At 40.7% G+C, this 67885-nt stretch overlaps 2 long non-coding RNA genes across 3 annotated transcripts; one reads left to right on the top strand and one right to left on the bottom strand.

Moving 5' to 3' along the window:
- The first annotated feature begins 32325 nt into the window (after positions 1 to 32325).
- On the top strand, positions 32326 to 34190 carry LOC116402035. Its single transcript, XR_004214390.1, has 3 exons — positions 32326 to 32583; positions 32691 to 32878; positions 33983 to 34190. It is a non-coding gene; the product is annotated as an uncharacterized LOC116402035 (long non-coding RNA).
- Positions 34191 to 35348: 1158 nt separating this feature from the next.
- On the bottom strand, positions 35349 to 36537 carry LOC116402159. 2 transcript variants are annotated; one of them, XR_004214590.1, is made up of 3 exons: positions 36283 to 36537; positions 36155 to 36202; positions 35349 to 35361 (listed from the first exon to the last, which is right to left on the bottom strand). It is a non-coding gene; the product is annotated as an uncharacterized LOC116402159 (long non-coding RNA). The 2 variants fall into 2 exon arrangements; XR_004214589.1 differs by lacking the exon at positions 35349 to 35361 and having other exon boundaries at positions 36005 to 36202.
- Positions 36538 to 67885: the final 31348 nt, after the last annotated feature.

Below are 67885 nucleotides of genomic sequence, written 5' to 3'. Positions count from 1 at the left end.
AACATTAAACAAGACCATGAACACCATCCGACCAAGAAGCAGCACGCGCTTTAATACACGACCGAATGAGCTGGAATACAACCATAGGCTCCCGAATAGCAACTCCATGAAGACGATGATTTCGCTCCTGCCAAATGAAATAAATTGTAGCACACCAGAGAAGGCGCCACAGTTTTCTCCTCACACTCTTCCCAATAACCGATTCTATGAGAAGATGACATAAGCAAAAGGATCCTCGACCAAACCTCCCACCCAAAATGACAAGAAAAAAACAAATGATCACGAGACTCATAGTTCCCTCCACAAAGCAAACGCGATAAAGGAATTCGACCTATCCCACCGACTTAACCTATCTCTAGTACCCAACCTATCCCTGATGGCCAACCAAGCACAAAAGGAGTGCTTAGGAATATTTCCCCCACCCCATAGTAAACCCGACCAACCAACCCTACTACTATGAGGACGAATAGTCTCCCACGCACTGGTGATAAAAAACTATCATGACTCCCCGGCACCCAGACCCACCTATCCTCAACACTCGGACTCGGCCTCACTCCCTGAACCCTATCCCAAATGTCCATCAAATCCAAAGAAACAAGCGGCCACCTTCAATCACCATCCCGACCCATGAAATCCACCAGCCTCGCATCCCACCGACTACCTGCATCATAGATCACCCTCTCCCCAAACTGCTGGATAATCGGCCCACCCTGAATCCATGGAACCAACCACACTCTACACTTCCTTCCATTGCCCACCTCCATCTTAACATGATCTTTAAGGATATCCCGCTTACGCAAGATTTCCCTAAAGCACCAAGATCGACTCACCCCAGCATCGATCTCCAAGAGCGATCTCCCTTTAAGGATATAAGATTCCACCCAAGCAACCCATAAACTACCAGATTTAACAAGTAGCAACCATAATATCTTCAACGTGCTTGCTATATTCCAAGAAGATCCATCGCGAATATCAAGACCTCCTTCATCAAAAGGAAGACAAACCTCATCCCAGGCAACTTTAGCACCACCTCTTCCCTCCTCGTTACCTCTCCACAAATAAGCCCTCAAGATCTTATCAACGTCTCTGTGGACTTTCATAGGAAGCATGAACACACTAGCCCAATAAACCTGAAGGCTCCTAAGGACTGAGCGAACAAGCTGAAGTCTACCTGCAAAAGATAACACTCTAGCAGACCAAGACCGAATACGACTGGTAATACGCTGAATAAGGGGATCACAATCAGAGCTCCGCAATCTTCTAGAGAGGAGAGGAAGCCCAAGATAACGAACAGGGAGATGACCAATGGAAAAACCCATGTTAGCAGCAAGCCGAGAGGCTTTCGAACTATTAACCCCCACAAGAAAAATTAAGCTTTTAGCAAGATTAGCAAACAGTCCCGAAAGCTCACCAAACCTCTTAATAGTCTCTTTTATGAAACTCATAGAATGATTATCAGCAGTACAAAAGATCATCAGGTCATCTACAAAAGTAAGATGAGTTAATCTGACCTTCTCACAAAACTAGTGGAATTGAAAATTCTGAGGTAGGCTGTTCAACATGCGAGAAAGCACCTCCATGACCATCACAAATAAGAACGGGGATAAAAGGTCACCTTGTCTAAGTCCTTTCCTCCCATGGAAAAAACCTTCCAACGATCCATTAATCATAATGGAGAACATCAGAGAGGTCACACACGCTCGAACCCAACTCACAAATCTTAAAGGCGTACCTATGGCAATCAGCAGGCCAAAGAGGAAATCCCAATTAACATAATCATAAGCTTTTTGGAGGTCAACCTTCATAGTGCACCGAGGTTTACCTCTGTGCAAATGGTATGCCCCTACAAGCTCCTGACAAAGAAGAATATTGTCAATAATACTCCTCCCAGGGATGAAAGCTGGCTGATTTCCACTAACAAAAGAAGGAAGCCACACACGAAGCCTATCTGCCAATATTCTTGAAATGCACTTATAAATAACGCTGCAACAAGATATAGGGCTGAAATCCTCCAATCGATCAGCACCATTCCTTTTAGGAATAAGTGTAATAGCAGTCGTATTCACCCCTTGAGGGAAGTAATTGGTCTCAAAGAAGTGTAAGACGACATCACAGAAACCCTCTCCAACCACCGTCCAAGCTCCTTTGAAGAAGCCAACTGAATACCCATCAGGGCCTGGAGCCTTTCCACCATCCATGGAGAACAGAACACGTCTCACTTCCTCCCTGCCAATAGGCGACTGGAGGGCCTGACAACACTCCTCAGTCCATCTAAACTGAACAATCTCCTCAATACTAGTAGAGAGCTCTCCATAGCTAATATTCTGAGAACCCAGACTATCTTTGAAATAATTCACTACCACCTGAGTCACCTGATCATGGTTAGTCAACCGATTTCCATCTGGGTCAATAACTGATCTCAAAGCATTGCTGCTCTGCCTTGATCGAACAGATCGATGAAAAAAGGCAGTATTCTGGTCATCTAGCTTCAACCATCTGGTTCGCGACTTCTGACGCATAGCGGCTTCCTCCACTCTAACCGCTTTCCAAAAGTTTACCGTGGCTAAGCTCGCGTGATTACTCGCCTCCTCCGACAGAGAGTTCGTCTCCATCTCTCTTTCAGCTCGGTCCATGGTATCATTGGCAAGACGAACATCCTCACTGATGGTCCGGATATGCCTACCAAAATGTCTGCGAAGAATCGACTTGAGATTTCTTAAGTTCCTCACAATATTCACAATTGGAGAAACTCTAGTATCTTTGGTCCAAGCAGAGGACACAACATCCATAAAGGACGCTTCTTGAACCCAATGGTTAAAGAAACGAAAAGAGACCACTTGTTGGCTTCGCTGATTACTGGGATAGACAAGTATGGGAGAATGATCAGAAATACCCCACGGGAGGACGTTAACCCTCATGTTAGGCCATGTACTAAGCCCCTCATCATTCACTAGGATACGATCAAGTCTCTTCATCAAACCCGACCCATGTATCTTACTAGTCCAAGTAAACCAGTTCCCCTGGACCGCGTGTTCAACAAGGTCCGCCTCTCGAATAGCCATGTCAAACTCCTCCATATCCCCCACGTTCGGAGCACCCCCGAATGCTTCAGACTGGAGTCTGATGGTGTTAAAATCACCCAAGACCATACCCGGTCCTCTCCAACCAGCAGAGATCTCAGCCATTTGCCTCCATAAAACACGTCTCTCGATGTTACTATTATAGGCATACACACACAGAACCTCTACCTTCTCCCCAGAGATCAAATCTGTTATTACACCAAAAATAAACTGGTCGACAACCTCGTTAGTCGTGAACACAAAACTGTTACGTTTCCACATAATCCACATTCGACCTGCTCCACTATCGCTGTAGTTACTAATGAACCCCCACGAATCACAAATCTTCTAGATATCGAGACAAAGTTCTCCTCTCGAACTCTAGTCTCCAGGATGCAACAGAAACCCACCGTAGACACAGCTAAGAAGTCCTTCACCGCTCTACACTTTATAGGGCTATTAAGGCCCCGCACGTTCCACGTACACCAACTAACCATGAGGTCGTATGGGAGCCGCCTCTCCCATAGGAATTACATCACCTGCAGTACTCAAAAGGACCATAGAAGAGTCATCTACTCGTAAGGGAGGAGGGGAGGCATCCACTATAGATAAAGGCCATTTATCTCCTTTATCCACCTCCATGAGGTTGTTAAAGGAGTTAGTGATACTCACTTCCGCCCTTTTCCCTCTGTCCCAAATAGAGATCATTCCCCTATTTTTCCTGTCAACTGGGGTAAATTCCTCCCAATTTACCTCCACCTTTTCAGGCAGTTTATGGGTAATAATTTCTCCTTCTTCCATGTGTTGGAAGGATTCCAACACAACATCTTCATACTCCCCACAAATTGGAACCACCTCTTTAGTAGGAACAACCTCTTTAACAGGAACCTCTTTACTTGCAGCTTCCTTTTTACTATCTTCATTGCCTCTTTTCTTAGGGCAGGTGTTCTGCGAGTGTCCAAAAGATCGACACAAGTTACATTTTTTCGGTTTCCACTCATAAGTGACAGTTACAATAAATTCCTCTCCTCTAAGGTTGACTGTTACTTCGGCAGGCATAATACTGTCCACATTCAATTCCACACATATACGGGCATAAGAAAGACGACGCCTCTCTTTAGTAGCAAGATCAACTGAAAGAGGTTTTCCTATTGCACTCGCTACCACAGCCAAACCAGCATCCGTCCATAGCTCCAACGGAATCCTCCCTAACTTTATCAAAACATGAACTGAATCAAAGACAAAGGATTCAGGAACTATACCTGGAGTCCATTTGCGGAGGAGCATAGGTTTGCCTCCAAGGTGCCATGGGCCACGGGATAAGATCCACTCTATCGACTTCAGATGTTTGAATTGAAAGCAGATGAGCCCATTCTCCATCAGAGTAATTGTTGGCATTTCAATTCTACCCCAAATCTTCTCTATAAGACGATAGATGACTAGATACAGCAATTTTGCATCAATTAATTGGCTGACGAGGGAGTTCTCCCACACTCTAACTCCTTGACTAATAACTTCTTCAAACGGGGTCACCACAATTTTCTCTCCCACGGTAGTCAGAGGTGTATAGGTCATAGAGAAACCTCTTGTTGAGCCAAATAAGGAAGCCCATGAATTTTTGCCTGCACCTCCAGAATTATTAGATTTCTGCACCTCATGCCCACGAATCGAAACAGGCGGCCCACCATTTGAATTAATACCAAACGATTCTCTAATGGCTGGCCCATCATTCAAATGCCCATCAACCGGCCCAATCTTTGGGGCACTTGCAATAGCATCCAGCCCAGGTCCATATCCTTCGCCTCGGCTGTTGCAATTTGCCCAACATGCTGAACACTTGAAGCACCAGCAGGTAAGCACTCCTTCTGTGAGATCCCAGTTTCGTGTGAGATGGGCGGCCCATCATTCAACGATGGCCCATCAACCAGAAATCCATGACCAATTCCATTCGTAAATGTGTCCACACCATTCGGCTTCAGCCCCTTTACCGGCTCACTGGGCTTCATCACGTTTTCATTCAAAACAATCGGCCCACACGCCTTTGGGCCAACAATCTTCATGGGACCATCTCCGCTCGGTCCATTTCCTGTATTTCAGTTTTTATATGTTTCACGGTTCACGTAAACCGGTTCGGGTCCACTCATGTCCGACCATTTCTTCCTCACAGAAATTAGGTCAGCCTTTGCAGTCGCCGCCCTTCGGTCGTTCGCCGCCATATCATGTACGCGTTGAAGGCTTGACATCACACGTTTCTTCACCTCCTCAATGTCACTGGATAATTTCTTCATCGTTTCATGCTTAGGACATCAACCCAACACCCGTGATGATCTTTTCGGCCCAATCTGGGAACACGAATGAACTCAAAAAGAATTGAAATTCAACCGAAGGAGATTCATGCGAGATCCCTTCAGCGAGTGAATTAAATCACGGTCTTCAAACCCAGAACTGATAGCCAATAAATCGATTCGTACCACACGCAATACTTTCAAGATAGTTCAAATCAATTCAGCTTGGAAATCGATTTAAACAATTTTCTAGACAGACGTTAATTCTCCCGAATCAAAACGAATATCATTCGTAATGGTTCAATTGATCAATTGTAATCAATTTCGAAATGGATACCAAATGACATTAGTTTTCACATTCAATCTGCCAAAACCGAACGAATTACCTTCGAATTTGATCCCTTGCTGACCGCAGCACTCACCAGCCGTTCGCCTCCTTCACCACCCGAGTGAGAGAACTTGGAAATCCTAGAGAGACGCGTGTGAGGTACACGCGCCCGAGATGAAAATTTTTCCTTTTTTACTCTAATTGAGTTTGATTGAGGGCTTTGAAAAGAGGAGGAATTCTCTCTGATCCACAATAGGGGAAAACAAGGCTTGTTGTCACTTCGAATGGAGCAGTTAAACTTAGCATTGAGTTTGATTGAGGGCTTTGAAAAGAGGAGGAATCCTCTCTGATCCACAATAGGGGAAAACGAGGCTTGTTGTCACTTCGAAGGGAGTAATCAAACTTTGAAACTAAGTGTAGAACCATAGAGAGGATTACCCCACCGGTTCTAGCAAGGCCTATTACCATATTTCATACCAAAGAAAGAAAAAAGAGGCTTGTAAATGCAAACCATAAAAATGTGAGACAATCAACAACTATAAAAAAAACATATGCAATATGCATTGAAAAAAGCTCATAAAAATTAGAGAGTCAAGTCGATTAAGTCAAGTAGAATGTGTTGAGTTCCCTAACTATTAGTGCTTTTGGGGGAAAATTTCACTTTTGGCCTAACCAAAACTAGACCACCTATTCTTAGCGTTCTAAACATAGCATCAAGTTTGATTGAGGGCTTTAAAAAGAGGAGGAATCCTCCCCAAACCACGGAAGGGGGAAAATGAGGGTCGTCACTCTGAAGGGAGCAGTCAAACTTAGCATTGAGTTTGATTGGAGGCTTTGAAAAGAGGAGGAATCTGATAGACCCCCTATATTACATCTGTACAGCGGAAGAGGGACAAAGAAATTAAAAAAAATATATCACGTGCACATGAATAGCATGTGAGGGTTAGTTACCTTATTGTTAGTATAAATAAAAAGTAATCGTGGGCGGGAAAGTTAGGTTTTGTTTGAGAAAGTGAATTTCTATTCTTCCTTGAGAGAGAGGATAACAGGAGTGGGATTTCATAATGTAATTAGGATTTCATTCCTATTCTATCATTAATAATATAGTAGCAATTTCATTCCAAGAGTGGTTTCCATCAAATTGGTATCAGAGCATTGATCTCGGGCAAGAAGAATGCAAATGGTTCAGACTCGGATCGAAGAGATGGAGACGTTTGACCAGGAAATACAAGACATTAAGAAAGAGATTAGTAAGATACTGGTGATCGAAAAGACGTTGGCCAAAATATCCAAAAATATGGAGAGGTAGAATCAGATGATGTTACGAATTATGGAATCGACAACAATGCACAATTCATCGACGAAGAATGTGGACGAAGGCGAAGGGTGACCAAGATGGGAGAACGAAACAGGGAAGGAAGGAAAGAAAATAGATGATGAAAGTAATAGTGACTGCAATAAGTTTAAGAAGGTGGAGATGTCGATATTCAATGGAGATGATCCCGATTCTTGGCTGTTTTGCGTAGAGAGGTATTTGAACATTCATAAACTTACTGAATTTGAGAAAATGACTGTATCCACTATTAGTTTTGAGGGACTAGCATTGAACTTTTACCGTTCTCAAGAAGAACGAGAGAACTTTGTAGATTGGGTGAATATGAAGGAAAGATTATTGGTGCGATTTCGATCCGTTAGGGAGGAATCGTTGTATGTAAGGTTCTTGCAAATTCAACAAAAGACAACGATAGAGGAATATCAAAATTTATTCGATAAGTGCGTAGCTCCTTTGTCGGACCTATTAGAGAAGGTGGTAAAAGAGACATTTATGTCGGGATTGAAACTGTGGATCTAGGCGGAGATGGATTTATGTGAGTCGAAGGGATTAGCACAAATGATACGAATTGCGCAAAAGGTAGAGAACAAGGAAGATATACGTCAGGAAGCAAATCTTTTTGGATATTCTGGAGAAAAGGTGATAAACTCCCATAATAGCACCAAGGCTAATACCATTGCGAATACAGAAGAAAGTAAAGGAGGAATGAATTGGCCGATGAGAACTATTACTCTACGAGGAACAACAAAAGAGGAAGTACGGAAAGAGGGACAGACGAAGCGCTTATTTGATGCTGAATTTCAATCTAGAAAGAAGGGATTGTGCTTTCGCTGTAATGAGAAATATTCTCATGACCACAAATGCAAGATGAAAGAGCAAGGGAATTGGGAATGATTGTTGTGAAGGAAGAAGGCGAGGAGTATGAAATTATTGAAGAAGGAGGAATTGATCAGAAAGAATTGAATGCCCCTGAGATCGTAGAGGAGAGTCAAATGATGGTGGAATTATCCATTAATTATGTGGTGGGATTATCCAACCTAGGGAAAATGAAGGTAAAAGAGATGATACAAGGGAAGGTGGCTATAATACTAATTGATTGTGGAGTCACACGCAATTTCATTTCAGAAAAAAATAGTGAAAGAGTTGTAACTGAGTACAAGAGAAACGTCAAATTATGGAGTCATTTTGGGCTCGGGCACTGTAGTCAAAGGGAAGGTAATTTGTGAAGATGTTGAGTTAATGCTGGGAGACTAGAAGGTAGTGAATGAGTTTTTATCCTTGAAGTTGGGAGGGGTAGTTGCCATACTTGGAATGCAGTGATTGTATTCCTTGGGAACGACTGGAGTGAATTGGAAGAATCTGATGTTAACATTTACATATCAGGGGAAGAAGGTGATAATCCAAGGAGATCCGAGCCTAACCAAGGCCAAGGTCTGTCTTAAGAAGTTTATGAAAACATTGGGGGGAAGAAGATCAAGGCTTTTTAGTAGAGTGCAGAGCCTTAGAGAAAAGTTAATCCTTAGAAGAAGAGAATTCGTGGGAGGTCGAATTAAAGTTGGTGTAGAAAATGGAATTCGACAAGTTTAGGAAAGGTACCTTAGACCAAAAAATTAGAGATTCGATCTCTATTCCCATGTGTTGAATTAAAAAAGGGTGGTTAATGCTATTTGTTTTGGGAAGCAGTTCTTTAACAAAGGTTGTCCAACTTATGTTTGAACATAAAATTATTTATTGATTTAAATGGTTAAAACAGGAGGAATGGATGGGTGACACAAAAGATCACAATCCACTTATCACTTGAATCAAAATCTTTTGACAGTTTTGATTCAAAAAACTTGTTTGTTTGCAAGATTTACATATACTGTTTAGTTTTAGACAAGATAAATTGATACAGTTTTATTTTGGTACCTTTGCTGTTAGTACTTGCCAATTAATATCCGACTGCATAATATATAGATTATGGCATCTTGCTTGTCCTTTTGCAGCTGCACTTTGTATATAAATCTTGAACTTCTCTTTCTTAGTTGGCTATTTTCTGACAAGGATATGTTTTTTGTGTATGCTTGAACTTCTGAAAATATCCATATTTTTTGTGTATCAAAGCTGCCTACAATGAATGACAATGTGGATGTTTATGTGCTTGATTATGCAGTTCCTGTGAACTAACATATTGATAATTAACTTTTGGTCTAACTGCTTCTGATGATATCTAACATATGGAAATTTAGATTCTAGTAATTCAAGTTTTGTGATCCACATAATCCTTGAGTTCTGTCCCCTTGTATTTTCTTGAAATGAAAATTCGAATCATGTTTCTATCTAAAGTTGAATTGCATTATCTTTTTTTTTTTTTGAAAAGTTAATATCATAATACAACAAGGATGACCTCACAAGAGCGAACAATGCTCACAAAAACAGGAAGAATCCAGAGTATCAAAAGAAAGAACAATAATAAACCCAACAAAATTAAGAGCAACAAAAACATAAAAAGTCCAAACAACCCCACAGCCCGAGAACAAGCAGATAAAACAAAAATCAAAAGAAAACAAGCTAAATAATACCATAAGCATCCTCACGCAAATAAACAACACGAGCACTGATACAATATGGAATAAGCTGAAACAGAACAATGAGCAAACGAGCTTGACCACCATGGAGACAATGATTATGCTCCTTTCACATAAAATAAATCGTAGCACACCAGAGAACATACCACAACTTCCTTCTCACACCCTTACCAATACTCTAATGACAAACCCCAAACAACTCAACCCCCCAATACCCAATCCTGTGAGAGGAAGCCATAACCTAAAGGACCCGAGACTAAATATCACACCCAAAAGGACATGAAAAAACAAATGATAACGAGACTCTCAATCCCCACCCCACAAGAAACCTGTCCAACGAACCTTAACACTACGAGAATGAATAGTATCCCATGCACTAGCAATCAAAAAACCACTATGACGACCAAGAACCCAAACCTACCTATCACCAACATTAGGACACGAACTTACAACTTGAACCCTATCCCATAAATTAATCAAATCCAAAGACACCCTCGACCACCTCCACTCCCCTTTCGAACCAATAAACTTAGAGAGCCTAGCCTCCTATCTACTCGTTACATTATAAAGCGCTCTCTCACCAACTTGTTGAAGGATAGGACCACCCTTCAACCACGGATCCAGGCACAGTTTACAATGCCTACCATCCCCAACCTCCATCTGAACATGCTCTTTTAGACTATCTTGTTTACACATGATAGCGCAAAGACACCAAGACCGACCAACACAAGAATCGACCTCCCACAACGACCTTCCTTTATGAATATAAGCCTCCACCCAAGCAACCCATAGAAAACTCGAACTAGTCAGCAACAACCAAAGATTCTTCATAGTACTCACAACATTCTAAGAAGACCCATCAAGAATAGTAAGACCACCCTCCTCAAAAGGAACACACCTCAGCCCACGCCACCTTAACACCTCCTCTACCTTCCTCCTTACCCCTCCAAAGATAAGACCTCAAGATTTTATCAACCTCATGATGCACACTCACAGGCAGCACAAACACGTTAGCCTAGTAAACCTGAAGATTATCAAGCACATATCGAACCAGTTGCAATCTACCTGCAAATGATAAAACTCTAGCAAACCAAGAATGAATCTGACTAGTAATACGTTGAATAAGAGAGCACAATCAGTAGGTCGTAACCTCCCAGAAAGTAAAGGAAGCCCAAGATAACGAACAGGGAGATGCCTGAGGACAAAACCCAAACTGGTAGTCAAACGATAAACATCATCACTATTAACCCCTACAACAAACATAGAAATTTTACTAAGATTAGTAAATAGCCCCGAGAGATCACCAAACTTTCGAATAGTCTCGTTAATAAAACTCAAAGAGGAATCATCAGCAGCACAAAAAATCATAAGATCATTAGCAAAGGTCAGATGAGTTAAGCTAACCTTCTCACAATGCCTGTGAAACTGATAGCTCGGAGGAGGCCGATTCAACATACGAGAGAGGACCTCCATCACCACGATAAAAAGGAAAGGAGATAAAGGATCACCCTACCGCAAACCTTTCCTCCCATTAAAAAACCCTTGAAAGAGCCATTAATCATAATGGAGAACATCGAGGAGGTAACACAAGTTCTAAGGCAACTCACAAACCTCTTGGACTTCTAACACATGAAGGCTTCCTCCAATCTAACAGCCGTCCAAAAGGCCAAAATGGCAAGACCTGCTTGGCGACTCAAAACATCAGACATAGGATTTTGCCCAACCTTTCTCTGAGCTTTATCCATGGACTCTTTAGCAATACGAACCTCCTCACTTAGGCTCTAAATGTGCTTACCAAACTGTCTATGGATGGTAGGCTTGTGGTTTTGTAAATTTCTCACGAAACTCACAATCAGAGAAACTCCTACATGGCGACTCTAAATCGAAGAGACAATATCAATAAACAAAGAATCCTCAACCCAATGGTTGAAGAAACAAAAAGAAACTACCCACTGTCTCTGCTAAAAGTTGGGATAAAATAAGAGGGGAGTGATCAGAAATACCCGAAGGCCATGCAGTAATCCAACACCATTAACCAGAATACGATTAAACCGTTTTATCAAACCAAACCCATGAACCTTTCTAGTCCAGGTGAACCAGTTACCCTGTGTTATGATATATATATATATACATATGTCCTTTATTGTAATTTTACTTAGTCTCTAGGGTTTAGTTTATTCTCTATATAAATATGTAACATTGCTTTGACTCAATGAGAATAAGACATATACGTTTCTGAATTCTAAATTACATGGTATCAGAGCCCTCCATTAGGTTTGGAGTTTGGGTTACCTTCCGGTGACCATTTGTCGACACCGCCCATACCATAAGAAGCACCACCTCCGTCCGCCCAAGTCTGTCTTCGCCGATCGCCGGAAAACATCGCGCGTGACCTTCACGCGCCGCCGGAATCATCGTCACCTTCACCCACGCGCCGGCGCGTGAGAGCGCGTGAGAAGTCCGATTTGTCTTCTGTCTTCTGGGCTTGTCTCGAACCATTGTTTCTTGCCAGTCTGTACCATTGGGTCTATCAAATAACATTCGGGTTTGACGAAAACCGAAGGTTACACGATTGGTTTTGTGTCTTTTTCCAATTTTGCAGCTGTTTGGATTGATTTTCTCTTTGTTCGAGTGGACTACAATCAACGTGTGACTTCAATATGGCCGACATAAAAAATTTGGTAGTCTCCAACGTTATTCCCTTGGCCTCTAAGATCACAGAACATAAGTTAAATGGATCCAATTATTACGATTGGCGTCGGACAATTTTATTTTATTTGAGAAGTACTGATATGGATGATCATATGACTGAAGATCCCCCAAAAGATGCAAAGCAGAAGAAGGATTGGCTTCGTGATGATGCCCGTTTATATCTTCAGATCAAGAATTCAATTGAGAGTGAGATAATTGGATTGGTTGATCACTGTGAGTCTGTTAAAGAACTTTTGGAATTTTTGGATTTTCTATACTCAGGTAAAGAGCAAGTACATAGAATGTTTGAAGTTTGTATGCAATTTTTTCGTGCGGAACAGAAAGCTGAGTCTGTCACCAGCTACTTTATGCGGCTTAAGAAGATCATTGCCGAGCTTGGCTTGTTGTTACCTTTTAGTCCTGATGTTAAAGTTCAACAAGTTCAACGAGAGAAGATGGCTGTTATGATTTTTCTGAATGGACTCTTACCTGAATTTGGAATGGCAAAGACACAGATTCTCTCTGACTCCAAGATTCCATCATTAGATGATGCCTTCACTCGAGTCCTTCGCATTGAAAGCTCTCCGACTAGTGTGTCTATTCCTCAACCCAGTAGTGCTCTCTTTAGCAAGAACAATAACCCTCGGGCACCTCAGAGGAATAGTACTGATCATCGAAAACCAGAGTCTGTAGAGATTGTTTGTAACTACTGTCGTAAGCCAGGCCATATGAAACGTGATTGTCGGAAATTGCTATATAAGAATAGTCAACGATCCCAACATGCTCAGATAGCCTCCACATGCGATATACCAGAGGCGTCAGTTACTATTTCTGCAGATGAGTTTGCTAAGTTTCAGAATTACCAAGAGTCATTACAAGTGTCATCTTCCTCTACTCCGATTGCATCCACTGTTGCCCCAGGTAATATAAAGTGTCTTCTTACATCATCTACCAAATGGGTCATAGACTCTGGTGCCACAGCTCATATGACAGGTAATTCTCACCTATTTTTTAGACCGTTGTCCCCTGCCCCTTTCCCATCTGTTACATTGGTCGATGGCTCCACATCTTCTGTTCTTGGCTCTGGCACTATTCACCTTACCCCATCCTTTTCTCTCTCTTCTGTGTTACATTTGCCTAACTTATCCTTTAATTTAATTTCTACTAGTCAACTTACTCATGACCTAAATTGTGTTGTCATGTTCTTTTCTGGTTATTGCTTGTTTCAGGATCGTGTGACAAAGAAGATTATTAATAGAGGATATGAGTCAGGAGGCCTTTATTTCTTTGATCATCAAGTATCGCAAGCTGTGGCGTGTCCTGTCGTTCCCTCTCCTTTTGAAGTCCATTGTCGTTTAGGTCATCCATCTTTGTTTGTGTTGAAGAAACTTTATCCAGAATTTAGGTCTTTGTCCTCTTTAAATTGTGATTCGTGTCAATTTGCGAAATTTCATCGTCTTAGTTCGAGTCCTCGAGTCGATAAACGAGCAATTACTCCATTTGAGTTAGTTCATTCTGATATTTGGGGTCCGTGTCCAGTTGTATCTCAAACAGGCTTTCGTTATTTTGTTACTTTTGTTGACGATCATTCTCGTCTAACTTGGTTATATTTAATGAAAAATCGTTCTGAGTTATTATCTCATTTTTGTGCCTTTCATACTGAAATAAAAAACCAATTTAATGTCTCTATCAAAACTTTGCGTACTGATAATGCGGGTGAATATTTTTCTCATTCTCTTGGCTCTTACTTGTGTGAAAATGGCATTATTCATCAATCTTCCTGTGCTGACACTCCATCTCAAAATGGTGTTGCAGAGCGGAAAAATAGGCATTTACTTGAAACTGCCCGTGCTTTATCGTTTCAAATGCATGTTTCAAAAATCTTTTGGGTTGATGCTGTCTCTACAGCTTGTTTTTTTATTAATAGAATGCCTTCCTCTGTTCTTAATGGTGAGATTCCCTATCGTGTTCTTTTTCCTACCAAGCATTTGTTTCCTATTGCTCCTAAGATATTTGGTTGTGTCTGTTTTGTTCGTGACGTTCGTCCTCATCATACTAAGTTAGATCCCAAATCCTTGAAGTGTATCTTCTTGGGTTATTCACGTGTTCAAAAGGGTTATCGTTGTTATTGTCCTACCCTTAAAAGGTATCTGGTTTCGCCTGATGTTGTCTTTTTTGAAGATACACCCTTTACTTCATCACCATCGAGTTTGTGTCAGGGGGAGGATGACAATCTTTTTATATATGAGGTTACCTCTCCCACACCATCCTTGTCTACTGATGTGTCTCCTTCCCGCCCGTTGATTTCTCAAGTCTACTCCCGACGACCTCCACCACAACCTTCAGACTCATGTCCTCCATCAATGCTTCCTTCATCATGTGATCCAGCGCCAAGTGATGATCTTCCCATTGCTCTTCGCAAAGGTAAACGCAAGTGTACTTACCCCGTTTCTTCCTTTATTTCCTATCACCAGTTATCTCCCTCCACATATGCGTTTATTACGTCTCTTGAGTCCACATCTATTCCTAACTCTGTTCATGAAGCTTTGTCTCATCCTGGCTGGCAAAATGCAATGATTGAGGAGATGACTGCTTTAGATGATAATGGTACTTGGGATTTGGTATCTCGTCCTGCAGGAAAGAAGGCCATTGGTTGTAAATGGGTGTTTGCTGTCAAGATGAATCCTGATGGAACAGTGGCTCGTTTAAAGGCTCGCCTTGTTGCCAAAGGTTATGCTCAAATCTATGGCACTGATTATTCAGATACATTCTCTCCGGTTGCCAAGTTAACTTCCATTCGCCTATTTCTTTCCATGGCTGCTACCAATAAATGGTCGTTGCATCAACTTGACATTAAGAATGCTTTTCTTCACGGTGATCTTCAAGAGGAAGTTTATATGGAACAACCACCAGGGTTTGTTGCTCAGGGGGAGAGTGATAAAGTATGTCGCCTTTGAAAATCTCTGTATGGTTTGAAACAGAGTCCTCGTGCGTGGTTTGGTAAGTTTAGTCAAGCCCTTGTATGCTTTGGTATGAAGAAGAGTACATCTGATCATTCAGTTTTCTATCGCCGATCTGAGAAGGGTATAGTTCTACTAGTTGTATATGTTGATGATATTGTTATTACTGGAAATGATGTATTGGGTATTTCGTCTCTCAAAACTTTCCTTCAGGGTCAGTTTTATACAAAAGATTTGGGCCAATTGAAATATTTTTTGGGCATTGAAGTGATGAGAAGCAAGAAAGGTATTTATTTGTCTCAACGAAAATATGTACTTGATTTGTTGTCTGAAACAGGAAAATTAGGCGCCAAACCAAGTGGCACTCCAATGATGCCAAATCAGCAACTTGTTAAAGAAGGAGAATTATGTAAAGATCCTGAGAGATATAGGAGATTAGTTGGGAAGTTGAACTACTTAACAGTGACTCGACCAGACATTGCATATTCTGTAAGTGTTGTAAGTCAATTCATGTCTTCCCCTACAGTGGATCATTGGGCTGCAGTAGAGCAGATTTTGTGTTATCTAAAAGCTGCTCCTGGACGTGGGATCCTATACAAAGATCATGGACATACGAGAGTTGAATGTTTTTCTGATGCTGATTGGGCGGGGTCTCGTGAGGATAGGAGATCGACTTCTGGATATTGTGTTTTTGTAGGTGGAAACTTAGTTTCATGGAAGAGTAAGAAACAAAATGTTGTTTCTCGTTCGAGTGCTGAGTCAGAATATAGAGCTATGGCACAATCTGTGTGTGAAATAGTATGGATTCACCAACTATTATCTGAGATAGGCTTCAGTATTATCGTGCCAGCTAAATTATGGTGTGATAATCAAGCTGCACTTCATATTGCATCTAATCCAGTATTTCATGAAAGAACTAAACATATTGAGGTGGATTGTCACTTCATTCGTGAGAAAATCCAAGATGGGTTGGTGTCCACAGGATATGTGAAGACCGGAGAACAATTGGGAGATATTCTAACTAAAGCTTTAAATGGAACAAGGATAAGCTATCTGTGCAACAAGCTGGGCATGATCGACATATTTGCTCCAGCTTGAGGGGGAGTGTTATGATATATATATATATACATATGTCCTTTATTGTAATTTTACTTAGTCTCTAGGGTTTAGTTTATTCTCTATATAAATATGTAACATTGCTTTGACTCAATGAGAATAAGACATATACGTTTCTGAATTCTAAATTACATCCTGTACTATAGGTTCAACTAAATAAGCCTCACAAATAGCCATATCGAACTCCTCCATATCCATAGGAACAGAAGACCTATCAAAAGCCTCAAAATGCATTTTGATAGCGTTAAAGTCACCCATTACAAAACCTGACTATGTCCAACCAGAAGAGATATCACCCATATGAAACCACAACAAACATCTTTCAACATTATTATTAGAGGCAAAAATACATATGTTGGGATTTTATGTCCTAAAACTCGTAGTTTGTTATCATATTCAGTTCAATAAAATCGTTATTGAAAAATTAAAAATTATAATCTTAAATCCAATAAACTAAGTCTTAATGCTATTTTTTAATACATTTGAACTTTATGTTGAGACATAAATGCAGATCAAGTTTGAGTATATAGCCTAAATAGTCTATAGTGCCTTATTTAGAGAAACTACGGATGTGACCCGCTTTGTAATTAGTACAAACGAGGTGATCCTAAATTGTTCATGTAGAGACATGAAAGTGGGGGCATCCTATGTAAAGTACTTACATAAGACTGATCCATCAAATAGTCACTTTTACGTTATAACACCGTTTACTGTTTAGAACTGACTATTTCGTTTATTGATGACTTAGGTAGCTTAATCTTAATCCTAAGCTAACTATGAACTCCAGTTCACATGAGATTATCCTTACATTTGCATAGGTGAGGGTATCTCATCAACGTTCTCCAATAAGCCTCTCATTTCAAGGGTAAGATCGGATGAATGGCTGGGAACATAGGATGCAAGACATAATTCACTTCTACCTGTTTTAGGGTTAGTAGATAGGTTGTTCTCTTAAGCACTTTAAAGTACTTACATAAGACTGAATTCGCTTCTACATGTTTTAGGGTTACATCTGCATAGGTGAGGGTATCTCATCAACGTTCTCCCAATAAGCCTCATATTTCAAGGGTAAGATCAAATGAATGGCTGGGAACATAGGATGCAAGACAAAATTCACTTCTACCTGTTTTACGATTAGTAGATAGGTTGTTCTCTTAAGCACTGAATCCAAGTCTTGAACAAGGGGCCCCACCCTCACATTAGCCTGAGAGGGATTAAGTTTATAGGTTGGACCTTAAACCAATTGTTCAATAGTGGATCAATGAGACTTAAGAAATAAGATGTAGTCTCAAGGATAAAACAGTAATTTGATCCATTCGAGGTTACGAATAACATGTGAAGGATTAACTTATTGATCATGGTTATATTAAATGGACAAGAATATATCTATAGTGAGGGGAGTGCAACTGCGAGACTTTAGTGGAATGACCCGTTAGTTTACGAATGTTGATTAACTCGGTCTAAAAGAGTTTAACCAGTTAATCTTGAATCGTTGGAGCCCATGATATATAAGTCCATTAGGTTTCCCTGCTAGTTCATATGGAATAAACTTAGAACATTGTGATGGAATAAGTCGAATTGAGAGAAGAGAGAGAAATCAACAAGTATACCGACAAGGTGCACCTTGAGGACATGAAAGTCATGTTAAGAAAGACTAAAAAGAATTAAAACTTAATACCTATACCAACAATGTGAACCTTTTTTTTTTTGTGGCTCGATTATAGGGACTTCAGAGTTAAGCGTGCTTAGCTTGAAGAAATTCTATGTTGGGTGACCTCTTGGAAATTTTGCTAGGATGCATGTGAGTGAGGAAAAGCATGCTGAAAGATTTCGTGTTGGTTTGTGAAGAGGAATTTCATTCTAATAAGTTTTTAAGAATAGTAAGGATGATGCTGCCAGGTCGCAAAGGATGTAGAGAATGCTGGAGATACGAATTCCAAATCCTAAGTTTAAGGTGTTACATTTTGGTTTCAAAAACTTTTGGAATTTTGTGAGAGGTATAGACGTTCATATTCGAATAGATACAAAGGTATAATATTTCCTAAACCCTAATTCTTTTAATTTAGGGTTGCAAGTTAAATAGGTGCAAGTTAAACCCTAATTCTCTATCGTTGCCATGCTAAAGTGAATTAGAATAGTCTTATGCATCGACACGTTTTATGATTATGAAATTTGGCAGATGGATGTCAAGACAACTTTTTTTGAATGACAATCTTGAAGAGAGTATCTATATTACTCAATTAGAGGAGTTTATAGATCAAGATCAATAACAAAAGGTTTGTAAGATTCAAAAATCCATTTATGGATTAAAACAAACATCTAGATCCTGGAATATAAGATTTGATACTATGATCAAATCTTATGGCTTTGATACAAAAGGTTGACGAACCTTATGTTTACAAAAAAGGTCGTCAATTCCATTGTAGTATTCTTAGTCTTGTATGTAGATGATATTCTACTTATTGGAAAAGGACATAGGATTTCATACTAATATCAAGAAATGGCTAGCTATGCAATTTCAAATGAAAGTTATGGGAAATGCACAATACATTCTTAAGATCCAAATTGTACAGAACTGCAAGAACAAAACACTAGCCATGTCTCAAGCATCTTATATAGACAAAATGTTGTCTAGATATAAAATGTAGAATTCCAAAAAGGGTATGCTATTATACATCTACGGAATTCATTTGTCAAAGGAACAATGTCCTAAGACACCTCAAGAAATTGAGGATATGAGAAAAATTTCCTTTGCTTCCGCTGTTGGAAGTTTGATATATGCAATGTTGTGTACTAGATCTGACATTTTCTACTTAGTAGGGATGGTCAGTAGATATCAGTCCAATCTTGGACGTGATCACTGGACAACCGTTAAGAATGTTCTAAAATATCTTTGAAGAACAAAACACTACATTCTCGTGTATGGTACAAAAGATTTGATCCTTACTGGATACACTCATTATGATTTTCAAACTGATAAAGATGCTAGAAAGTCTACATCAGGATTAGTATTCACTCTAAATAGAAGAGTAGTAGTTTGGAGAAGCATAAAACAAACTTGTATAGTTGATTCCACAATGGAGGGAGAATACGTAGCAACTTTTGAAGCAACAACAGAAGCATTATGGCTAAGAAAATTCTTGACAGATCTGAAAGTCGTTCCAAATATGCATCTATCAATCACTTTATACTGTCACAACAGTGGTGCAGTTGCAAATTCAAGAGAACCTAAAAGCCGTAAACGGGGAAAACATATCGAACGTAAGTACCATCTTATCAGGAAAATTGTACATCGTGGTGACGTTGTAGTAACCCAGATTTTTTCAGATAAATTGTGGATGCCGCCCGCTTTGTAGTTAGTACAAACAAGGTGATTCTGAATCGTTCCAGTACATACATGAATGACCCATTAGTTAACGAATGTTGATTAACTCAGTCTATAAGAATTTTGTCAATTAATCTTGAATCATTGGAGTCCATGATATATAGGTCCATTAGGTTCCCTTGCTAGCTCATATGGAATAAACTTAAAACAGTGTGATGGAATAAGTCGAATTGTTCGAATTGGGAGAAGAGAGAGAAACTGACAAGTATATGTGTTATAGCCATCGAATTTCATATTAGAAATAGAGCTTTGAGTTGTTGGGCTTTAGTATTCCATGGACATGCAATTTTGCATGGAAAATCCTTATAAATAGGGTCGTTGACCTCATTTGATGGGCTGGCTATTGAATTTGGGCTCTTGTACCAAATTGGATTTCTTTTTCTTATTTACATAGAAAAAAAAATTACCAAGCCCATTTCTTTTTCCATCTATTTCTTTCTCCCGGTACTGAATCTTGAGGATAGTAGGTGAACCCTATTTTAGAATATATTGAAGGATGAAACGTAACTCTTTCACGGAAGTGGGGGCTCTCCACTCCTTAATAGCTCACAACTTATGTTCGTCCATTCAAATCTTTCTACATTCGATGATGTGACCCAGAAAATTGATACGCTATTTAGCAAAAACACTTTTCTCTTTCTTGAAATATAACTGATTATGTTGGAGCTTGTCAAAACTCAAACTCTTCGACACGCTCTTCCATTTGTGCGATAGAACTTGAAGAGCTACTTCCACGTTCAAAACTACCTACTTTAGTGGTTTTATGTTCTAACGAATCAACCCTCAGCGCCAATTCATTTATGGGTAGTTTGTCTATTTAGGCATTCAATGCGTCTAGTTCTCTGACTTTTTCTTTAAACATCTCAAGTTCGGTCTGGAGAAATCTTACTTCGTTTGGCAATTCTTTCATATCCAAGAATTCCTCTTCAATCTCAGTCAGTCGCTCAGATTGCAACTTTGATAGTTGTTTCATTGTCGACATAATTGCATCTCGCTTAGCCAAGGAGCTAACAAAGCTTTAATACCACTTGTCACAAAATGCAACTTTTCAAATACGGGACGGGTGATTGTGCAACACTTGTTCTAAATTGATGAACAAGGCAACCTTGTGAAATTTGAAAGTTGTGGACAAACTTGTTGTACGATGTAGCCTCGCTTCATCTTTTGAGAGAAATTGGTTTTATAAAACGTGAGAGATAAAGAAAAACAATGATAACATCCTTAAAGAAAAAATTGAATATTGTCAATTGCAAAGAAAGCTTAGATTTGCAAAAATCACAACAGGACTTAGTTGGGGATTCAATTACCATGCCTCCCCTACAATACATCTTAAACTTTTTTAGCTTTGACAACCTTGCATATGAAAATTGCGAAACGACGCACCTTAGGTCGGTGACAACAAAAAGAAAGCAGTTGACTAAACTAAGTACAAAGCATAAAGATAAAATGGTTTGAGGATATTCGAGCATGCGGCCATAGGAAAATAATGCCTTGGACAAGCACACTTGTGACACTCTGCGTGCCACAATCGCAATCTTTCAAACATGGAACGGGCAATTGTAGAACACTTGTTTTGCTCAGTCAATAAGTCAGTCATGTAAAATCTGAAAATCACGAACAAACTCACGATATGATATAACCTCCCTTCCCGTTCTTGAAAAAATTGTTTTATAAAATGTGAGAGAGAATATCATTAAAAACATCATTAAAGAATGCGTTGAAGACTTTCAATGGCAAATAAAAATTTGATTATAAAGAATACGATAAGACATGGTTGGGGATTCAACTATTGGGTCTCTCCTATAGTACAATTTAGACTTTTTGAGCTTTGACAGGTTTGCAAATGAAAATGTGTGACACCTCACACCCTAGGTCTATGACATAAAAAGGAAAGCAATAGACTAAACTAAATACAAGACATAAAGAAAAGGTGATTTGGGGGTATTTGGGCATGTGGCCATAGATAAACAACGCCTTAAACAAGCATGCTGGTGAGAACAGAAGCTTATAGTTAGCTCAGTATTAAGATTAAGTTATATTTGATATCTATCAATGAAATAGTAAGTTTTTCAAAGTTAACGATGTTATAACTTAAAAGTGACTATTTCATGGTTCTAGTCTTTTGTAAACTCTTTACATAGGATGTCCACACTTTCATGTCTCTAGGATTTAGGATCACATCGTTTATACTAAATACAAAGCAGACTGCATTCATTGTGTCCTGGAATAAGGTGCCTAACTGTATTCGTACAATCTATACTATTTAGGCTCTATACTTAAACTTGATCAACTTTTATGTCTCTACATAAAGTTCAAGTTTACTTAATAATAACCTCGGGTCCTTAGTTTATTGGCTTTAAGATTATAGTATCAATAACGACTTTATTGAATAGATTATGATTACAACGAGTTTTAGGACATAAATTACAACATCTAGTTCTTACAACTTTTGATTCTAGAGTGTCAACTCTTGTCAACAACTCTTAAATGGGTAATCCATCGAGATGATCGATCATTGCAGCAATAGTGTTAGTGATATATATTAAACCACCAATTGTACCTCTGTAATTATCATAAAAATAATAAAACTACAAACACAATGCTTTTCTTTCGATTCTTGCATTTTCACGTATGCTTTGGTTTCGTATATATTGCTTTCAATATGGTATTAGAGCTCATTAAGCCTAAACGGATATTTGGTTCAAGATAGGTGAAACCAAAGAGGCACCATCTTGAAGGGGCATGTTCCCACAATTGAAAAACCAAGGAAACTTAGACTCCTTATAAAATAGATGAGCTACTCCTCTCATTGCCAATTGGTATTGTGATGAAACCTCATACTTTGGTAATATATAATTAAATTTACCTTCAACCACTAGCTTAAGCTTTTGGGTGAATTTGGGGTTTAATATGGTATTAGAGCAGGTGGTCCAAAAGGTCCTATGTTCAAGTCCCTGTATTGGTGTTTCCTTTCCAATTAAAATTGATCTTCACTTGTTGGACCTTTTAGATATTTCGAACCCATAAGTGGGGGATTGTTAGTGATATATAATTAAATTTACTTTTAATCACTAGCTTAAGATTTTGGGTGGTGGCTTAATTAATAGCATCAGCTTTCTAAAAAATTTCATCAAGGCGGGTTTCCAAGAAGCGAATTGAGTTAGGAACTTTCATTAGGTAGAGCATTTGCTCTTCAACCTTTACCAGTCAGTCCACATGGGCCTTGCCCGACTATTTTGTTATGGACATGTTTACATTTTAACCGTTAATAAGCCAACTTAGGCTATCACACCCCACCATGAGCACCTACTTGCGTGGCTCGAGATATGGCGTGAAGCCAATCGATATCACCCACGTCAAGAACGACACCATCTGACCCTTAGCTTGAACGTTTAAACTCTAAACAATAGCGGAAACATAACACATAAATTTTACTAAAACCAATTGGGCTAAACCTTTTTCATTTAACAACCTTAGACAAGTTTTACATAGAAAAAACGTAATCTTATTTATCTAGAACAAAACCTTATAAAACCTTCCCAAAAGCCTAAGTCTGATAGCACAAAAGACTAATTTATCATTAGTACAAAATAACAGGACACATACGATAACAAAATGAAATCCTTCAGTAGGCAGGTAGCAGCAAGTTAGGCTTAGAGGACACGATCTCTACCTAGAAAGTGGGAAAACATTTTGAATATTATGCATTTTGAAGAGTAAACAATATGCTAGAATAAATACCTTTAAACAATAACACGCTTGAAAGACTTTTCATAACATAACTTAAATATTTTATCATAAATCCGTCATAAATCATGACTTAAGAACATGCTTGAAATCACTTTAAATAAAACATTTTCCACTCACAGATACAAGCTCAAATCCTTGGTTTATAAATTTGTATGATCTTCTCATGTCTTGAAATAATGGTAAAATAGTACAATTAATTATCTTTTGCCAAGAAAATATCAAAAGTATACTTAAAAAACTCAAAAAATTACCAATAGCTCAACACGCAATATGACACTGCCTGACACGAATGGGTGGGTGGCAGGGCCTTGGTTGGGCGCTGGCTACTGTGTGTGATCTCACAAGAGGCTTTTCATGCGTGTTGGGCATGCCCGCGTGCTAACCTCACACACAAGCACATTGTGAACCTCACTTGGTTGCGTGCTTGGCATTTCGTATAGCCCTCCTCATGTGCATTCTTGGCTAGTGCATTTCTTGTGTCACAATCGCGAGCTTTCAAACACGAGAGGCGCGATTATGTTGCACTTGTTTTACGTAGACAACAAGTTAGCTGATCAAAATCCAAAAACCACAGACAAACACATGATACGATGTAGCCTCTCTTCAGGTTCTTGAGAAAATGTTTTATAAAACGTGAGAAGAAAGAAATTCAATGAAAATATCGTTAAAGCAAGCATTGAAGACTGTCAATTGCAAAGAAAAACTTTGATTGCGAAGAGTGCAACAAGGCTTGGGCAGGGATTCAACTACTATGTCCCATCTATAGTACATTTTAGACTTTTTTAGTTCTGGTAGGCTTGCATAAGAAAAAGCCAAGTCACACCCAAGGTTTATGACATAAAAAGGAAAGCAAAAAGTAAAACTAAATACAAAACATGAAAACAATGTAAATTGGGGGTGTTTGGGCATGCGGCCATAAGTAAACAGCGCCCTGGACAAGCATGCTTGTTACATTCTTCCCCACTTAAACAATTGACGTCCCTGTCGATTGGCGAAGCTAGAATTCCTCGATCTTCTTCTTTCACGCTCCAAGGTCTTCAGCACATTCCTAACGTGTTTTTTCCACATGGAGGTTCTTTCACTTCAGTAGGAATTCATGTATCTTCTTCATGGGTATACCCTTCCTCACTCTCTTAGGAAGGATTTCTTTCATTTCTTTATTGTCTTTCTGCTTTAGTTGTTTACTAGATGACCATACACCATTGTTGCACTACTGGTCATCTAGATCTTGATGGTAAGGTTTCAAGTTGCTCACATGAGCTACTAGATGATTTTTTATCCATGCAGGCAACGATACCCTATAGGATGAATTTCCAATTTTCTTCAGAACTTCAACAGGCCCTTCGTATTTTCTGGTGAGATGCTGATGTTGATGTCCTCTAAATCAAATTTGCTTTGCTTTAAACTCTATGAAGAGTTGGTCTTCCGCTCAAAACTTGAGCCACATCCATCAACTAGGCCCAATTCTTTTGTCCAAAATCAACAAAATGTAGTAGATATTCCTTAAGCATACAATTGAATCCTTCAGTTTGGCCATTCGTCTGAGGATGGCAGCTTGTAGTGGGGAAAAGACTAGTTTTGTAGTGAATAGTTCGGTCCAGAGAGTACCAATGAATCTACCATCCCTGTCACTCACAATGCTTGATGGAACTCCCCATAACTTCAAGACGTTCTTAAAGAACAAGTGTGCTATCAGCTCGACAGAACATAGTTTTGTAGTGGGGATGAAGGTGGCGTACTTCGAGAACCAATTGATTATAACCAAGATGCCTCAAAGTCGTTCACCTTTGGGATGTGTAATAAAATCCATGGATTTCGCACATTCAGGGAATTTCAATGTGTTCGACTAACTTTCCAAAGTTACTTTCTCTACTAAAGCCTGAAGCCCCGTATGCTGCAAGAATCAGTGTTGCCAATCGAGGTTGCAACGTTTCAAATGCAACTGATCAGCATACCATTCAAAATTTGAATTTTCAACATGACGAGTTTGTAACTTTAGTGCCCCTTGGAGAAGAAAATGAAATTCAGGGTATGTGTAATTCAGGTTTTGTTCCACAAGATAGTACAATTTAAATTATTCTCCATATGTTGCTTAATTATCTCATAACGGTTTATTTAAACCAGGATGCAGTGCATGACAGCAACGGTCCAGTTTCTTTAGCAGAAATAGAGAACAACACGACAGCTAGTATTGCAAAATTATCCAATACTCTTGGTAATTTGGATGAGACACATTGTTCTTGCTCTAAACATAGCGCAAAGAGAGTTTGGGAAGCATCACTTTCTTCCCTGACGTCAAAGAAAGTAAAAGGAGTCAATCTGGACCATTTCCATTCCCACTCTAACAAAAATCTTGATCCTAAAAGTGATGTATACGATACCTGCTCTCAAGGATGCTCTTTAGCCAATTCAAAGCATGAAATTTTATCAAGTATTTATCCTAAAAATCCAACCAATCAGTGTACACAAAATTTTTGTCAAGAATTTGGAAGTGTAAATGTGGCATCAGAGGACCTCAATTCTGAAGAGCTAGAGAAGCTTCTGATTCCTTCCCTCCATTATTGATAAATAAAATTGAGGTTAAGGCTTATCATATACATACCCAGTCACTGAACTTCTCCATATTCCTTAATAGGCATATCTTGCTTGGCTTATTTGGCTGGCTCTACTCATGTAGGCTTTCAAAAGGCGAATCTGACATCCTGCCAAAAATGATTAATCAGTTTCTTTAACTGTTGAACTTTTAGGTTGTATACTAGCAAGCACCTGAAGTTTAGGGATTCAATCTTTATATTATTCTTAAGAGTTATTCAATATCCCTACCTAGAATAGACAAATGAAGCTTGAAACTACCCATAATATTAATGTTGTTGTTTAATTATGACATTTTGTTATCGGTCTTTCTAACTTACGAATATCCATCTTCTGATATGTGTTCACATGCATATTTTATGGATGTAGATTTTATAGTATTTCTTTATTTATTTTATATGGCATTAGCTGTATACTTTTTTTATAAAATATTAATATAAATATTAAACTACCGATTCACCAAAAAGTTTAAGCTGGTGGTTGAAAGAAAATTCAATTATAGCCTTAAGCTACTTTGGTGGACTAGAAAGTATAATCTTAGAAACACTCAATCTGATCAAGTTCTCTGAAGCAAGAATTAAAGTTCGGAAAAATCTTTGCGGATTCTGCAACTATAGAATTAAAGAGTGAGAACTGAGGAAATTTTTCCCTTAATTTTGGGGATTTTGAACCCATAGAAGCTCCTGTAATAATCCAATCTGATCTATTTCAAAGTGATTTTTCCAATCCTATTGATTTATGTAGAATAAATTCAGTGATTTTAGATGAAGGGCTCCAAAGTGATGGTCTCCCAGATACCTGAATTTTCTCAAACAGAATGCCCCATCCATCTCAAGAAATCCTTTCGAAGCACTTAGGAAGTTGGGTGATGAAGAAGAAAACCTTGTTCGACCGGAAAGAGTTTCAGCCCTTGAATCCTCGCCGGAAAAAAATTTTCAGAAGGCAAAATTCAAATTTGGGTATAGTTGGCATCTCCACGTACTTAGAAGGGGAAAAGACTTCAACAGAAAAGAGAGAAAAACAGACCTCGAAAGAAGAAAAGGCAGCCAGCCGACATTTTATTATCTCAAAAAACAGCTCACCTAGCCCTCCCCAACCAGATTGTTTCAAACTTAATGTATCGGCAGACATTTTAAAAGCTGACACACAGATGGTAGGCCCCAAGAATTTTATTAATCAGAATTCCAATGGCTTTTGGTATAATGACGAATTTGAGGAAGAATCAGAGTCCTCTCCTCCATCAAGGAACTTCACTTGCGGGCCATCTCCTGTTTTCAGTTCTCAACCAAAATTACCAGCCTCTCCCAAGACTAAAATATCATCTGCAATGAAAGCTATTCCATTTCATGCCAGAAATATTTCTAAGCACCTCAAGACCTATACCAAAGGGAGAACTTCTTTTCGCAACATTTGGATGAGCTTGGCTAATTCTGATTTATTAGAGGAAAGTTGTGTGAAGATACAAATTCCAAATTCAGTTGGCAAAAGGTCAGTACTGCCTTCCTCCTTAAGTAATAAATTTTCTCAATCCTCCTCCAAACTTTCTGGTTCATTCTTTAATTTTGTGCAAGATACTTCTTGTCTAAAAAAAGTTGAGAACCTAGAAGATGAATTCATGGAAGTTGAATCAGTCACCAGTGTAAGTATCCTTCCCCCTCAAGAGTTGGTTCCTTTCTTGGCAGCATGTGAAATTGAATTGATATAAGGCAGAGGTAGCAAAGATGGAGATTATATCATGGAACACTAGAGGATTCATGGGCCATTCGAAACAATTGGCTATTAAAAATATTTTGAAGAAAGCTAATCCAGATAGAGCATTGATTCCGGAGACCAAAAGAGAAGAGATTGCCAGTTGTATTATAAAGGCACTATGGAGTTCAAAAGGAATTGGCTGGGTCTTTGTTTGAAGCTAGTGGCAAATTAAGAGTTTTGCTGATTATGTGGATAAATATAAGTTGTCGATTATTGAAGTTCGGTCAAGAGAAGGAAGGTCATTACAGTGTGGCTCATAAGTTGTTTCAACATTAATTTATAAGTTGTTTGGAAAGGTTCTCGCAGAAAGATTAAAGAAAGTCAGGCCAGGTATTACTTTGTAAGACCTCCTATTATCTATACCTATAAAAGGAAGGGTAGAAAGAGAAATTCCTTAGCAACCAATGATGAGAGAATAATGGGAGAGGATCGTGCAGGTGGGGCCTGCCAGGAGGGATGAGAGAGAGAGGTATAAATATGTAATGTTGGGGTAGGGGAGGCTAGGTCTTTTTTGGTTATTTCAAGGAGAGTAAAGGCTGCTGTAGCCTGAGGGTATCCAGCCCCGTATAAAGAAGCTGGGTAAGTTTTCTATGTTGTTCTTCCTTTATTTTTCATATCTACTACTGTTGAATGTGTTTTGGCTTTTACATAAATAAAGATTTACAGAGTGCTGCCTCTGTTTAGCCATTTGGTTAGGATATTTTGTGTTTTATTGTTAGAATCCTAACATACTTCTCCATTACAATGTGGCTTTCTGGAAGAGTGCCAAATCTTGGATCCTATTTTAATAGCAAAAGAAACTATGGAGGTCTATAGTATCCGAAAAAAGAAAAGATGGATCATTAAATTATACCTTGAAAAGGCCTTTAACAGAGTGGATTGGAAATTTTAGAAAATGTAATGCAAAAGAAGATCTTCGATGTAGGATATTGTGTTATATTGGCCAGCCTTTACAGCATCCCCATTTTGAAGTCTTTGATGATCAGGACTTTCGGATCAGCCCTCTGCTTCAAACAGTTTTTGCTCAACCAATCAAGGCTTATTCTTCTTTGTTCTCAGCATGTTGCCTTTGATTATGATTTTTCTTTGGAAAGATTCTTTTTATCATTTTGTTTGTCTTTGTTTTTGTGGCTTTTTGTTTTGATCTTGTGTTGTCGCTTTTTGGATGTTTTGAGGGCACTAAGGGGGTGTCAACCTAGTTTGAGATGCCCGGATGCGCATGTTGATCCTCCATGTACATTGAGCTTTGTGTCTTTCTTTATATTAATAATAGTGAGACTCGTATCCTTTTTTAAAAAAAGAAAGAAAATTCAATTATATATCACCAACACTCTCCTCACTTGTGGGCTTGAAATATTTGAAAGGCCCAACAACTGGAAATGGATTTTAATTGGGGAGGAAACGACAATGCGAGGCTTGAACACAAGACCTTCTTGGACCACCTGCTCGGATACCATATTGAAAGGGAGACAAACAAACACAAAACTTTACGTGGAAACCTATGTACCAGGAGAAAAACCACTATATTTTTCTTCTTATTATTTTCTGTATAAATAGAATATACAGAGGAATAAAAAGGGAAAATATTTAGGAATTAAGAAAAATATTCCCATAAACTTTTCATAAATATTCTAAGATTCTAACAATAAAAAGTTCTATTTATTCCAAATTGTGACTGCTCTAATATGCAGTTGTTTTCTGATTCAGATGATTGAGGAGCTTGGTGGTTCTCTCACTGCTCATGGGAGTACAAGCACTTATGTCATTACAGGAAAAGTGCGGAAAACTCTAAATTTTTGTATTGCTCTCTTTTTAGGGTTAGTCTTGCAACCTTAGACGAACACTCTTCTATGTGTCCTTTTGGCCTTTGAATACCGATAATCATCTCATTTGCACCAAAGTTAGCAATTCCATGCACACAAGGCCTTTGCCGTTATTTTTCCATTGCCTCGTAGTTGTGCTTAGGCTGGAAATTGTTGTGAACCTTCTAAATCTAAAAGGGCATAGTTTCTTATTCTACTGCCTGTTTACTTTTAGTTAAACATCAAAATCAATTCTTATGTTTGAGTTGGATTGTATCATGCTCTTCCTTTTCAGTTGTTTCTATCGTGATGGTGGGTAGTGGTTGTTAAGACAACCATTAGGCTAATTTGGGTTGCAGGCTTACTTTTCCCATTTTACGTGTAAAATGGCTCAAGCTCACTAATGAAAGATATTTGTTGGCTAGCTAGTGTTTTTATCCTCGATTTCCTTCTTCCCCTAATACATTATGTTATGGAATTTGTTAGATACCTAGATTAGTATAGGGTTGGGGTATAAGGGTAATTAGATATTTAGAAAGTTACTAGTAGTTATTGTGTAAGTGTGGTTACTAGTAGTTATTATGTAAGTGTGGTAACTAGGGTGGTTACATGTTATTATAAATGGAGGGAGGGTAAGTGGGGAGAATTCTGGGAGTGATATAAGGCTTGGGTGAGAGTACTCAAGAGGGAGGGTTCCAAGTGCTTTATACTTGGTTTTATCTTGTATTTTCTTATAGTTACATTATAATAAATTCAGATCTTGTTCTTGTTAGGAAGTATATGTCTCCAATATTATTTAAATACAGTAGAAGAATTAAAAGGGTAATATTGACCCACACGAGAATATAGGAGAGATTATAGGAGGAGAGAATATCGGAGGAGATCTTTCCCATTAGTTTGTTAGTAAAGCAAAATAAAAGGGAGGAAAGAGGAGGAGAAAGGGGACAAAATATTCCAAAGAAGTAGAGGCTGCCGTCTTTCGTGCTCGGGAGAAGTAGAGGGTCCAAGTCAAGTTCTTTTTATTCGACAATCTCCGGAAGAATGGAAGGATCGTCGAGCAAAGGACCAACGATTGAGAGTATCATCGAAGGTGGAGGTAAGACATTGAAGGAAATCAAGGTAGAAGGTAAAACAAACAAGTTTGAAAGGGATGAAAACTCAAACGATCATAGCAAATTCAAGAAGGTTGAAATGCCTGTGTTCAGTGGCACTGATCTGGATTGTGTTTATTTAGAATGGATTGGAATCTTCAGGTCCATAAATCGATGGACTCCAAGAAGTTGCTGAATCCATAGAAGAATCGAGGAAAACGCGATTGCAACGGTTATACAACGAAGGTGAAGAGGATGGCAAAGAGTGACCAAGAAGAAACTATAGAGGAAGGTCGATGATGATTACCTGTGAGGCTCGAAATGAAGACTCGAGTGAAGAAAAATTTGTTGCTCACAGAAACACAAAATGGCTGGTTGCAATGGAGAAAGAAGAAGCCGACAGTTACCGGTCTACAGAGGCTCGAGAAGGTGGTCTGGAATAGGGGTGAATCACGTGACGAGGAAGAAGTTGCTGCACACATGATGGTGCCAATGACGTGGTAGAAATTGGTAGGAAAGAGGATTAGGACAAAAGGAACAATCTTGGGTTTTACTATTTCAAGTGGGCTTCAACTTACTCTAAATGAGCTTCAACTTATTCTAAATAAAACATTGGGGCACATCATTTTGTAGATGAAGTGGGTGGAGAGTTCCAAAAATAGGAGGGAAGAAAAACGTGTATGTAGGTGGGTCCTAGGAATGAAACCGCGGCAGTATGATTTTGATCTTGACGCAACAATTTGATTATGGCCTAGCCCACTAGAGATGAAGGGTTTGAAAATTAAACACTTGTTGGTGATATGCAAAGGGTTAACTAAGACAATGTGTTATGGAAAAGGAAAATTCAAGTACATTGGGCTGTTTTGTGGGCTGAAGTCAATGGACCTTATTGGAATCGAGAGTTTTTCAAAGCCGAAGGGGAGGATTTCTTTTTCAACATTGAAGAGCAGAATGCTGGGGATTGTTTGCAATTAAAAAGAGAAAAAAAGAGAAAGGGGCCTTGATCATGTTTGTAAGCACACCTTGAGGACAAGGTGTTTTGAAGGATCGGGTAATGTTAGATACCTAGATTAGTATAAGGTTAGGGGTATAAGGGTAATTAGATATTTAGAAAGTTACTAGTAGTTATTATGTAAGTGTGGTTACATCTTATTATAAATGGAGGGAGGGTAAGTGAGGGGAGAATTCTGGGGAGTGATCTAGGGCTTGGGTGAGAGTACTCAAGAGGGAGGTTCCAAGTGCCTTATACTTGGTTTTATCTTGTATTTTCTTATAGTTCATTTAATAAATTAAGAACTTGTTCTTGTTAGGAAGTATCCTAACAGAATAACTCTAGAAGGTCTCATGTTAGCGAATGATAATCTGCGTTAAGTGTGTATTTGTAGGAGTTCTTCTCCCGGGCATCTATGGTTGATATTCTTTACCTTTCAATATATCAAAGCCAAGGATTCTTTTGCATTTCTCTATGCTTTTTCTTTACCCATTTATGCTTTTTTTAGTTATATTTGAGAGTAGTATTTCATTTCTTTCATGTGAAATGTTGAACTTCAGTAGTGTGGAGAGTGGAACGTAATATCTTACCTTTTATATTAGTAAACTTGATTTTAAGCAATGTGTTTTTGAAGATTTTATGTTGTAGAATGTTTTTTGTTCTTCAAGCTACTGTTCTTAACTTTATTTTCTCCTGTTAATGTTCTCAATGATTATCGAGCATATGCATTACCATGTGGCTTCAAGCGTGTCAGTGTGCTCTTGCTCATAATTTTTACTATATCTTGTTACTAAAATTGCAAGTTAATTGCAAATTACTCAGAGCTTGGATTGTCTCCTCCAGTTGGTTAAAGGAAAGCTACCGGGAAGGCAGATTTGTTGGTAAGTTCGAATGGCTTGCTAGTATCAAAGCGTAATGTATTTTCTTCCACTTATGTTTTTCATCCTACCTAATTTTTGTGATTGATTAATTCCTTATGGATCTGCAGACGAGTTGCCTTACATACTAAATGATGATGACTACATATCGAAGTATCGAGCCAGCCTAAAAGCTGTAGTTCTCAGGGCAAAAGCATGTTCTTGAGCTTTATTTGAAGGGTATGATGTTTGCATATCAGCTCACGCTCAACCACCACCTAAAACTCTATCCCTGATAGTCAAGTCAGCCGGTGGAAATGTAAGTTCTCTGTTATTGTACAAATCTCGAGTACTAGGTTTGGTTCTCTATATTACATATACAACCACTATAATATGGCTATCCTCCCATCTAATGAAGACGTGAAGTTCTCAAAAAACAAGCACGTATACGAATTCTAGACATGGGTCAATAAATCATAGACATGGTGACGTGTCATTTTTTTCTTAAAAATATAGGATAGTGCTAGAACACAGTTTTAATATATATAATTTAAAAAGTATGTATCATATTTATATAGAAATTCAAAGTCAATAAGTTTATGTATTTATATGCTTAAAAATAAGCTTGTCCTTCACTCAAAACTTATTCAAAGCCAAGAGTTTAATATGTGTGTGTGACCAATCTTGACCTTTATTGCATTGGAATACTTGTTGTCTAACACATCTACTGTACTAACTAGTGTTCAACACGTGTTCTCCGAGTGTTCCATACATATTGTTTATTGATACACTACCCAAACTAGAGTGTATGTGCTTCTTTAAGTCTTTAATATTTATGTTTGTTTTGATCCTAGGAATTGAGCATGTAATGTAAAAAGTCTATGCACAAGGGTCATATGGCCATCTCCGTGTTTCTTTAATTATCAAATTTGTTCAAGTTTTTAATTGTCTCTAGATCGAAATCTGGAGTTATTTTTTGTGATTTGGTGTACAAATACATACATCCATGTTTCTAATTATGATTAGATTGTTTTCTGGTCGCAACATTTTATTGTTTAGCTTGTCTTTGATCTTGAACTTACTATTATGTTGATTTAAATTCCATTTTAGCCTTAGAACTTTCAAAACATCCATTTTAGTCATCGAGCTTCCAAAACGTAGCCAACTAACGGTTTTAGTATTTTGTAAATTATTTTATCAATTAATATTCATTTATCCAATACTCATCGGTCATTTCTGCTATATGTGATTGGAATATATCTCATAGGAAGCATTTTGAAAGTTGGGAAAAGATGAAAAATTTTAGGGACTAGAACAAGAATTTGTTTAATATTTTTTGATAGGGTGAATACTTGCAATTTCCTTGTAGTATATACATAATTTTTTCTCTCATTTGGCAAATTCATTATGCTTGAAAATTTAGGTGATTCATGAGCTAGATAAAGTAAACAACGTATGGAAGACGAGCTTTGTGGCTTGTGAGGAAGACGTGGAGGAAGCCTTGGTGGCCGTAGAAAAAGGGATATGGACTTTCAACGTTGAATGGCTAATGGCATGTATAATGAGACAAGAAGTAGACTTGGAGGCCCCTCAATTTGCTGAGTCCCTATGAGAAACAAGGTCACCCTAACTTTCAATTTTGAACAAGCAGCAGCCAGCCATTTCGTCCTTGTGTAAATCCACTCTTTTCTCAACTCACTCTAATTTGGTACATAAACAAACTCTGATCGCTCCATCTCTATATTCATCAGTACATAAAAGACGATAAGTTTATTCATGGAGAAAGTTGGATGTAAGTATGTTTTAGGAATGGTCCTTCATTTAGTAACTTTGGGAATTGTAAATATGAGGTAATGAAGTTCTATCAAGTTGAATGTTCTTGTTTATGTTGGATGAGACTGATTCTTGGATACCAGAATTAACTTGAAGTACGTGTTTGAGTTCCATTGGAGTGATTAGAGAAAAAATGTTCCTTTAAAAAGGGTATTTTTTTTATGTAGACTTTCTTTTTATTAAAATTGCTTAAAATACAATTTGAGAGTATTTCAATAGCTTTCAAAGAGTTGTCAAACACTTGTAGTTTTTCTAAAATAACATATTTTCAAAATTAATTACTGTAATAGTTAAACAAAAGATTCTTTCCCTTAGAACTTTTAAAGTTTGTCTAGTTACCTCTTAAACCTTTCAATTGTTTAATAGGTCTTTCAATTTTATGTTTAAATTTTGATTTTTTTTATTTGTTAGATATAAATCTGAAGAAATGAATAAAGTAGATTTGTAAGTTTAAAAGTTGAGAAATTAAATTTGTAGTTTAAAAAGTTGTAGTAAATAGTTTGTGTTAAGTCGGGTTGTGATATTTTATTTATTTATTTTAATAATAGAAGAGAGGGAGACAAAAACTGCAAACTAAAGGGAGAAGAAGCGGTGGCTGAATTTGTATATTTCTCCTTTCTTTTCAATTTGAGAAAATTTCTTTGCAATTCACTTTGAAAAGGAAATGAATTGTAACGACCCAACTTTTCTAGGTAAGTCGAGGTCATTAATTTTTGACAAAAGACTTTGGTTGATACAAAATGAAACGTAAGCCAATTTAAAAACAACTTTAAGTCAGGCCTGATTTTCTAATATAAAAAAAAAAACTTAAAAATAATACTATTTACAAATAAAAGTTTGTAAACTAAATTTCAATACAACATCTTAAACCTCAAAAGAAACCATAAGCGGAAGCAAAATGACACGTTTCCTATGGCAATCACGCTTCCTTCCTGCCCCTCGCCGATTTGCCACCTTTATTTCCTTTGCCTGAAAATTAAACATAAGAAGGGTGAGTATAACAATACTCAGTAAGAGACCCTCTACTGGTCCCGTCAGGGGAAAATAAATTGTTAACATTCTATTGGGACACCCTGTACAGTCGCAGTCTTGTGATCCCGTAGGATGCACATTTCAGTCTAACGCCCCGAGGGACGTACATATCAGTCTAGTGTTCTGCAGAAACACATATCAGTCTAATGCCCCCGAAGGTGCAGAATAAATTGGTGATCCCGTGGGACACCTACAAGGCACACATCCCAATAAAAGCTAACAATTTTCCCCTCATTCCATTCAATCCATCTTTCAGTTACTTCAAAATATAAAGTTCTTTCTCTCAACGTCCTAACAGTCAACTTATCTCACTTTAGTCATATGTCTGTCAATAACATACTAATACGTCAGTCAATCAAACTATACAGTCAATACACCCCTCAGTTCACCAGCACACAGTCATACTTTAGCGTAACGTACACCCAGTCTAAACGACAATCACAAGTTCACATCTGCATCTCATACAAACACAATCTACAATTTTCGTCCTGTCCACATCCACACACACATATATATATTCCAAGACAATCACAATATGCATTCAACACTAAGTCTACTTCAATCCATATGTATATATATATTTTCAGTCAATCCACAGTATACATTCAACACCGAATCTACATCCATACGTGTATATATATATATCATCTCAACATCTTTACTCAGTCAGAGACAATCATACAGACATACAATTCACAATCATAAGTGAGTCCAGTAGAAAATCCCTTACCTCAAAGTTAGGGAAGCTCCTTAATCAACTAACGTCCTCGAAACAATCCTAAGCAATACAATACAAAAATTCGATTACTTTCAAGATACATATCTCACTTACTTTCCTCAACGTAAGTTCCAACTCACCGAAGTATTGGCGAACTGAACCCTCAACAATTCATATATTGGTTGTGAATTTAAGGGAGCCCAACGTTACTCCCAACACCTCAACGCACGACTGTCGAACTCGCAGCAAAAATCCTAAGTGTGGGTCGGTCAGCGGTCGGCCAAAGGAGACGTGGCGGCTGCCTCAAAATCGATCGACGATCTGACGCGGCGACCGGGCTTCACAAGATGTATGCATCGACGGCTTCACGGAGGTGAAGACAGACGCGGTCGGAGAGTCGCCGGCAGTGCAGAAAACAGAGGAGAACGAAATGGCGGCGGCTGGAAACAGAGGTTGCGCGCAGGGCTTCACGAACCGACCGACGGTTGCAGCGACGGATCTGGGTTACTGCGAACTGCAAGAGTGAAGCACGAGCGGCAGCGAGGACCTGGACGGCTCGGCGATGCAGATCTGGACGACGGTTGTGTGCGGGGAGGCACGACAGTTACAGGTGGATGGGCGCGGCGGTTTCGATCCGAAGGAGAAAAGAGAGGGTGGCGGTTGGGTTCGGCCATTAATTACTTTTCATTTAATTGACAAAAAGTGAAGAATAAGATAAGATTTTCTTTACCTATTTGCCATCATCATCAAAGCTATTTACCTCATTTTTGTTCACACACACACAACTTCATTTTATTGGATTACACTCATTTGAGAAAATAGCAAAATTTTATTAGAAGAATAGCAAACATGAGCATTTCACGTGTTTTGAATTTTCATTAACCCTAAAATCTCCTCGCCTGCTTTTTAGTTAAACTGTAACTAATTTTGAAATATGCAAAATTTTAGCATAAATATTGATTTTCTCCTACATTATCTTAACACACTTTTTTTTCCTCCAAATATTGGATTTGTATCAAATCTTTATTTTCAAAATTTTACTTTATCCAAATTTTCATTTTTCAAAATTTCATCGTTATTCTACATTTATTTTTGTATTTCATATATATATATATATATATATTTATAATATTTAATCTTATTTTTCTCTTTTCCTATTCATCTTCTTCCTTTCTCTTCCTCTTCAACCTACGGCCACAGCCACCGTCTCTTTTCTTCCTTCTCTTTTCATTCTCCAATCAACTTCATCACCGTCTTCCACCTACACCGAACGTCAAGCAAATTTTGTCCTATCGTCGCATCACCGTTAGACCGAGTCACTCCGGTTCCGTCACGCCATGTATGTTTAGATTTGAATTGTTCAGTTATTTGTTGCACCGATCCGTCTCTATTAGAATTTGATTCTCCACAATTTGGGTAAGTTATGGAGTTTACATATAGAGTGAATTGAATGGATTAAATTGTTTGTAGAAGTGAGTGATTTCTCTTTAATTATGTTTAGGTCGGTTCGTTGCACTTTAGTTTGAAAAATAAGCTTAAGTAAGGTTATAAGGTAAGGGATTCCCTACTATTGGACTCACCTATAGTTCTGAATTGTGTTGTCTGTATAGTTACCTCCGATTGAGTAAAGATGTCGAAACGATTGGGACGGAACCAAGAAACCGAGTCAAGGGCATCACCGTTCGGCTTTTGTGGGCAAGACTCTTCGAGATCACTCAAATCGGACCGTCCAGTGGTTAGATGTGAACTTTCGAGGCCTCCGACCCCTATCTGAGTGCGGTCGTTCCTTTCTATGCCATTGTGCCTTTCTTTGGCGTTTTGGGACGGAACCAAGAAACGAAGTCTAGGCATCACCGTTCGGTTGTTGTGGGCAAGAAACTTCGAGATCACTAAGAATCGGACCGCCCAATGGTTAGATGTGAACTTTCGAGGCCTCGGACCACGTTCTGAGTTCGGTCGTTCCTTTCTAGGCCATTGTGCCTTTCTTCGGCGTTTGTAGACGAAACCAAGAAACCGAGTATGGGCCATCACCGTTCGGCTTTTGTAGGCAAGAAACTTTGAGATCACTCAGAATCGGACCGTCCAGTGGTTAGATGTGAACTTTCGAGGCCTCCGACACCGTTCTGAGTCCGGCCGTTCCTTTCTAGGTCATTGTGCCTTTCTTTGGCATTTTGGGACGGAACCAAGAAACCGAGTCTGGGGCATCACCATTCGGCTTTTGTGGGCAAGAATATTCAAGATCACTCAGAATCGGACCGCCCAGTGGTTAGATGTGAATTTTCGAGACCTCGGACCCTGTTCTGAGTTCGGCCGTTCCTTTCTAGGCCATTGTCCATTTCTTCGGCGTTTTGAGACGAAACCAACAAACCGAGTCTAGGGCATCATCGTTCGGCTTTTGTGGGCAAGCAACTTCGAGATCACTCAGAATCGGACCGCCCAGTGGCTAGATGTGAACTTGCAAGGACTCCGACCCCTGTCTGCGTCCGGTCGTTCCTTTCTAGGCCCCTGTGGCTTTCTTCGACGTTTTGGAACGGAACCAAGAAACCGAGTCTCGGCATCACCATTCGCCTTTTATGGGCAAGAAACTTCGAGATCACTCAGAATCGGACCGCCCAGTGATTAGATGTGAACTTTCGAGGACTCCGACCCCTGTCTGAGTCCGGTCGTTCCTTTCTAAGCCAATGTGCCTTTCTTTGGCGTTTTGGGATGGAACCAAGAAACCAAGTCTGAGGCATCACCGTTCAGCTTTTGTCGACAAGAAACTTCAATATCACTCAGAATCGGACCGCCCAATGGTTAGATGTGAACTTTCGAGGCCTTGGACCCCGTTCTGAGTCCATACGTTCCTTTCTAGGCCATTGTGCCTTTTGTCGGCGTTTTAGGACGGAACCAAGAAACCGAGTCTAGGCCAACACCTTTCCCTTTTTGTGGGCTTGAAATTTTGATATCACTTAGAATCGGACCGCTCAGTGGTTAGATGTGAACTTTCGAGGTCTCCGACCCCATTCTAAGTCCGGTCGTTCCTTTCTAGGCCATTGTGCCTTTCTTTGGCGTTTTGGGACGGAACCAAGAAACCGAGTCTGGGCATCACCGTTCGGCTTTTGTGGGCAAGAAACTTCGAGATCACTCAGAATCAGACTGCCCAGTGGTTAGATGTGAACTTTCGAGGCCTCCGACCCCGTTCTGAGTATGGTCGTTCCTTTTTAGGCCATTGTGACTTTCTTTGACATTTTGGGACGGAACCAAGAAACCGAGTCTGGCGCATCACCGTTCACCTTTTGTGGGCAAGAAACTTCGAGATCACTCAGAATCGGACCGCCCAGTGGCTAGATGTGAACTTTCAAGGACTCCGACCCCTGTCTGAGTCCGGTCGTTCCTTTTTAAGCCATTGTGCCTTTCTTTGGCGTTTTGGGACGGAATCAAGAAACCGAGTTTGGGGCATCACCGTTCGGCTTTTGTGGGCAAGAAACTTCGAGATCACTCAAAATTCGACCACCCAGTGGTTAAATGTGAACTTTCGAGGTCTTCGACCCCGTTCTGAGTCTGGTCGTTCCTTTCTAGGCCATTGTGCCTTTCTTTGGCGTTTTGTGACGAAACAAAGAAACCGAGTCAGGGGCATCACCGTTCGGCTTTTGTGGGCAAGAAACTTCGAGATCACTCATAATCTGACCGCCCAGTGGTTAGATGTGAACTTTCGAGGCCTCCGACCCCGTTCTGAGTCCGGTCGTTGCATTCTAGGCCACTGTGCCTTTCTTGGTCGTTTTGCGACGTAAACAAGAAACCGGGTATGGGGCATCACCGTTCGGGTTTTGTGGGCAAGAAACTTCGAGATCACTCAGAATCGGACCGCCCAGTGGTTAGATGTGAACTTTCGAGGCCTCCGACCCCGTTCTAAGGTTGGTCGTTCCTTTCTAGGCCATTGTGCCTTTCTTGGTTGTTTTGCGACGGAACAAAAGAAATCGGGTATGGGGCATCACCGTTCGGCTTTTGTGGGCAAGAAACTTCGAGATCACTCAAAATCAGACCGCCCAGTGGTTAGATGTGAACTTTTGAGGCCTCCGACCCCGTTCTGAGTTTGGTCGTTGCTTTCTAGGCCATTGTGCCTTTCTTGGGAGTTTTGCGCCGGAACAAAGAAACCGGGTATGGGGCATCACCGTTCAGCTTTTGAGGGCAAGAAACTTCGAGATCACTCAGAATCGAACTGCCCAGTGGTTAGATGTGAACTTTCGAGTCCTCCGACCTCGTTCTGAGTCCGGTCAATCCTTTCTAGGCCCTTGTGCCTTTCTTCGGCGTTTTGGGACGAAACCAAGAAACCGAGTCTAGGGCATCACCGTTCGACTTTTGTGGGAAAGAAACTTTGAGATCATTCAGAATAGGACCGCCACGTGGTTAGATATGAACTTTCGAGGCCTTCGACCCCGTTCTGAGTCTGGTCGTTCCTTTCTAGGTCGTTGTGCCTTTCTTCGGCGTTTTGGGACGAAACCAAGAAACCGAGTTTGGGGCATCACCGTTCGGCTTTTGTGGGAAAGAAACTTCGAGATCACTCATAATCGGACCGCCCAGTCGTTAGATGTGAACTTTCGAGTCCTCCGACCCTGTTTTGAGTCTGGTCGTTCCTTTCTAGGCCATTGTGCCTTTCTTGGGAGTTTTGCGACGGAACAAAGAAACCGGGTATGGGGCATCATCGTTCGGCTTTTGTGGGCAAGAAACTTCGAGATCACTCAGAATCGGATCGCCCAGTGGTTAGATGTGAACTTTCGAGGCCTCCGACCCCGTTCTGAGTCCGATCGTTCCTTTCTAGGCCCCTGTGTCTTTCTAAGCCCTTATGCCTTTCTTCAGCGTTTTGGGACGGAACCAAGAAACCGAGTTTGGGAATCTCCGTTCGGCTTTTGTTTGCAAGAAACTTCGAGATCACTCAGAATCAGACCGTCCACTAGTTAGATGTGAACTTCTGAGGCCTTCGACCCCGTTCTGAATCTGCTCGTTCCTTTCTAGGCCACTGTGCCTTTCTTCGGCGTTTTGGGACCGAACCAAGAAACCGAGTCGGGGGCATCACCGTTCGGCTTTTGTGGGAAAGAAACTTCGAGATCACTCAGAATCAGACTGCCACGTGGTTAAATGTGAACTTTTGAGGCCTCCGATCCCGTTATGAGTCCGGTCGTTCCTTTCAAGGCCGTTGTGCCTTTCTTCCGCGTTTTGGGACGGAACAAAGAAACTGAATATGGGGCATCACCGTTCGTCTTTTGTGGGCAAGAAACTTTGAGATCACTCATAATCGGACCATCCAGTGGTTAGATGTGAACTTTCGAAGCCTCCGACCCCATTCTGAGTCCGGTCGTTGCTTTGTAGGCCATTGTGTCTTTCTTGGGCGTTTAACGACAGAACCAAGAAACCGGGTATGGGCATCACCGTTCGGCTGTTGTGGGTAAGAAACTTCGAGATCACTCAGAATTAGACCGCTCAGTGGTTAGATGTGAACTTTTGAGGCCTCCGACCCTGTTCTGAGTCCGGTCGTTCCTTTCTAGGCCATTGTGCCTTTCTTGGGAGTTTTGCGACAGAACAAAGAAACCGGGTATGGGGCATCACCGTTTGGCTTTTGTGGGCAAGAAACTTCAAGATCACTCATAATCAAACAGCCCAGTGATTAGATGATAACTTTCGGGGCCTCCGACCCCGTTCTGAGTCTGGTCGTTCTCTTCTAGGAAATTGTGCTTTTCTTCGGCGTTTTGGGACAGAACCAAGAAACCGAGTCTGGGCATCACCGTTCGGCTTTTGTGGGCAAAAAACTTCGAGATCACTCAAAATTGGACCACCCAGTGGTTAGATGTGAACTTTCGAGGTCTTTGACCCCGTTCTGAGTCTGGTCGTTCCTTTCTAGGCCATTGTGCCTTTCTTCGGCGTTTTGTGACGAAACAAAGAAACCGAGTCAGGGGCATCTTCGTTCGGTTTTTGTGGGCAAGAAACTTCGAGATCACTCATAATCTGACCGCCCAGTGGTTAGATGTGAACTTTCGAGGCCTCCGACCCCATTCTGAGTCCGGTCGTTGCATTCTAGGCCACTGTGCCTTTCTTGGTCGTTTTGTTCAATAAAGTTGGTATTGAGAAATTAAATATTATAATCTTAAATCCAATAAATCAAGTTTCAAGGATATTTTTGAATAAACTTGAACTTTATGTGTAAACATAAACGTGGATCAAGTTCGAGTATATAACCTAAATAGTCTATAGTATATGAAATAAAGGTTGGGCGCCTTATTTAGAGAAACTATGGATGCGGCCCACTTTGTAGTACAAATGAGGTGATTCTAATCGTTCATGTAGAGACATCCTATGTAAAATGTTTACATAAGACTGAACCATGAATTAGTCTTTTTTACGTTATAAACACCGTTTACTGTTTAAAACTGACTATCTCAATTGTTGATGACCTAGGTAACTTAGTCTTAATCTTGAGTTAACTATGAACTCTTGTTCGCACGAGATTATCCTTAGATCTGCATAGGTGAGGGCAGCTCTTCATCGTTGGCCCAATAAGCCTCGCATTTCAAGGGTAAGATTGGGTGGATAGCTGGGAAACATAGGGTAACATGGAGATGGAATTCACTCCTACCCGCTTTAGGGTTAGTAGATAGGTTGTTCTCTTAAGCACTGAATCCAAGTCTTGAACAAGGGGCCCCACCCTCTCATTGGCCCAGAGAGGGATTAAGTTTATAGGTTGAAGCTTAAACCAATTGTTCAATAGTGGATTAGTGGGACTTAAGGAGCAAGATGTAATCTTGGGGGTAAAACGGTATTTTGACCCAGCCAAGGTTAGGAGCAACTTGTGAAGGATTAACTTACTGATTATGGTTTTATCAAATGGACACAAATATATCTATAGTTAGGGGAGTGCAACTACGGGACTTTAGTGGAATGACCCGTTAGTTAACGAATATTGATTAACTCGGTTTAAAAGAGTTTAGCTAGTTAATCTTGAATCGTTGGAGCCCATGATCTATAGGTCCATTAGGTTCCTCTGCTAGCTCATATGGATTAAACTTAGAACATGGTGATGAAATAAGTCGAATTGTTTGCATTGGGAGAAGAAAGGGAAACCGATAAATATAGTGATATAGTCGCCGGTCTTCTAATTAGAAATAGAGCTTTATGTTTTACATACTATAAGTATGAATGCGGATTCATACTAAGAAGCTCAGAATTGATGGAATTGGTCAAAAATAGTAAAAAGTCAAAATTTTGACTTTTGACTTTGAAAAGTCAAACTTTGACCGCCCTTATATTCAAATGTGATTTGAATTTTGGAAAAATGAATGCGGATTCATGCTCGGGAGGTTGGAATTAGTCAAGACGGACAAAATGGTAAAAAGTCAAAATATTGACTTTTGACTAAGAAAAGTCAAAGTTTGACTTTTGACTAGAAATATCTAATGACCATTTTACCCTTGGACTAAGTTAGTGGGAAAATCCAACATTTTGTTCTAATTATTGTAATTAGCCTTGTTAATGGCTTATTTTTATTGTTGCAAAGTGTTTGTAATTTTTTTAAAACAAAAAAAAAAGTCATTAGAGTTGAAGTTAGGCTGTAATTGGTTCAACCGGGTGAGAGAAGTGAAAAAAAATGAAGAAAAGAAGGTCACAGACCCGAAAACCCGGCCTTGACCCGCTTCGCGACCCGCCTGCGCCCGTGCGCCCGCCTGCGCCTAACCTGTGTGCGCCTGGGCCTGTTTAGTTAATTGACCCGGTTCAAGCCAATAAATTTGGTTTTTGGGCCGGTTCGAAGTTTTTGGGAGTGGTTCTGTACTACACCAAATTAATTATGTAATAATTTAGTACTTAGCTTAATTTAGGAGCCAAAAATCAGTCCATTTTAGGGTGTTTTTTTTATTTATGCATGTGATGTATGATTAAATTACTTTAAATTTGTATGTGCATTTTGAATGTCATATAGATTTAAAATCCAACCATAGGTTAACATGTTCATGCATTAAAATGTATGATATAAAGGTTATATTGTATTGTATGCATGTTAATTGATTAATATGGAAATTAATTAATATGATTAATTAATTATTTAATTAATTAAGTTATTCTTGATTAAATATGATTTAATCAAATTAATTAATTATTGTTTGATTTAATTAATTAATTAAATATGATTTAATTAAAGTTAAATAAATTAAAATCCATATTAATTGATTGTTTTTATAAGGTTATATATTGATAAAATGATTGATTAAGTCTAAAATTAATTAATTATTGTGTTTACAAAAGGCTCACCTGGTTCAATCTTATCAACAAGTCAGATAAGATGACTAAGGCTGGAGGTTCTTAAGTTGACGGTTTACGGAACACCTCCTACCTGGAGATCGTAATCAGTTCTTGAGCCTAGTTAACCTAGTTTTATGAGCATTCGTGAGAGGTGTGAGGTAATAAAAATGGTTTATCACCTAGACATCATAGGTTAAAATCCTGTATAATGGTTATACTTGGACGTTTTATCTAGACTTAAAGATTTGTTTAAGTTAGCCTAAATATAAATCTTGAAGCTTGGATTACCCTATTTTTTTTCTTCTTTAGAACACTTCAACTAGAGAAAAATTAATGTATTTTAGCTCTAGTGTCCCTAAGAGTTCACACTATGAGGTCCATGCAGGGCTTTGTGCTGTGCATAGGAGCGGACTCCCTTCAGAGAGTGTTTGCATGGATCAAAATCAAGGTGAATAGGGGAAGTAGTTCATAGTAAGTGGGTGAGGGATTTGTGGCAGCACATCCCACGGTCTCTTCCATTAGGTCGCACCGTGAGATTTCTATAATATGCCTCTACTTGTCTGCCCTGGAGCGACGTTCCCTTCGGAGGGTTGTATTATAGGATTCGGAACACCGCGAACTCCAAATCTGGATAGGTTTTCTTAGATTAGTTTTATAAATGATTCTAATCTATGAAATCTGAAAATGGTGGGTAACACTTACAAGAATTACTAAGTTGTTAGATATATTCTTGACTAAAGTAGCGATAACTAAGTGCTATAAAGAATAAGCAGTTATTCTAGAGATAGCATCTAGTTAAGATTGTCTTGGTTCAAAGGGAGGAATAATCAACTACCCTTCGGAGAAGGTTGTTTTAAACCTTTGAAATATTGTTGCAAAATACAAATAATGAAAGGGTACATTATTAGTAATTGCTAAATTAGATTGGATATTTTTTATGATTATAGTTTTTTCCTAAAAAGAATATGTTTGTTTTTCAGCATGAATAGCTCAATAGTTCAACTTTTAGCTTTCGAAAAACTTAATGGCGATAATTATGCGGCTTGGAAATCAAATCTTAACACAATACTAGTGGTTGACGATTTAAGATTTGTCTTAACTGAGGAATGTCCTCAAAACCCTGACTCTAATGCTAACCAAACTAGTCGGGATGCATATGATCGATGGATAAAAGCTAATGAAAAAGCCCGTGTCTACATTCTTGCCAGCATGTCTGATGTATTGGCAAAGAAACATGAATCCTTAGCCACGACTAAAGAGATTATGGATTCATTAAAGGGAATGTTTGGCGCAATCAGAATGGTCCTTAAGACACGAGGCAGTCAAATACATTTACACTAAGCGTGTGAAGGAAGGGACCTCTGTTAGAGAACATGTTCTGGACATGATGATGCACTTCAACATCGCTGAAGTGAATGGTGGTCCCATCGAAGAGGTTAATCAAGTTAATTTTATCTTAGAGTCTCTTCCGAAGAGCTTCATTCCATTCCAAACGAATGCGTCTCTTGAACAAGATAGAATTTAACTTGACAACCCTTTTGAATGAACTCCAGCCGATTCCAAAACCTTACTATGGGTAAAGGAAAACAAGTGGAAGCAAATGTTGCTACCACAAAAAGAAAATTTATAAGAGGATCGTCCTCTAAAACCAAAGATGGACCCTCAAAACCTAATGCTCAAATAAAAAAGAAGGGAAAGGGAAAGACTCCCAAACAGAACAAGGGTAAGAAGGGTGCAGAAAAAGGTAAGTGTTACCATTGTGGCCAAAACGGACACTCGTTAGGAACATGCCCAAAATACCTTGCAGAAAAAAAGGCAGAGAAGGAAACACAAGGTAAATATGATTTAAAGTTGTTTTTTAGAGATAGATATGTCATACTTAAGAATGTCTTATATGTACCTCAAATGAAAAGAAATTTAATATCTATCTCTTGTATTTTGGAACAAATGTATAGAATATCTTTTGAAATTAATGAAGCGTTCGTTTTCTATAAAAGGTATTCTAGTTTGTTCTGCCATACTTGAAGACAACTTATATAAGTTAAGACCAACCAGAGCAAATTTTGTCTTAAATACTGAAATATTCAGAACAGCTGAAACTCAGAATAAAAGACAAAAAGTTTCTTCTAATGCCTATTTATGGCACTTAAGACATGGTCACATAAATCTCAATAGGATTGGGAGATTGGTTAAAAGTGGGCTTCTAAGTCAGTTAGAAGATAACTCTTTACCTCCTTGTGAATCTTGTCTTGAAGGAAAAATGACCAAGAGATCTTTTACTGGAAAAGGTCTTAGAGCCAAAGGACCCTTAGAGCTCGTACATTCGGACCTTTGTGGACCACTGAATGTCAAAGCTCGAGGTGGATATGAATATTTCATTAGCTTCATTGATGATTATTCAAGGTATGGTCATATTTACCTAATACATCATAAGTCTAATAGTCTTGAAATGTTCAAGGAATATAAGGCTGAAGTAGAAAACGAATTTGGTAAAACAATAAAAATACTTCGATCAGATCGATGTGGAGAGTATATGGACTTACGATTCCAAGATTATTTAATAGAAAATGGAATCCAGTCACAACTCTCTGCACCTAGTACGCCTCAACAGAACGGTGTATCAAAAAGAAGAAACCGGACCTTGTTAGACATGGTTCGCTCTATGATGAGTTTTTCTCAGATGCCAGATTCTTTTTGGGGATATGCTTTAGAAACAGCTGCTTATATTTTGAATAATGTTCTCTCTAAAAGTGTTTCAGAAACACCTTATGAGCTATGGAAAGGGCGTAAAGGAAGTTTACGTTATTTTAGAATTTGGGGTTGTCCAGCACACGTGTTGGTACAAAATCCTAAGAAATTGGAACATCGTTCAAAATTATGCTTTTTCATAGGTTATCCAAAAGAATCAAGAGGTGGTTTGTTTTATGATCCTCAAGAAAATAAAATATTTGTGTCAAAAAAATGCCACATTCTTAGAGGAAGACCACATCAGGGATCATCAACCTCGTAGTAAACTAGTATTAAAAGAAATTTCCAAAAGTGCTATAGATAAACCTAGTTCATCCACTAAAGTAGTTGATAAGACTAGGAAATCTGGTCAATCACATCCTTCTCAACAGTTGAGAGAGCCTCGACGTAGTGGGAGGGTTGTTCATCAGCCTGATCCTATTTGGGTTTAATTGAAACTCAAGTCGTCATACCTGACGATGGCATAGAGGATCCATTAACCTATAAACAGGCAATGAAAGATGTAGATCGTGACCAATGGATCAAAGCCATGGACCTCGAAATGGAGTCTATGTACTTTAATTATGTCCGGACTCTAGTAGATCAACCAAATGACGTAAAACCTATTGGTTGTAAATGGATCTACAAGAGAAAACGAGACCAAACCGGTAAAGTACAGACTTTTAAGGCTCGACTTGTGGCAAAGGGTTATACCCAGAGAGAGGGAGTAGACTATGAGGAAACTTTCTCTCCCGTTGCCATGCTAAAGTCAATTAGAATACTCTTATCCATCGCCACTTTTTATGATTATGAAATTTGGCATATGGATGTCAAGACAGCTTTTTGAACGGTAATCTTGAAGAGAGTATCTATATGTCTCAACCAGAGGGGTTTATAGAACAAGATCAAGAACAAATGGCTAGCTATGCAATTTCAAATGAAAGATCTGGGAGATGCACAATACGTTCTCGGAATCCAAATTATTCGAAACCGTAAGAACAAAACACTAGCCATGTCTCAAGCATCTTACATAGACAAAATGTTGTCTAGATATAAAATGCCAGAATTCTAAAAAGGTCTGCTGCCGTACAGATATGGAATTCATTTGTCAAAGGAACAATGTTCTAAGACACCTCAAGAAGTTGAGGATATGAGAAATATTCCCTATGCTTCCGCTGTTGGAAGTTTAATGTATGCAATGTTATGTACTAGACCTGACATTTGCTATTTAGTAGGGATGGTCAGTAGGTATCAATCCAATCCTGGACGTGATCACTGGACAGCCGTTAAAAACATTCTAAAATATCTTCGAAGAACAAAAGACTACATGCTCATGTATGGTACAAAGGATCTGATCCTTACTGGATACACTAATTCAGATTTCCAAACTGATAAAGATGCTAGAAAGTCTACATCAGGATCAGTATTTACTCTAAATGGAGGAGCAGTAGTTTGGAGAAGCATAAAGCAAACTTGTATAGCTGATTCCACAATGGAAGCTGAATACGTAGCGGCTTGTGAAGCAGCAAAAGAAGTAGTATGGCTAAGAAAATTCTTGACAGAATTGGAAGTCGTTCCAAATATGCATCTACCAATCACTTTATACTGTGACAACAGTGGTGCAGTTGCAAATTCAAGAGAACCTAGAAGCCATAAAAGAGGAAAGCATATTGAACGCAAGTACCATCTTATCAGGGAAATTGTACATCGTGGTGACGTTGTAGTAACCCAGATTTCTTCTCAGCCAAACATTGCTGATCCTTTTACAAAAGCCCTCACGGCTAAAGTGTTTGAGGGTCACCTACACAGTTTAGGTCTACGATGTTTGTAAGCTAGGACAAGTGGGAGACTTATTGGCCATGTGCCCTAGTTTCTCTCATACCACTAGGAGTTTTAGTCCAAGTGGGAGTTTGTTGGAATTTTTTGTCCTAAAACTCGTAGTTTGTAATCATATTCTGTTTCAATAAAGTTATTATTGAGAAATTAAATATTATAATCCTAAATCCAATAAATCAAGTTCCAAGGCTATTTTTTGAATAAACTTGAACTTTATGTGTAAACATAAAAGTGGATCAAGTTCGAGTATATATAGCCTAAATAGTCTATAGTATATGAATAAAGGTTGGGTGCCTTCTTTAGAGAAACTATGGGTGCGGCCCACTTTGTAGTACAAACGAGGTGATCCTAATCGTTCATGTAGAGACATGAAAGTGGGGGCATCCAATGTAAACTGTTTACATAAGACTGAACCATGAATTAGTCTTTTTTAGGGGCATCACCGTTCGGCTTTTGTGGCCAAGAAACTTCGAGATCACTCAGAATCGGACTGCCTAGTGGTTAGATGTGAACTCTCGGGGCCTCCGACCCCGTTCTTAGTCCGGTCGTTCCTTTCTAGGCCCTTGTGCCTTTCTTCGGCGTTTTGGGACGGAACCAAGAAATCGAGTATGGGGCATCACCGTTTGGCTTTTGTAGGCAAGAAACTTCGAGATCACTCAGAATCGAACCGTCCAGTGGTTAGATGTGAACTTTCGGGGCCTCCGACCCCGTTCTGAGTCCGGTCGTTCCTTTCTAGGCCATTGTGCCTTTCTTCGGCGTTTTGGGACGAAACCAAGAAACCGAGTATGGGGCATCACCGTTTGGCTATTGTGGGCAAGAAAGTTCGAGATCATTCAGAATCGGACCGCCCAGTGGTTAGATGTGAACTTTTGAGGCGTCTAACCCCGTTCTGAGTCCGGTCGTTCCTTTCTAGACCATTGTGCCTTTCTTCGGCGATTTGGGACGGAACCTAGAAACCGAGTATGGGGCATCACCGTTCGGGTTTTGTGGGCAAGAAACTTCGAGATCACTCAGAATCGAACCGCCCAGTGGTTAGATGTGAACTTTGGAGGCCTCCGACTCCGTTCTGAGCCTGGTAGTTCCTTTCTAGGCCATTGTGCCTTTCTTCGCCGTTTTGGTACGGAACCAAGAAACCGCGTCTGGGGCATCACCGTTCGGCTTTTGTGGGCAAGAAACTTTGAGATCACTCATAATCGGACCGCCCAGTGGTTAGATGTGAACTTTCGAGGCCTCCGACCCCGTTCTGAATCTGGTAGTTCCTTTCTAAGCCATTGTGCCTTTCTTCAGCGTTTTGGTACGGAACCAAGAAACCGCGTCTGAGCATCACCGTTCAACTTTTGTAGGAAACAAACTTTGAGATCACTCCGAATTGGACCGCCCAATGGTTTGATGTGAACTTTCGGGGCCTCCGACCCCGTTCTGAGCCTGGTCGTTCCTTTTTAGGCCATTGTGCCTTTCTTCGGCGTTTTGGGACTGAACAAAGAAACCTAGTATGGGGCATCACCGTTCGGCTTTTGTGGGGAAGAAACTTCGAGATCACTCAGAATCGGACCGCCCAGTGGTTAGATGTGAACTCTCGAGTCCTCCGACGCTGTTCTTAGTCCGGTCGTTCCTTTCTAGGTAATTGTGCTTTTCTCCAGCGTTTTGGGACGGAACCAAGAAACCGAGTGTGGGGCATCACCGTTCGGGTTTTGTGGGCAAGAAAGTTCGAGATCACTCAGAATCGGACCGCCCAGTGGTTAGATGTGAACTTTGGAAGCCTCGACTCGATTCTGAGTCTGGTAGTTCTTTTCTAGGCCATTGTGCCTTTCTTCGGCGTTTTGGTACGGAACCAAGAAACCGCGTCTGGGGCATCACCGTTCGGCTTTTGTGGGTAAGAAACTTCGAGATCACTCAGAATCGGACCGCCCAGTGGTTAGATGTGAATTTTCAGGGCATCCGATCTCGTTCTGAGCCCGGTATTTCTTTTTTAGGCCATTGTGCCTTTATTCGGCGTTTTGGGACGGAACAAAGAAACCGAGTATGCGGCATCACCGTTCGACGTTTGTGGGGAAGAAACTTCGAGATCACTCAGAGCGGACCGCCCAGTGGTTAGATGTGAACTCTCGGGGCCTCCGACCCCGTTCTTAGTCTGGTCGTTCCTTTCTAGGCCATTGTGCCTTTCTTCGGCGTTTTGGGACGGAACCAAGAAATCGAGTATGGGGCATCACCGTTTGACTTTTGTAGGCAATAAACTTCGAGATCACTCGGAATCGGACCGTCTAGTGGTTAGATGTGAACTTTCGGGGCCTCCGACCCCGTTCTGAGTCCAGTCTATCCTTTCTAGGCGATTGTGCCTTTCTTCGGCGTTTTGGGACGAAACCAAGAAACCGAGTATGCGGCATCACCGTTCGGCTTTTTTGGGCAAGAAACTTCAAGATCACTCAGAATCGAACCGTCCAGTGGTTAATTGTGAACTCTCGGGGCCTCCGACCCCGTTATGAGTCCGGTCGTTCCTTTCTAGGCCATTGTGCCTTTCTTCCGCGTTTTGGAACGGAACCAAGAAATCGAGTATGGGGCATCACCGTTCGGCTTTTGTGGGCAAAAAACTTCGAGATCACTCAGAATCGGACCATCCAATGGTTAGATGTGAACTTTCGGGTCGTCCGACCTGTTTTGAGTCCGGTCGTTCCTTTCTAGGCCATTGTGCCTTTCTTCAGCGTTTTGGGAGAAATCAAGAAACCGAGTGTGGGGCATTACCGTTCGGCTTTTGTAGGCAAGAAAGTTCGAGATCACTCAGAATCGGACCGACCAGTGGTTAGATGTGATCTTTCGAGGCCTCCGACCCCATTGAGTCCGGTCGTTCCTTTCTAGGCCATTGTGCCTTTCTTCGGCGTTTTGTACGGAACCAAGGAACCGCGTCTGGGGCATCACCGTTCGGCTTTTGTGGGCAAGAAACTTCGAGATCACTAAGAATCAGACCGCCCAGTGGTTTGATGTGAACTTTTGGGGCCTCCGACCCCGTTCTGAGCCTGGTCGTTCCTTTTTAGGCCATTGTGCCTTTCTTCAGCGTTTTGTGACTGAACAAAGAAACCTACTATGGGGCATCACCGTTCGGCGTTTGTGGGGAAGAAACTTCGAGATCACTCAGAATCGGACCGTCCAGTGGTTAGATGTGAACTCTCGAGGCCTCCGACCCTGTTCTTAGTCCGGTCGTTCCTTTCTAGGCCATTGTGCCTTTCTTCGGCGTTTTGGGACAGAACCAAGAAATCGAGTATGGGGCATCACCGTTCGGCTTTTGTGGGCAAAAAAATTCGAGATCACTCAGAATCGGACCGTCCAGTGGTTAGATGTGAACTTTCGGGTCCTCCGACCCCGTTCTGAGTCTGGTCGTTCCTTTCTAGGCCATTGTGCCTTTCTTCGGCGTTTTGGGACGAAACCAAGAAACCGATTATGGGGCATCACCGTTCGGTTTTTGTGGGCAAGAAACTTCGATATCACTCAGAATTGGACCGCCCAGTGGTTAGATGTGAACGCTCGGGGCCTCCGACCCCGTTCTGAGTCCGGTCGTTTTTTTCAAGGCCATTGTGCCTTTCTTTCGCGTTTTAGGATGAAACCAAGAAAACGAGTATGGGGCATCACCGTTCGGCTTTTGAGGGCAAGAAACATCGAGATCACTCAGAATTGGATCGCCTAGTGGTTAGATGTGAACTTTCAGGGCCTCCGACCCCGTTTTGAGCCCGGTTGTTCCTTTTTAGGCCATTGTGACTTTCTTCAGCGTTTTGGGATGGAACCAAGAAACCGAGTCTGGGGCATCACCGTTCGGCTTTTGTGGGCAAGAAACTTCGATATCACTCAGAATTGGACCGCCCAGTGGTTAGATGTGAACGCTCGGGGCCTCCGACCCCGGTCTGAGTCCGGTCGTTTTTTCAAGGCCATTGTGCCTTTCTTTCGCGTTTTAGGATGAAACCAAGAAAATGAGTATGGGGCATCACCGTTTGGCTTTTGAGGGCAAGAAACATCAAGATCACTCAGAATTGGACCGCCTAGTGGTTAGATGTGAACTTTCAGGGCCTCCGACCCCGTTTTGAGCCCGGTTGTTCCTTTTTAGGCCATTATGACTTTCTTCAGCTTTTTGGGACGGAACCAAGAAACCGAGTATGGGGCATCACCGTTCAGCTTTTGTGGGCAAGAAACTTCGAGATCACTCAGAATCGGACCGCCTAGTGGTTAGATGTGAACTCTTGAGGCCTCCGACCCCGTTCTGAGTCCGGTCGTTGCTTTCTAGGCCATTGTGCCTTTCTTCTGCGTTTTGGGACGAAACCAAGAAACCGAGTATAGGACATCACCGTTCGGATTTTGTGGACAAGAAACTTCGAGATCACTCAGAATTGGACCGCCCAGTAGTTAGATGTGAACTTTTGAGGCCTTCAACCCCGTTCTGAGTCCGATAGTTCCTTTCTAGGCCATTGTGCCTTTCTTCGGCGTTTTGGGACGGAACAAAGAAACCGAGTGTGGGGCATCACCGTTCGGCTTTTGTGGGCAAGAAAATTCGAGATCACTTAGAATCGGACCGCCCAGTGGTTTGATGTGAACTTTTGGGGCCTCCGACCTTGTTCTTAGTCCAGTCGCTCCTTTCAAGGCCATCGTGCCTTTCTTCGACGTTTAGGGACGGAACCAAGAAACCGAGTATGGGCCATCACCGTTCCTCTTTTGTGGGCAAGAAACTTCGAGATCACTCAGAATCGGACCGCCCAATGGTTAGATATAAACTTTCAAGGCCTCTGACCCCGTTCTGAATCCGGTCGTTCCTTTCTTGGCCATTGTGCCATTCTTCGACGTTTTGGGACGGAACCAAGAAACCGAGTATGGGGCATCACTGTTCGGCTTTTATGGGCAAGAAACTTCGAGATCACTCAGAATCGGACCGCCCAGTGGTTAGATGTGAACTTTCGAGGCCTCCGACCCCGTTCTATGTATTGTCGTTCCTTTCTAGGCCATTGCGCCTTTCTTTAGGGTTTTGAGGCGGAACCGAGAAACAGAGTCTAGGCATCACCGTTCGGCTTTCGTGGGCAAGAAACTTCGAGATCACTCAGAATTGGACCATCCAATAGCTAGATGTGAACTTTGGAGGCCTCCGTCCCCGTTCTAAGTCCGGCCGTTCCTTTCTAGGCCATTGTGCCTTTCTTTAGCGTTTTGGGACGGAACCGAGAAACCGAGTCTGGGTCATCACCTTTCGGCTCTCTTGGGCAAGAAACTTTGAGAACACTCAGAATCGGACCACTCAGTAGCTAGATGTGAACTTTCGAGGCCTCCGACCCCGTTCTAAGTCTGGTCGTTCATTTCTAGGCAATTGTGCCTTTCTTTGGTGTTTTGGGACGGAACCGAGAAGCCGAGTCTAAGGCATCACTGTTCGGCTTTCGTAGGAAAGAAACTTCGAGATCACCCAGAATCGGACCACCCAGTAGCTAGATGTGAACTATCGAGGCCTCCGACCCTATTCTAAGTCGGGTCGTTCCTTTCTAGGCCATTGTGCCTCTCTTTAGGCGTTTTAGGACGGAACCAAGAAACCGAGTCTGGGGCATCACCGTTTGGCTTTTGTGGCCAAGAAACTTTGAGACCACTCATAATCGGATCACCCAGTAGCTAGACGTGAACTTTCGAGGCCTCTGACCCCGTTCTAAGTTCGGTCGTTCCTTTCTAAACCATTGTGCCTCTTTTTTGGCGTTTTGGGACGGAACCAAGAACCCGAGTCTGGGCATCACCGTTTGGCTTTTGTGGGCAAAAACCTTCGAGACCACTCAGAATCGGACCACCGAGTAGCTAGACGTGAACTTTCGAGGCCTCCGACCCCGTTCTGAGTTCGGTCGTTCCTTTCTAGGACATTGTGCCCTTCTTTCGACGTTTTTGGACGAAACCAAGAAACTGAGTCTGGGCATCACCGTTCGGTTTTTGTGGGAAAGAAACTTTGACACCACTCAGAATCGGACCATCCAGTAGCTAGACGTGAACTTTCGAGGCCTCCGACCCAGTTCTAAGTCCGGTCGTTCCTTCCTAGGCCATTGTGCCTTTCTTTCGGCGTTTTGGGACGGAACCAAGAAACCTAGTCTTGGGCATCACCGTTAAGCTTTTGTGGTAAAAGAAACTTCGAGACCACTCAGAATCGGACCACCCAATAGCTAGACGTAAACTTTCGAGCACTCCGACCCCATTCAAAGTCCGGTCGTTCCTTTCTAGGCCATTGTGTCCTCTCTTTCGCCGTTTTGGCAAGGAACCAAGAAACCGAGTTTGGGCATCACCGTTTGGCTTTTGTGGGCAAGAAAACTTCGAGACCACTCAAAATCGGACAACCTAGTAGCTAGACGTGAACTTTCGAGGCCTTCGACTCCGTTCTAAGTTTGGTCGTTCCTTTCTAAACCATTGTGCTTCTCTTTCGGCGTTTTGGGACGGAACCAAGAACCGAGTCTGGAACATCACCGTCCGACTTTTGTGGACAAAAAACATCGAGACCAATCAGAATCGGATCACCGAGTAGCTAGACGTGAACTTTCGAGGCCTCCGAACCCGTTCTAAGTTCGGTCGTTCCTTTCTAGGCCATTGTGCCACTCTTTCGGCGTTTTTGGACGGAACCAAGAAACCGAGTTTCGGGCATCACCGTTCGGCTTTTGTGGGCAAGAAACTTTGAGACCACTTAGAATCGGACCACCCAGTAGCTAGACGTGAACTTTCGAGGCCTCCGACCCCGTTCTAATTCTGGTCGTTCCTTTCTAGGCCATTGTTCCTCTCTTTCGCCGTTTTGGCAAGGAACCAAGAAACCGAGTCTGGGCATCACCTTTTGGCTTTTGTGGGCAAGAAACTTCGAGACCACTCAGAATCGAACCACCCAGTAGCTAGACGTGAACTTTCAAGGCCTTCGACTCCGTTCTAAGTTTGGTTGTTCCTTTCTAAACCATTGTGCCTCTCTTTCGGCGTTTTGGGACGGAACCAACAACCGAGTCTGGAACATCACCGTCCGGCTTTTATGGGCAAAAAACATCGAGACCAATCAGAATCGGACCACCGAGTAGCTAGACGTGAACTTTCGATGCCTCCGACCCCGTTCTAAGTTCGGTCGTTCCTTTCTGGGCCATTGTGCCTCTCTTTCGGCGTTTTTTGACGGAACCAAGAAACCAAGTCTAGGGCATCACCGTTCGGCTTTTGTGGGCAAGAAACTTCGAGACCACTTAGAATCAGATCACCCAGTTTGTAGACGTGAACTTTCGAGGCCTCCGACCCCGTTCTAAGTCCGGTCGTTCCTTTCTAGGCCATTGTGCCTTTTTTCGCGTTTTGGGACGGAACCAAGAAACTGAGTCTGGGGCATCACCGTTCGGCTTTTGTGGGCAAGAAACGTGGAGACCACTCAGAATTGGACCACCCAGTAACTAGACGTGAACTTTCGAGGCCGCCGACCCCGTTCTAAGTCCGGTCGTTCCTTTCTAAGCCATTGTGCCTTTCTTTCGACGTTTTCGGACGGAACCAAGAAACCGAGTTTGGGGCATCACCGTTCGGCTTTTGTGGGTAAGAAACTTCGAGACCACTCATAATCGGACCACCCAGTAGCCAGACGTGAACTTTCGAGGCCTCCGACCCCGTTCTAAGTCCGGTCGTTCCTTTCTAGGCCATTGTGCCTTTCTTTCGGCGTTTTGGGACGAGACCAAGAAACCGAGTCTGGGCATCACCGTTCGGCTTTTGTGGGCAAGAAACATCGAGACCACTAAGAATCGGACCACCCAGTAGCTAGACGTGAACTTTCGAGGCCTCCGACCCCGTTTACATCCGGTCGTTCCTTTCTAGGCCATAGTGCCTTTTTTTCAGTGTTTTGGGACGGAACCAAGAAACCAAGTCTGGGCATCACCGTTTGGCTTTTGTGGGCAAGAAACTTCGAGACCACCTAGTAGCTAGATGTGAACTTTCGAGGCCTCCGACCCCGTTCTAAGTCCGGTCGTTCCTTTCTAGGCCATTGTGCCTTTCTTTCGACGTTTGATGACGGAACCAAGAAACCGAGTCTGGGGCATCACCGTTAAGCTTTTGTGGGCAAGAAACTTCGAGACCACCGAGTAGCTATACGTAAACTTTCGAGGCCTCCGACCCCGTTTTCAGTCCGGTCGTTCCTTTCTAGGCCATTGTGTCTTTTTTTCGGTGTTTTGGGACGAAACCAAGAAACCGAGTCTGGGCATCACCGTTCAGCTTTGGTGGGCAAGAAACTTCGAGACCACCAAGTAGCTAGACGTGAACTTTCGAGGCCACTCAGAATCGGCCCACCCAGTAGCTAGACGTAAACTTTCGAGGCCTCCGACCCTGTTCTAAATCCGACCGTTCCTTTCCAAGCCATTGTGCCTTTCTTTCAGCGTTTTGGTACGGAACCAACAAACTGAGTCTGGGCATCACCGTTCGGCTTTTGTGGGCAAGAAACTTCGAGACCACTCAGAACCGAACCACCCAGTAGCCAGACGTGAACTTTCGAGGCCTCCGACCCCATTCTGAGTCTGATCGTTCCTTTCTAGGCCTATGTGCCTTCTTTCGGCGTTTTGGGACGGAACCGAGAAACCGAGACTCGGACATCACCGTTCGACTTTTGTGGGCAAGAAACTTTGAGACCACTCAAAATCGAACCACCTAGTAGCTAGACGTGAACTTTCGAGGCTTCCGACCCCGTTCTAAGTCCGGTCGTTCATTTCTAGTCCATTGTGCCTTTCTTTCGGAGTTTTGGGACGGAACCAAGAAACCGAGTCGGGGCATCACCGCTCGGCTTTTGTGGGCAAGAAACTTTGAGAACACTCAGAATCGGACCACCCAGAAGCCAGACGTGAAATTTCGAGGCCTCCGACCCCGTTCTAAGTCCGGTCGTTCCTATCTAGGCCATTGTGCCTTTCTTTCGGTGTTTTGGGACGGAACCAAGAAACTGAGTCTGGGGCATCACCGTTCGGCTTTCGTGGGCAAGAAACTTCGAGGCCACTCAGAATCGGACCACCCAGTAGCCAGACGTGAACTTTCGAGGCCTCTGACCCCGTTCTAAGTCCGGTCGTACCTTTCTAGGCCATTGTGCCTTTCTTTCGGCGTTTTGGGACGGAACAAAGAAACCGAGTCTGGGGCATCACCGTTCGGCTTTTGTGGGCAAGAAACATTGAGACCACTCAGAATCGGACCACCCAGTAGCCATACGTGAACTTTCGGGGCCTCCGACCCCGTTCTAAGTCCGGTCGGTCGTTCCTTTCAAGGCCATTGTGCCTTTCTTTCGACGTTTTGGGAAGGAACCAAGAAACCGAGTTTGGGGCATCACCGTTCGGCTTTTGTGGGCAAGAAACTTCGAGACCACCCAGTACCTAGACGTGAACTTTCGAGGCCTCTGACCACGTTCTAAGTCCGGTCGTTCCTTTCTAGGCCATTGTGCCTTACTTTCGGCGTTTTGGGACGGAACAAGAAACCGAGTTGGGGCATCACCGTTCGGCTTTTGTGGGTAAGAAACTTCGAGACCACTCAGAATCGGACCACCTAGTAGCCAGACGTGAACTTTCGAGGCCTCCGACCCCGTTCTAAGTTCGATCGTTCCTTTCTAGGCCATTGTGCCTTTCTTTCGGCGTTTTGGGACGGAACCAAGAAACCGAGTCTGGGGCATCACCGTTCGGCTTTTGTGGGCAAGAAACTTCGAGACCACTCAGAATCGGACCACCCAATAGCCAGACGTGAACTTTCGAGGCCTTCGACCCTGTTCTAAGTCCGGTCGTTCCTTTCTAGGGCATTGTGCCTTTCTTTCGGCGCTTTAGGACGGAACCAAGAAACCGAGTCTGGCCATCACCGTTCGGCTTTTGTGGGCAAGAAACTTCGAGACCGCTATGAATCGGACCACCCAGTAGCCAGACGTGAACTTTCGAGGCCTCCGACCCCGTTCTAAGTCCGGTCGTTCCTTTCTAGGCCATTGTGCCTTTCTTTCGGCGTTTTAGGACGGAACCAAGAAACCGAGTCTAGATATCACCGTTCGGCTTTTGTGGGCAAGAAACTTCGAGACCGCCCAGAATCGGACCACCCAGTAGCCAGACGTGAACTTTCGAGGCCTCCGACCCCGTTCTCAGTCCGATCGTTCCTTTCTAGGCCATTGCGCCTTTCTTTCGGCGTTTTGGGACGGAACCAAGAAACCGAGTCTAGGGCATCACCGTTCGGCTTTTGTGGGCAAGAAACTTCGAGACCACTCAGAATCGGACCACCCAGTAGCCAGACGTGAACTTTCGAGATCTCCGACCCCGTTCTAAGTCTGGTCGTTCAATTCTTGGCCATTGTGCCTTTCTTTCAGCGTTTTGGGACGGAACCAAGAAACCGAGTCTGGGGAATCACCGTTCGGCTTTTGTGGGCAAGAAACTTCGAGACCACTCAGAATCGGACCACCCAGTAGCTAGACGTGAACTTTCGAGGCCTCCGACCCCGTTCTACGTCAGGTCGTTCCTTTCTAGGCCATGTGCCTTTTTCGGCGTTTTGGGACGGAACAAGAAACGAGACTGGGCATCACCATTCGGCTTTTGTGGCAAGAAACTTCGAGACACTCAGAATCGGACCACCCTGTAGCTAGATATGAACTTTCGAGGCCTCCTACCCGTTCTAAGTTCGGTCGTTCCTTCCTAGGCCATTGTGCCTTTCTTTCGGCGTTTTGGGACGAACCAAGAAACCGAGTCTGGGGCATCACGTTCGGCTTTTGTGGGCAAGAAACTTCGAGACCACTCAGAATCGGACCACCCAGTAGCTAGACTGAACTTTCGAGGCTCGACCCCGTTCTAAGTCCGGTCGTTCCTTTCTAGGCCATTGTGCTTTTCTTTCGGCGTTTTGGGACGGAACCAAGAAACCGAGTCTAGGGCATCACCCTTCGACTTTTGTGGGCAAGAAACTTCGAGACCACTAAGAATCGGACCACCCAGTAGCTAGACATGAACTTTCGAGGCCTTCGACCCCGTTCTAAGTCCGGTCGTTCCTTTCTAGGCCATTGTGCCTTTCTTTCGGGGTTTGGGACGGAACCAAGAAACCGAGTCTGGGGCATCACCCTTCGACTTTTGTGGGCAAAAAACTTCGAGACCACTCAGAATCGGACCACACAGTAGCCAGACGTGAACTTTCTAGGATCGCCCCGTTCTAAGTCCGGTCGTTCCTTTAGGCCATTGTGCCTTTCTTTCGGCGTTTTGGACGGAACCAAGAAACCGAGTCTGGGGGCATCACCGTTCGGCTTTTGTGGGCAAGAAACTTCGAGACCACTAAGAATCGGACCACTCAGTAGCTAGACGTGAACTTTCGAGGCCTCCGACCATGTTCTAAGTCTGGTCGTTCCTTTCTAGGCCATTGTGCCTTTCTTTCGGCGTTTTGGGACGGAACCAAGAAACCTAGTCTTGGGCATTATCGTTCGACTTTTGTGGGGAAGAAAGTTCGAGACCACTCAGAATCGGACCACCCAGTAGCTAGACGTGAACTTTCGAGGACGCCGACCCCGCTCTAAGTCCGGTCGTTCCTTTCTAGGCCATTGTGCCTTTCTTTCGGAGTTTTGCGACGGAACTTGAAAGAACTAAGTCATGCACAGCGGAAAAAGAATCGAATTTCTACCCTAATTGCCACAATTAACATGTAATCATAAACTAATCAAATTAGGGTTTTAAGAAATATTACCTTTGAAGCTTTCAAAAGGTTTGATGTCTTCTTACCAATTCTACCGAGACCACCACTAGTACTCAACTGCTATCCTCTAGACAAAGAACCGGGTTGTGGGACCCAATTTTGGTGTAGAAAGTAATGGAGATAAAATGAGATTGGAAGTTTTTTTTTCTTTTTTGAGATGATGAAAATGATAAAAGAGGCAAAAGTCCTTCAACATTTGAAAACACTCTATTTATAGCCTAATTACATGCAAAAATGCATGCAATTCATTGCCAAATCTCAACACCTAATGTTCCACTAACAATTAGTGGAACTTAGTGGGCTAGGTGTCTATATCTCATATAGCCACATATCCCACTAAGAGTTAGTGGGATTATCCAACAAAATGTTGGATTTTCCCACTAACTTAGTCCAAGGGTAAAATGGTCATTAGATATTTCTAGTCAAAAGTCAAACTTTGACTTTTCTAAGTCAAAAGTCAATATTTTGACTTTTTACCATTTTGTCCGTCTTGACTAATTCCAACCTCCCGAGCATGAATCCGCATTCATTTTTCCAAAATTCAAATCACATTTGAATATAAGGCCGGTCAAAGTTTGACTTTTCAAAGTCAAAAGTCAACATTTTGACTTTTTACTATTTTTGACCAATTTCCGAGCTTCTTAGTATGAATCCGCATTCATACTTATAGTATGTAAAACATAAAGCTCTATTTCTAATTAGAAGACCGACGATATATCACTGTATATGTCGGTTTCCTTTCTTCTCCAATTCGAACAATTCGACTTATTTCATCACACTGTTCTAAGTTTAATCCATATGAGCTAGCAGAGGAACCTAATGGACCTATAGATCATGGGCTCCAACGATTCAAGATTAACTAGCTAAACTCTTTTAAACCGAGTTAATCAACATTCGTTAACTAACGGTCATTCCACTAAAGTCCCGTAGTTGCACTCCCCTCACTATAGATATATTTGTGTCCATTTGATAAAACCATAATCAGTAAGTTAATCCTTCACAGGTTGCTCGTAACCTTGGCTGGGTCAAAATACCGTTTTACCCCCAAGATTACATCTTGCTCCTTAAGTCCCACTAATCCACTATTGAACAATTGGTTTAAGGTTCAACCTATAAACTTAATCCCTCTCGGGCCAATGAGAGGGTGGGGCCCCTTGTTCAAGACTTGGATTCAGTGCTTAAGAGAGCAACCTATCTACTAACCCTAAAGCGGGTAGGAGTGAATTCCATCTTGTACCCTATGTTCCCAGCTATCCACCCGATCTTACCCCTGAAATGGGAGGCTTATTGGGCCAACGCTGATGAGCTGCCCTCACCTATGCAGATCTAAGGATAATCTCGTGTGAACAGGAGTTCATAGTTAACTCAGGATTAAGACTAAGTTACCTAGGTCATCAATAATTGAGATAGTCAGTTTTAAACAGTAAACGGTGTTATAACGTAAAAATGACTAATTCATGGTTCAGTCTTATGTAAACATTTTACATAGGATGCCCCCACTTTCATGTCTCTACATGAACGATTAGGATCACTCGTTTGTACTACAAAGTGGGCCGCATCCATAGTTTCTCTAAATAAGGCGCCCAACCTTTATTTCATATACTATAGACTATTTAGGCTATATACTCGAACTTGATCCACGTTTATGTTTACACATAAAGTTCAAGTTTATTCAAAAAATAGCCTTGGAACTTTGATTTATTGGATTTAAGATTATAATATTTAATTTCTCAATAACAACTTTATTGAATAGAATATGATTTACAAACTACGAGTTTTAGGACAAAAAATTCCAACAAACTCCCACTTGGACTAAAATTCCTAGTGGTATGAGAGATGTGGTGTGAGAGAATATATATGAAACTAGGGCACATGGCCAATAAGTCTCCCACTTGTCCTAGTTTACAAACATCGTACACCTAAACTGTGTAGGTGACCCTCAAACACTTTAGCCGTGAGGGCTTTTGTAAAATGATCAGCTTCCATTGTGGAATCAGCTATACAAGTTTGCTTTATGCTTCTCCAAACTACTGCTCCTCCATTTAGAGTAAATACTGATCCTGATGTAGACTTTCTAACATCTTTATCAGTTTGGAAATCTGAATCAGTGTATCCAGTAAGGATCAGATCCTTTGTACGATACATGAGCATGTAGAATGTGTTTTAACGGCTGTCCAGTGATCACGTCCATGATTGGATTGATACCTACTGACCATCCCTACTGAGTAGCAAATGTCAGGTCTAGTACATAACATTGCATACATTAAACTTCCAACAGCGGAAGCATAGGGAATATTTCTCATATCCTCAACTTCTTGAGGTGTCTTAGGACATTGTTCCTTTGACAAATGAATTCCATATCTGTACGGCAGCAGACCCTTTTTGGAATTCTGCATTTTATATCTAGACAACATTTTGTCTATGTAAGATGCTTGAGACATGGCTAGTGTTTTGTTCTTACGGTTTCGAACAATTTGGATTCCGAGAACGTATTGTGCATCTCCCAGATCTTTCATTTGAAATTGCATAGCTAGCCATTTCTTGATATCAGTAAGATATCCTACGTCATTTCCAATAAGTAGAATATCATCTACATATAAGACTAAAAAATGGGAATTGACGACCTTTTGTAAACACAAGGCTCGTCAACATTTTGTTCAAAGCCATAAGATTTTGATCGCAATATCAAATCTTATATTCCAGGATCTAGAAGCTTGTTTTAATCCATAAATGGATTTTTTAAGCTTACAAACCTTTTGTTCTTGATCTTGTTTATAAACCCCTCTGGTTGAGACATATAGATATCTCTTCAAGATTACCGTTCAAAAAAGCTGTCTTGACATCCATCTGCCAAATTTCATAATCATAAAAAGTGGCGATGGATAAGAGTATTCTAATTGACTTTAACATGGCAACGGGAGAGAAAGTTTCCTCATAGTCTACTCCCTCTCTCTAGGTATAACCCTTTGCCACAAGTCGAGCCTTAAAAGTCTGTACTTTACCGGCATGGTCTCGTTTTCTCTTGTAGATCCATTTACAACCAATAGGTTTTACGTCATTTGGTTGATCTACTAGAGTCCAGACAGAATTAAAGTACATAGACTCCATTTCGAGGTCCATGGCTTTGATCCATTGGTCACGATCTACATCTTTCATTGCCTGTTTATAGGTTAATGGATCCTCTATGCCATCGTCAGGTATGACGACTTGAGTTTCAATTAAACCCAAATAGCGATCAGGCTGATGAACAACCCTCCCACTACGTCGAGGCTCTCTCAACTGTTGAGAAGGATGTGATTGACCAGATTTCCTAGTCTTATCAACTACCTTAGTGGATGAACTAGGTTTATCTATAGCACTTTTGGAAATTTCTTTTAATACTAGTTTACTACGAGGTTGATGATCCCTGATGTGGTCTTCCTCTAAGAATGTGGCATTTGTTGACACAAATATTTTATTTTCTTGAGGATCATAAAACAAACCACCTCTTGATTCTTTTGGATAACCTATGAAAAAGCATAATTTTGAACGATGTTCCAATTTCTTAGGATTTTGTACCAACACGTGTGCTGGACAACCCCAAATTCTAAAATGACGTAAACTGCCTTTACGCCCTTTCCATAGCTCATAAGGTGTTTCTGAAACACTTTTAGAGGGAACATTATTCAAAATATAAAGCTGTTTCTAAAGCATATCCCAAAAAGAATCTGACATCTGAGAAAAACTCATCATAGAGCGAACCATGTCTAACAAGGTCCGTTTCTTCTTTCTGATACACCGTTCTGTTGAGGTGTACTAGGTGCAGAGAGTTGTGACTGGATTCCATTTTCTATTAAATAGTCTCGGAATCGTAAGTCCATATACTCTCCACCTCGATCTGATCGAAGTATTTTTATTGTTTTACCTAATTCGTTTTCTACTTCAGCCTTATATTCTTTGAACTTTTCAAGACTATTAGACTTATGATGTATTAGGTAAATATGACCATACCTTGAATAATCATCAATGAAGCTAATGAAATATTCATATCCACCTCGAGCTTTGACATTCATTGGTCCACAAAGGTCCGAATGTACGAGCTCTAAGGGTCCTTTGGCTCTTAGACCTTTTCCAGTAAAAGATCTCTTGGTCATTTTTCCTTCAAGACAAGATTCACAAGGAGGTAAAGTATTATTTCTAACTGACTTAGAAGCCCACTTTTAACTAATCTCCCAATCCTATTGAGATTTATGTGACCAAGTCTTAAGTGCCATAAATAGGCATTAGAAGAAACTTTTTGTCTTTTATTCTGAGTTTCAGCTGTTCTGAATATTTCAGTATTTAAGACAAAATTTGCTCTGTTGGTCTTAACTTATATAAGTTGTCTTCAAGTATAGCAGAACAAACTAGAATACCTTTATAGAAAACGAACGCTTCATTAATTTCAAAAGATATTCTATACATTTGTTCCAAAATACAAGAGATAGATATTAAATTTCTTTTCATTTGAGGTACATATAAGACATTCTTAAGTATGACATATCTATCTCTAAAAAACAACTTTAAATCTCCCACTGCTGAAGTTGAGACCATCTCTCCTGTTCCAACCTTGAGAGTGATCTCGCCTTCTGAAAGCTTTTTCAAGAACTATTTTCCTGAAATGAGAAGCAAATATGGTTTAGTGGCTCCTGAATCTAGTATCCAGGTACAATTTTCATATTCCACTAAACATGTTTCTACAACTAGTAAATCATATTTACCTTGTGTTTCCTTCTCTGCCTTTTTTTCTGCAAGGTATTTTGGGCAGTTTCTTAACCAGTGCCCGTTTTGGCCACAATGGTAACACTTACCTTTTTCTGCACCTTTCTTACCCTTGTTCTGTTTGGGAGTCTTTCCCTTTCCCTTCTTTTTTATTTGAGCATTAGGTTTTGAGGGTCCAGCTTTGGTTTTAGAGGACGATCCTCTTATATATAAATTTTCTTTTTGTGGTAGCAACATTTGCTTCCACTTGTTTTCCTTTACCCATAGTAAGGTTTTGGAATCGCTGGAGTTCATTCAGAAGGGTTGTCAAGTTAAATTCTGAGTTCAAAGACGCATTCGTTTGGAATGCAATGAAGCTCTTCGGAAGAGACTCTAAGATAAAACTAACTTGATTAACCTCTTCGATGGGACCACCATTCACTTTAGCGATGTTGAAGTGCATCATCATGTCAAGAACATGTTCTCTAACAGAGGTCCCTTCCTTCATACGCTTAGTGTAAATGTATTTGACTGCCTCGTGTCTTAAGGACAATTCTGGTTGCCCAAACATTCCCCTTAATGAATTCATAATCTCTTTAGCCGTGGCTAAGGATTCATGTTTCTTTGCCAATACATCAGACATGCTGGCAAGAATGTAGACACGGCTTTTTCATTAGCTTTTATCCATCGATCATATGCATCCCGACTAGTTCGGTTATCATTAGAGGCAGGGTTTTGAGGACATTCCTCAGTTAAGACAAATCTTAAATCACAACCACTAGTATTGTGTTAAGATTTGATTTCCAAGCCGCATAATTATCGCCATTAAGTTTTTCGGAAGCTAAAAGTTGAACTATTGAGCTATTCATGCTGAAAAACAAACATATTCTTTTAGGAAAAAACTATAATCATAAAAAATATCCAATCTAATTTAGCAATTACTAATAATGTACCCTTTCATTATTTGTATTTTGCAACAATATTTCAAAGGTTTAGAACAACCTTCTCCGAAGGGTAGTTGATTATTCCTCCTTTGAACCAAGACAATCTTGACTAGATGCTATCTCTAGAATAACTCTTTATTCTTTATAGCACTTAGTTATCGCTACTTTAGTCAAGAATATACTAACAACTTAGTAATTCTTGTAAGTGTTACCCACCATTTTCAGATTTCATAGATTAGAATCATTTATGAAAACTAATCTAAGAAATCCTATCCAGTTTGGAGTTCGCGGTGTTCCGAATCCTATAATACAACCCTCCGAAGGGAACGTCGCTCCAGGGCAGACAAGCAGGCATATTATAGAAATCTCACGGTGCGACCTAATGGAAGAGACCGTGGGATGTGCTACCACAATCCCTCACCCACTTACTATGAACTACTTCCCCTATTCACCTTGATTTTGATCCATGCAAACACTCTCCGAAGGGAGGCCGCTCCTATGCACGGCACAAAGCCCTGCATGGACCTCACGGTGTGAACTCTTAGGGACACTAGAGCTAAAATACATTATTTTTCTCTAGTTGAAGTGTTCTAAAAGAAAAAAATAGGGTAATCCAAGCTTCAAGATTTATATTTAGGCTAACTTAAACAAATCTTAAGTCTAGATAAAACATCCAAGTATAACCATTATACAGGATTTTAACCTATGATGTCTAGGTGAAAAACCATTTTTATTACCTCACACCTCTCACGAATGCTCATAAAACTAGGTTAACTAGGCTCAAGAACTGATTACGATCTCCAGGTAGGAGGTGTTCCGTAAACCGTCAACTTAAGAACCTCCAACCTTAGTCATCTTATCTGACTTGTTGACAAGATTGAACCAGGTGAGCCTTTTGTAACCAGTTTTACAAGATATCGACCTATTTCTATGAAAAATGGAAGATATGTTTAACCTAAGTGAGCATGCATTTAATCTTTGTTATTGATTTTAAAAGTCTAATTTATTTTATAACACTTATAAAAACTTTTAAACTTAATCAATCATTTTATCAATATAACTATAAAACAATCAATTAATATGGATTTTAATTTATTTAACTTTAATTAAATCATATTTAATTAAATTAAATCAAACAATAATTAATTAATTTGATTAAATCATATTTAATCAAGAATAACTTAATTAATTAAATAATTAATTAATTTCCATATTAATCAATTAACATGCATACAATACAATATAACCTTTATATCATACATTTTAATGCATGAACATGTTAACCTATGGTGGGATTTTAAATCTATATGACATTCAAAATGCACATACAAATTTAAAGTAATTTAATCATACATCACATGCATAAATAAAAAAAACACCCTAAATGGACTGATTTTTGGCTCCTAAATTAAGCTAAGTGCTAAATTATTACATAATTAATTTGGTGTAGTACAGAACCACTCCCAAAAACTTCGAACCGGCTGAAAAACCAACCGAAACCGCTTGAACCGGCCCAAAAAACCAAATTTATTGGCTTGAACCGGCCACAGGCGCACACGGGTCGGCGCGGCAGCGCGCGCAG

This window comes from Cucumis sativus, chromosome 2, assembly GCF_000004075.3.
Source record: "Cucumis sativus cultivar 9930 chromosome 2, Cucumber_9930_V3, whole genome shotgun sequence".
Lineage (NCBI taxonomy): Eukaryota > Viridiplantae > Streptophyta > Magnoliopsida > Cucurbitales > Cucurbitaceae > Cucumis > Cucumis sativus.
The sequence above is the reverse complement of the archived record's forward strand: the minus strand, read 5'-3'. Positions and strand labels throughout refer to the sequence as shown.